Source organism: Lonchura striata, chromosome 3 (assembly GCF_050655825.1).
Source record: "Lonchura striata isolate lonStrDom1 chromosome 3, ASM5065582v1, whole genome shotgun sequence".
NCBI classification, from domain to species: domain Eukaryota; kingdom Metazoa; phylum Chordata; class Aves; order Passeriformes; family Estrildidae; genus Lonchura; species Lonchura striata.
In genome coordinates this window covers 113,613,951-113,685,818 of record NC_140705.1, presented here as the reverse complement: position 1 = coordinate 113,685,818, position 71,868 = coordinate 113,613,951, and the positions used below count along the sequence as shown (strand labels likewise).

General features: G+C 41.4%; 1 protein-coding gene across 6 annotated transcripts; it reads left to right on the top strand.

Moving 5' to 3' along the window:
• Positions 1–19,869: 19,869 nt before the first annotated feature.
• Positions 19,870–62,445, top strand: AFTPH (aftiphilin). Of its 6 annotated transcripts, XM_021555847.3 has the most exons (10): positions 19,904–20,088; positions 28,791–30,567; positions 40,182–40,333; positions 40,837–40,963; positions 41,276–41,332; positions 42,951–43,073; positions 49,872–49,932; positions 51,573–51,656; positions 55,523–55,646; positions 61,225–62,445. In XM_021555847.3, the coding sequence occupies exons 2-10, from the start codon at positions 28,801–28,803 to the stop codon at positions 61,367–61,369; spliced, it is 2,640 nt and encodes an 879-aa protein (XP_021411522.3). In that variant the 5' UTR covers positions 19,904–20,088; positions 28,791–28,800; the 3' UTR covers positions 61,370–62,445. The 6 variants fall into 6 exon arrangements, 2 of the variants coding, with proteins under 2 accessions (XP_021411524.3, XP_021411522.3); XM_021555849.3 differs by lacking the exon at positions 51,573–51,656 and having other exon boundaries at positions 19,870–20,088; XR_014954081.1 differs by lacking the exon at positions 61,225–62,445 and having other exon boundaries at positions 51,573–51,849.
• The last annotated feature ends 9,423 nt before the right edge of the window (positions 62,446–71,868 follow it).

The window sequence follows — 71,868 nt, the reverse complement described above, 5'->3', positions numbered from 1 at the left end:
CCTTACAGCTGGGCCTTATTTTGGTGGAGCTCTGAGCTTCAAGAGAAGCCACTTCATGCTGAGGGATTTACTCACAGGAATACCACCAATACAACTCTTTGCTAGCACTTGATTTTATTTTTAAATTATGACTTTCACCACTTTTCTAAGAATAGAGGCGGGCTCTGAAACATCACATCAGCTCCAGCATTCTTCAGAAGTTAAGTTAATTCTTCAACATTTCTTATCCTGTTGAAGTTTTGAGGCTTCAGCTTCCTCCCTGGTGCCTTGCTGGACCAGGGCTGTGATGCCAGGAGGGGTCATTCTGTGTAAGACCCTGAGAAGGAGATGTCTTCCCAGCAGGTAGGAGGAGATCTGCTGCTCTCTCTCAGGGTAAGAAGCAGCAGCAAACCAGAGCTATGCTGACTCCTGGTTGGCAGAGCAGGGCTGCCTTGTGGCTCTGAAAGGCAGGAACAGAAGCCTGGTTAATCAGAAAAACTCCACTGAAGCTGAACAGGAGATGTAAGCAGCAGAGAAAAGCAGGATTTCAGGACTGAGCAAGCTGATACGAACAGCAGAGCCACGGGCTGGAGCTGCTCCTATGGAGCAGAGAAGTAAAGCTCTGTTCTTGTGGAGCAGCCTCTTGCCAAGCATGGATGGAGATGCTGGAGGTTTCTGACAGTGCTCAGTGGCTCTGCCTTTGCCTGGCTCCAAAAATCCCTTTGATGGGCCAAAAGCCAGTGCTGACAGCCTTGAAAAGTATGAGCAGCTCCAGTAGCAGCTCCAGCACTGCATGCTCCAAGGGGCAGAGAGGATTCTTTCCTGGCTGCTCTCTAAGAAGTTTTCTGTTCAGTGGGAAAGATCAATGGCTGTCTAAGAGAGATCCAGACCAGAACTAAGGCCAGAATATGGCTCTAGGTAGAAAAAAACACTCTCAGGAAAGTAACAGATTCACTACAACCTCCAGGAGGAAGAAAAAGTATTTCAATTTAAAAGTAAAAAGCCTGCAGCAAGGAGAGAGGTGCTCCTTTTACACCTCATTTTTGGAAGAAAGATACAATGAGCTACAGTGGTTATTAAACAGGCTCTGAGGGGCGAAACTGGGAGCAGCTTTGGGTTATTGTGTGAGTGCAGAGCACAACTTGCACATGCATTCCCCTCTATTTCCATTGCCTTTTCTCAGGGGTGGCCAGTCCTCTCCCTGTGGGAGAACCATGGCTGAAAACCCCACTGCCAGAAGAACTCTTCTGTGGCTTCAGACCTTTATCTGTCTTCTAGCAGACACTAACCAAGGTGGATTTTATGTAGCACAGTTGTTCAGTGAGCTACACTTTATGTAGCTCACTGAACAACTTCAAAACGCTGACAAAAAACTAAAATTAACATTAATTCATGAAAGTGCCTTGCCATTTCTAACATTATTGCTCTTATTCTATGGGCAGGGAAAGGAAAGAACAGAGATGCAGCAGCCACACTCAGCAGCCTGTGCTGTAATTTGGAATACACTGATTTCCACACAATGTCTCATCCCTGTGGCTTTTGGCTACAACACTGAAGTTCAGGCTCCCAAGCTCCCTCTCTTCTGCTCACCAGGCAGACATTATTTGGGCAAAATATACAAAATATACAAATATACAATGGTAAGGTTGAATAAGGCTATACACTGAATCGCTTCTCTGGAATCAGAGGCACTATTTATAATGCAAAATCCTTCCAAAATACAGCTTTTTATAATAGTAAAATGAATGGCATTCTGTCAGTTTTTTTCACAGCCTCCACTGACTCACAGTGCTTTCAGCTGCCATTTAAATAATGCAGAAGAGGAGATAGAACAAGATCAGGAAGTTTAAATTTAAAAGACAGTGTGCACACGTGTTTCCCTAGACAAAATACAGCAATCACAACCTGAGTGATGCAAAATCTCTCAATTTTGGTGGAGGTACACTGATAGCAACAGAGTACCTGCTGGAGTAGGGGCTGGTTTAAGGTATAATAAACCTGACCACTTTGAGCTACTCCAAAGGTGCTCTCAAGCAAAAGAACAGGATTTTATCTAGCAAAGGGAAGCCCATGACTATTTTAATGCATTGTAAAGCTGAAGCTGTGATAATGCAGGCTAGAAGATGAGGTTTTTAAGTGAAAGGGAAATTAGTTGTAATTATAATTTTTGTAGCCTCTCTGTATTGATTTCTTTCTTCCTGTGTGTGACTGGCAACTGGGGAACATGATCCATTACCTCATGCTTGTGTTGGAGAGCAGCAGAGCCCGGTGTATTTTTAGAAACAAGATTCCCACAGTGTAATTGTAGCAACTGGATGATCATACACATGCATATTAAAATACCAACAGATGAATTCCTGGACAGTGCCAACAAACATTTCACTGTTTGGGGTAGGAGGAAAGGGCGAGAATGCACAGCTCAGAAACTCAACAACTGCAAGCACAGGGGTTTTACCTCTGAAAGTGTCCTCTGAGGGAAGCTGTGAAAAGGCTGAATCTTTTCCCTTTCCTTTCTAGGATGAAAATATTTGAGATCAGAGGGCCTGTATGTCTCCTGTCTTACCTGATCCCACCATACATCCTACATGAAATTATCTCTGTACCAGTTCAGAGAACTGATGGCCATCTCTAGGCACAGCCAAGCATGGTGCAGAGGTCCCTGGTTCTCCAAACCTCACCAGGACTGCAGAAGTGCAAGGCTCATTCCTGGAAAAAATAAAAAACAACTGTAGAGGTGTGGGCAGACAGCTGAGAGGGCCAAGTTGCCTGAGGAGGGCAAAGTTGGTTGAGGGGCAAGCAGGAGCTGCCTGTGCAGGGCCAAAGTGTAGCAGCATCTGTCAGCAGCTTCCAAGTCTCATAAAGCATTTCTGTGTCTCATGTCAGAGCTGTTCCAGACTCTCTGGGAATTAAACCAGCCAGGTTAACAGTCCTGCCATTGTGGCAGCACATTTACATTTACAGCACTGCCATTGTGCTGGTTTAGACAGGACTTGTACAGGACCAGGAGAGGTCTGAAACTTTCCACTAAGAGCCAACACAGGCATCTGTAAGTAGAGCAGAATATGAGTTCACTTGTGGAAGAAATCACTGAAGTACACTTAAAGCATCCAGCAGGCACTCAGGTAATGCCAGAATCCCAGCAGACTGTTATTGTGTCCAATATAAATAAACGGATGGTCACAGACCATCACAGGAGCATGGTGACTATTACACTTGATAAAACTGGCAGAGCAAATAGCTCCCAGGCTTTGGATGTGTTAACTGGAATGTGTTTTGGGGGGCAGCACAGGGAATGCTGTGACAGACAGCTACAGCATAGCTGACCTCAGAAGCCCATTCAATAATACTGAAAATTTTATTTTTATCACTGCTATTGCAATTGGTGTTGGAGGCTATTTAATGCCTGACTTTTTGCAGGATCCTGTTACGTTTATGCATGTGGATATGGTTCAGAAATGGCAACATACTACACGCAAAGAAAATCCCTGTCTGCCTTCAATGTGCCACTCTTCTGTCTCATTATATGCCTTTTCATCCTCTAATAGGTGGATGAATAAAGAGAAGACCATAACCTAACTTCTTAGCTTTCTTTACACTTTGATCATGTTTATTATCACCTTTTTAAAGGTACACAGACCTTTTCAACTTAATGACCAAGTAACAAACTGGAAACTTTTCTAAATGAAGCCTTCAATCCACACTGTAAGAATTAACAGTCACCAGAGTCAAAGTAAATTGCAGGTGGTGGTGAATTGCCTAACATCCTGATGTAAAGGTAAGATAAAGGCCAAATCTGGGGGTGTGAGCAACACGAAATCCAAATGTACAGACTTTGCATATCAAGTTTTATCTTCACGCCAGAAAAGTCTCTAATTATGCTGAAATGTGTGCTTTCAAGCTTTCCTACGCCTGGCCTTAAGAAAACTCCCTCCACCCCAAAGGGACTGCAGCCAATGACTCCTTCCATGTCTTTCTCTCCCCACAAGGGATTTTAGACAGTGAATCTGCATAGCCATGTCACCAGACCAAACAGACCTCCACCTTCTCAGCCTGTTCCTGCCTGCCTCTGGCCAGCCTCCAGATAATTTTTGTGTCTTCCTCTATGTTAAAGCCATCTTCTTCTACCTGCAGTGCTGGAAAGTGCCAGAGCTCACCCTGGGTCAGGGGTGGCTCCATGTGGTGGAAAAGTCTCTCCTCCAACCCGAGCTTCCAAAGAAAGGCTCAGCAGTCTCTGTTGTTGGGTCTCAAGGCAGTTTATTGCAAGTTATCTCAAAGATTTTCTTTTCAGGCTGCTGTGGTTTGCTCAGCAGCTCAGGCAGAGGCACACACACACCCTGACATCCTCTCTGACTCCTTCTCCTCTTCTTCTTCTTCTTCTTCTCTCCCCACCCAGGGCTGCTGCTGTCTTTTATATGATATATTACATGTTAAATGTTTATAGTTTTTCCCCAATGTCTATTACCTATATTAAATGGTGCCTTTCTACTCTAAACCAATCTGTGAGTGCCAACATCACCAAGAACATGGAGGTAAGGAAGAAGAAAGAGGGAGGACAGGACAGGCCCAAATCCCAAATCCATCTTAAAACTCCTGACCCCCATGTACAAAACCAAAACCCCATGTACAGCACTCAAAAATTCTTCCCTTTACTTTGTGGCTACTTCTACTATATATCTAAGCTTCTGTGACTTCTTGTTCTTCCTGCAAGGTTGGTAAATCATTCCATGGCTCAAACCCAAAATCACAGCTGTTTCCAGCTGCCTGCCAGGGTCTCAAATGCTTCTGACATCCAAAATTGTCTGAGGGACATTTTGAGTTCTGACAGGAAAGGAGCAGCCAGACCTGGCCTTTCAGAGCATATTGCTCCACAGAGAACACCTAGTTCTGGAGAGGGAATGGCAGGAAGAAACATCCTTCGTAACATTTGGGGTGATGTAAGCCAGGTTTCAAACAGGAGGTCACAGCTTTCACTGACAGAGACTCCCGTGGGTATCAGAGCTTCCCTCTGGCTGCCCTGGCAGGTCTGGGACCCTGGCAGGGGTCAGGAACCCCCTGGACAGAGCCCCCAGAGACACTGGCTGTGATCTCTGTCCATGGAAAAGAGTTTTCAATCTCACAGGATGAATTACCAGCTCTGAGTGCTTGATATGAGTAATAATTAAGTGTGGCACGGGTGCAAAAGTAAAATTTTAGGATTCTAGATAAGTGGTCCAACAGGATGGAGGAAATTGGGTGTGCCTTGTCCTTTTTCTCCTTCTTCATGCCCTCCATGTCTCACTGTGGTGTTGGCATTTTTCTGTTGGTTCAGGCTGGGGACACACTGTCCAACGTAGGTGACAGATATTGGCACGTTCTTGTAAATCCAGCCCAGGGAGTTTCTGGTATTTAATGTTTGTCACATCCCACTGAGGGCAGAGCCCCACACGCTGCCCTGCAGGACAGAGCTGGGCAGGGCAGCAGAACATGTGAGAGATAAACAGAATAAACAGCCTTGGAACCAGCACAGACCAATTATGGCTTCTGCTTTGGCAGTGGGGCAGAAAGACAGAGTTTCTACAATCTCAGAATCATCAATAGCACAGATTCCAACAGACTGCCACCCATCTCAGGCACGGAGCAGCTCCCTTTGCCATCTTCTAGGCTGCTTTGTTTAGACCTCTGAGGGATTCAGAGGGAGATGCTGGTTACCTTCACAAGTGAAAATGCCATGTAGGGCCATGGGGCCACAGGCTGTGCTGGTTGCCTTGCAGGTCTGGCTCAGCATGCCAACACCTCCACAGCAACGTGTAACCATAGACACAAATACAATTACAGACTCATTTCTTGGGAGAAGGTGGTGGAGTGACTCCAACGTGTGTCAACAGCTTCCTGGGGAGAGGATTTAAAAGTGCTGCTTGGTGCAATAAAGACTGGTGCTTAATACACAACTTTCTGCAAAGATGCACTTTTAAAATTTTTTTGCTTAGGTGAGCAGAGTGACTACATAATGGGAAAACTGGAAGCCTTTTATGCCTTTCAGTGGGTGAACAGTAGCTGAGACTGCAGGGGTATTTATGCCACCTTCTGCAGCATCTTATTTCAGCTGTGGTAATTCAGTCTGGTCTCTGTGGGTTCCCTATACAGGCAGTGGAAAGAGAGATGCTTCTCCAGAGGATGATTTAGCAGGGATGATTTTCATGTCCTGAATGGTTTTCCAGAGGCCTTAGCTCCAGTGATTGTAAAAGAACCTTGAAGACACTCACTTCCTACCAAACACCTAAATGTAGATGCCTGATCTCCTTTTCACACACATACACATCCTGTGTTTGAAGTTAAAAAAATAAATAAACCAGATATGAAAACAGTAGACCAGAGACAGGTGACTCCAAGTGTTTCCTTAAGTACCTGTTAGGAAAGAAACTGCAACCCTGAGAAAGCAAAAACCAGCAAAAGCTTTCAGTGCTGAAGGCAGGGGGGAGGTTATGCATAACTAACAAAATAAAGAAGAGACTTGCAATTTTGCTTCCACAGAGGTTCACCTGTCCTGCCAGGCTTGGAAAAAGATCTGAATAAAAGGTTCTTGAAGAAGCCAAGGCACTTAGGGAGTGCCTGCACAACACTCCACAGGCAGTGCAAGCACCTTCTATACACAGGAGCAAGAAAAAATATCAACTAGAAATGCTAATGATGTGGGAAGGGCTCTGTAGACATGTGACCTTTATTTACTTTTAATTTTTTTCCATATTGCTGAGAGCAGAGTTTCTTATTGGCAAGAGCCAAAGGAATTATTGGTTACAGGAACTTTAATACAGGGCCTGCATTGCCAGAAACAGGTGGCAATAGGAAAGCACTCTGTGTCTCCCCTTCCACTGAAAGTGAAGCCAGATAAAGCAGAACTGTGCTTCAAGGGAATTGATTTATCACTTTCCTTAGACTGAACAGGGTAATTCTTTTTTCACTGTTCTTTTTGAACTGTTCAGCACTGGCACATGTAGGAAGACACAGAACATTGCCTTATTGGAATTCAAAATATGCAATAGCTCTAGGCTGAGGATTTTATTTACAGACAGCACCAGAAATGACAAATGTCTCAGTATTGAGCCTTCATTCCTTGGTGGTCTCCTACACTTGAACGTAGAGGAAACAATGCTGATATTCCACAGATATTGAGGAGGTTACAGCAGCAAAAAAATCTGCTCTGAGCAGCTTTGTGTTGCCAGTTTTGTGCCTAGCTAACCATTTTTTCATAGAACCATAGGATCATAGAATGTGCTGAGTTGGAAGGGAGATGTCAGGATCATTGAGTCCAGCTCCTGGCCCTGGACAGATCACCCCAGGAGTCACATCCTGTGCTTGAGAGCATTGTACAAATACTTCCTGCACTCTGTCAGGCTTGGGGCTGGGAGCACTGCCCTGGGGAGCCTGTTCAGTGCCACTCTCTGAAAGGAGAACCCTTTCCTGATATCAACTTACACCTCTCCAAACCCAGCTTGATGGCATTTCCCCAAGTCCTGTCACCGGTCACAAGAGTGAAAAGATCAATGCTTGCCCCTCTTCTAGTCCCTGGGGGGATGTGGAAGACCCAGTGAGGTTTCCCCTCTTCTCCAGGCTGAACAGACCAAATGACCTCAGCCACCCTCTATGGCTTCCCCTCCAGGCTCTTCAGCACCCTCATAGCCCTCCTTGGGACACACTGTAACAGATTAATATCTTATTTTATATTATTTTTTAATATTTTTATTTCTATTTTTTATACTGATCCAGCCTGATAGGTGTTGCAGAGTGCTTTGCCAGAATAAATGTCAGAGGCTGAGTGAGGAGCTCTGGGGGAATGGGACAGAAAGCACTTGGTGGGCTCAGGCTCAGGACACACCAATGCTGTGTGTGGGTGTGCTCACCCCCCTGTAAGGCTGGATGGGGAATGGGCAGAGTGCCTGCAGACAGAAAGGGACAGGCTCTGCAGACACAGCACCCCTCCAGCTGTTTGTTTAGCTACAGTCAGAATGCATCCTGCTTTGTGAACCTGCCAGCACACAGAAAAAACCACGGGATTGAAACCCCTTGCTCAGCACATGCAGGACACAGCCTTTTTGCTTTCTAAAAGAGTATTATTTTTATAGGCAGTCTTAGCTAGACTCAGGAGTCCTGATGTGTTCTAAACCACTCTAAGTTCCTTGTCCACTTTGTCCACCTAAAGACTGAGCAAAGATCTGTCTTTGCTCAAAGACATTTGTTAAACCTGAAGACTTCAGATACACAGCACTTTGCATCTTCAAACATTATTTATTGCTATTCCCATTCATTTAGGTTCAGGATGGCGAGGTCTTTCCAGCATAGAGAATCAGTTTCTTGAATTTGTTTAATTTTTTTAAACATATTTTATAGTCTCCATATCAGAATTATTTGTTTTAATACTGCCTAGTGAAATGAAGAGAAAACCCTCAGACTCCTGATCAGGTTAGGGCTACACTAAACCATGGGCAAAGATCTAGGTGAGAGTGATCCCACTCTGACAGAGTGACAGCACTAAAGATGTCATTTAAAGATAATGGAAGTCAAAGGACTTGGACACCTTCTTCTCAGTTTCAATTGCAGCTGGCTGCTCTGCAGTATCCTCTGGAAGAATGTTACAGGGGAGCAGCCCAGTAGCTGTAAAAGACCATGCATCAAAGCCTCAGAAAAAACAATCTTCATGCAGACAAACAATTTTAATCATCAAAAAACAGGCGTCTCTTTTCTTTTTGTGCTTTGCAAGAAAAGTGTAAATACATACAGGCAGTCACAGAGTTACTCCTAATCTTTAAAATTATTTTAACACCAAAGAGTCCAAAGCCTATGTGTGTGTTAGGTAGAGGTTATTGCTCTCTATCAATAGAGCAACTTTCCACCTACAATCCCTTGGGAGACCCCTCTCATCTAGCAACCCATTTCTTGTTAGAAACAGTGATTCTGGTTTTTCAGAGCTCAGCAATACCACTGCAATGGGAAGCAGAAGAGCATCTTTGTGCACCAGGGAAAGCCCTGTGGTGGCCATCCTTGCTTCCTGGGAGGTGAGATGGTTGAATTCAGCATCAAGGTGTTAGATCAGCCTAAAAGAATTCACAGGAATGCAACTGGTACTCAATAATGCACAAAAATGCTGCAGGTTTCCCACACGCTATTTCCACAACTGCAAAGATTATTTCCTGTTCTTCATGAAACTCATTCATTCAATATCATAATTTTTGACTTCCAAGAGAAACTTGGAGACCCCTGCAGAGGCTCACCCAGGCCCAGCATTAGCCTGAGGTCCAATACAGCTCTGACCTACTCCTGTCTGTTCCTCTTCCCAGTTCTAGTGCAGAAAAAGAAATGGCAAGATTTACTCGGGGTGTAACAGTCCACCCCATCCCACAAGGAACCTGACACTTTTCACACATGAAGCTTTCCCAAAGGCAAAAATGAGCTTTGAAAAGCTATAGAGAAGAGTTCATAATGCAGTGATGCCTCCTTCCATACAACCAAGAGAGCAAAACACACCACAGACACTTAACTGCACCAGGCCTGGGGCATGCTTGCAGCTGTGTGATGCAACCAGAACACTTTATAAGCAGAGCAATAACAAGGTAATAATTGTGAAAGGGGAAGAAACCTATCTGTTCCACTCTAAAAATGAATTAAAGGCACCACAATAGTGTGCATCTAACAGGATCTGACTCAGAAGAAACTGGTCTGGCTCTGTAAAAGCAAACCAGCTCCAAGGCAAAGCTGAGCATGCAGTGACTCTGTCAGGTTTTATAGGGGTTATCACCCTGTTTTCTTCTACATAGCTCAGGGCTGTAGCTCTGTCTGCCTGCATCTCTGTCAGATCAAGAAAGGGGGATTCTCCAGAGAAGTGGCCTAGCTAGTGAGGGTGTATAAATTGTCAGTCAAAACCAGAGATGTGTAACTAACCCAGGCCTCTCTGAAGGCATGGCCTGTGGGATAATTCCAACATGTCTTGATAGCGTAGAACTACAGAGTGGAAAAATCTTCTGAGTGCAACCTGCTGTCAAGTTGCATCCGAAGACATTTATACAGAAAAAAGATCAAAGACTCATGGCTCAGCAGCCACAAAGTGGATACACCAATCATCCCTGACTGGCTGGCCACAAGCAAGAGAAGACTAGGTTAGTTTGTGACAGCTACCCCAGCATGTTCAGCCTACACCTTCCTCACCCCTGAAGCAACTCTGCAAAGGGCCATCTGACAGCAATTGGGTTCCATCAGCACAGCTCAGACAAAACGACCCCAGAAGGTACAAGAGGACATGTTGGGGCAGTCATGTGCTGAAACGCTGACGTTGTTTTTGAACAAAAGCTGGTTCACATCCCACCACCTGCTTGAATAAGAGGAACAAGCATTTGACTGCTGGGAGATCTCTGCAGAAACTCCTTCCTGCTCCACATGAGGATATGCACAGGAGCCTTTGCTCCTCGAAAAACCCAGGCAATTGCCTGTACCAAGATTGAATTGCTGCTCCAAGATCTGTGAGTGGTCCCATAAAGAGCAGCATTACAGACAGGCTGCCAAGGAGCCAGGGGCTGGCTCTGGGGGACAGCTGCATGCCTAGCAAGGGTCGTGAGTCTTGGCCTCTGCACAGAGGAGAACTTGTTGGAAACTCCACCCAGCATGGAACAGCGCTATATACCCAGTGAGTTACTAAGGATATCTTCTCTCCCATGGGATATCTTGCCAAAGAAGACAAGGCCATTTGCAGCAAAATATGGATAAATATGGATATAATATGGATTGTGGCCAAATTTGGAAATAATTGTGTCTCCTTTGCTCCTACAACATTCCACAACTGGGCAATTGGCCCAATGCCATTTCCATGCAAACCAATTGGAGGTTGCCATCAGTCATTCATTTGAATCCACTGAACTGCTGACCTACATCTCACCAAACAGACCGAAAAGACCCTGTGGCCTACATTATAAACAATTCCATAAATGCAGGGAAATTGAGACAAAAGATTCTCCCTCAGAACATCAGCTTGGCGATCAGCTTGCGCTGGGAATCAAGGCTCTTTGCAAGAAGCACAAAACCTATAAATTACTATGTGTATTACACTTTTTATCAGCTCAGTAGTTAAAACCTGAAGACTGTGAGGCCAATTCACTGCTGATGCACATCCACTGAGTTCAGTAGCTTTAGAGATGGGCTGACTGCAGCTCACTGCTCCCTTGAAGTGCCACAGGCTGCCTTGGATTGCATGTTTGGTGCAGAGTTGCAGAGAATGGTGAGGAGACACATCCTGGCAAGGGCTCCTGCAGACCACATCAGTGACTCCACCTAAGCGTGAAGGGATCATATTTGCTTCCCAGAACCAAGAAGCTGACTCAGAGACAGCATCCTTTTCCCACTGCTGAAACCCAGTAAGCCATGATTTAGCAAGAGGGGCCTAATGACCTTAAACAGATTGCTCAGGTACTTGGATTTACATAATCTCATCTTTCCTGGCTCATTTCATGGAAACAGAGCTGGTTCAGCTGCCCTCCAGAGATCTCTGACTGATCCTGGGTATAGAAGGGTGGAGGTTGGACTTTTCATCTCCTCATCTGCCCCACTGTCTGTGCTTGTCTTTGCCACCCTGCTCCATTCCCCACACTCCTCTCTGCCTGCTTCTTCCCTGCTCAGCCTGTTCTTGGTACAAATGTCAGGTGTTCACTCTCTCTTCATTCTTCTTGTGGGACAACAATGGGAGGACCAACAGATTCCTCCATCTGAAGGTCTCATCCTGACTGCTGGTGCAGCCAGAGCTTTTTGCATGCAGGACTCTGGCAGCTGGGGTTGACATTCTGTTAGCATTCAACCACATTTTATCCACTTGGAGCATGGTATTTCCTCTCCTGATTCTGTCTCCTTGTTTATGACAACAGCCTCATCAGGTCCAGCCAATCCCACACATTTCTCATGTAAGCTTTCAAGGAAGAAATGCTCTTTTTTTCTGAGATCTAGCCTTCTCGTGTGCCTACATCCCAGATGCTTTGCATCTCAATGAATGCAGATCAAGAAAGCAAACCTATTACAGAAAAATATGATGGAGGATAAAATTGGAATGTATGGCTCTGAAACAAGGCAACAGAGATGAGTCTGAAAGACAATGAGAAGGACTTTGACAAATACCTGTGAAAGAATGCACTTTCCTTGCATAGCAGTTGCATTTGAGACATAAGCTGTCATTAACCCAGAAAAACCTCTCCCATTTCCATTTTAAAACCTGAAACTGAATGCTACGATCACTTGTATTTAATGGACATTTTGTCATTCACTGTAGAATAGAAAGAAATTACCTTTGCAAAAAAAACCTCTCAAATTATATTTATTTATAAGAATCACTGCCAGTCACACAACATTAGTTTATTAGGAAAACTTAATCAAAACATCTGAACCTGATACCCGAATTTCAATGACCGTGTTGACAAACAGAAGTGAAATGAGCTTGTGTGATTAAAACAGGATATTGCAGGTCTTCTTAAATATATGTAAAAAAACCCCCACTGGTAGAGGCAAAACCTAAACCTCCAAAAATTCCAACCAAATGAAATATTCCCAAACTCCAAAATGCCTTAGAAATTAAAATAGATGTTAATGGAGAATACAAGAATGTGTGCTACTACCCTGCACGGGTTGGTATGCAAGAGATTGCTGTCACAGTGCTTATTACACACATATTTATTACACACATCATGTGAATCGTTTGTACCTTGGAATTTCCTATCAGCTGATCTTCAAGGGTGTTGGAGGCTCTTGACTCCTGCCTCACAGAAAGGAACTGACACACAGGGAGGAGGATGACTTTGGAAATTAGCTCACCTTTGCCCAATAAATGAATGAGACCATTAAAACAGAATAATGGTCTTAAGCACTTTTCACCTCAAATGTAAAAAGCTCACAAGCCATGCCTCTTAAAGGCAAGGGACTGTCATGAAGTGAATAGTTTTGATTTCTTTTCTTATGGGCTTTCTGCATTTAGAGCCTGCACTAAAAAAAAAAAAACAAAAAAAAAAAAAACAACAACAAAAAAAAAACCAAAACCAAAACAAACCAAAACAAACCAAAACAAAACAAAAAACAACAAGAACCAAACCAGAACAATTAGTTGCACTGGAAAGCTTTGCTGCTGTGGGCACAAGAAATCCTGCTTTCCTGCTGACAGCTGAGGTGCTCAATACCATCTTCTGTGAGAAGGAAGTATTGTCAGGTCTGGGTTTGGTTATGGACTCTGCTGACAAGCCTCATCACCATTAATATGTACATACACTAAAATACACTTTGCACACCTTGCTGATGAGTTGTGTATGCAAATATGTTGAGGCCAGGTGCACGTGTAGCATTGCCACACTGAAGTCATTAACTTGTGCCACTTGGAGGTTGTGGTCTGGGCCACAGCAGGAACAATGGGGCTCCTCAGACATTCATCATCTGGTTAAATCCACTGGGTAAGCCCTTACATGGCAAGAATGTGAGTCTTCATCTTCATTAGATGCTCCAGATCAGCTGCAAATGTGGCCAAGACTCAGAAAGAACCTCTTTAAAAGAAACATATGACCAAACCAAACCAAACCAAACCAATGAGCTAATCCAAAACAAAACACACACACACACACACACACACACACACACACACACACACACACACACAAAAAGTGCCAGCCCACAAACCGCCCCCCAAAAACCCCAGCCCTTCCCACAAACACTGTTGAGTGTCAACAACCATATTATTGCCCAAATAAGCCTGAGTCAAACCCCAAAGAACCTACATTCAGATGTAGGAAACCTCTAAAATAACTGTTATTTCTGTTCTCTGTAGCTACACTGGGTTCTTTGTAGTTAAGACATTCAGGCTGGTTTAAGGGCAATTCTGAAATTTTTAATGGCTTGGTAATCACAAGAGAATGAGCTGCTGACATAGCAATGACTTCTCATTTTTGTACTGGGACTCCAGCAAAGATATCCAGAGAGACTTGTGAAAAGTTACAACAAACCTGCACTCCACCAAACAGAACACTTATGTGCTGCACCTGAAACATATGTTACTGTGTTTTATATTTCATGCCAATGCAACTAGAACAGAATGGAGAAGGACCCTTGCTTGGGGAGCTGGGAAAAGCTAAATCACCTTTGCTGGATCCCCAAAACCAGATAAACCAGTGCCTGGTCATTCTGCATGTCCAGAGGGCAGTGCTAAAGGGAGTAGCAGTGAAGCAGAAGATGTGGGGAAGTTTGCAGACCTGGTTCCTCACAAGGGGTCTCTGATGTGCCCTGGGGCCAAGAGTGGCACTCTTGCCTTCTTCAACTCTAACAGAGCTGAGAACCCAGCACTGCCCTGGGGAGGAGCCAAGCAGTGTGCACTGATTCGGGGTGGAGCTCAAGGCACCAACCACTCCCCAAATAAACCAGCATCCGCTGCTCTTTGATCTGTTTTACCACCTTTCCATGCCAAAGGACAGTGGGGTTCAGCAACAGGCTGCTTTAGCAACAGTTCATTCTCTGCTCAGCTGCAGCTTTAACTCAGCTAGCAGTGACTGCAGAATTTTTATTTTATTGACTGATGCCCATTTAGAAGCCAGCAGAAAGTACATATTATTCATTCAACTAGCTTTCATAATGCTCACCTCATGAAACCACAGCCACAAAAAACTTTAATATAAAGCTTTTGAGGCTGATTGGTGAATTCAGTCAGAAAAGCCCTTTCTGCTTGATAATGCAGTTGTAGGGGTTATTTCTGCTATAAGGGTCTAAGATAAATGCAGTTTTACTGAATTTAAAACATTTCAGAGAAATGTGCCAATTCAGTTTCATGTCAGAAAGAGAAAAAGTCAAAACACTCTGTAAAGATGAATTGCAATGATTTCCCTGAATATTAGAAACATAAAATATGCTGAGTTGGAAGGGACACATCAGGACCATTGAGTTCCAGCTCCTGGAACATGACATCCCAACAATCACACCAAGTGCCTGAGAGTGTTGGTCAAGTCTTTCTTGAACTCTGCCAGGCTTTGTGCTGTGACCACTGCCCTGGGGATCTGTTCCAGTGCCCAACCACCCTCTGGGTGAAAAACCTGTTCCTGATATCCAACCTAAACCTCCTCCAATTGAGCTTCAAGCTGTTTCCTCAACTCCTGTCTGATTTGATTGTGAATTTTAAAAATAAATAAATAAAAAGGAAAAACAAGGATTATAATTTCTCAGGACACTGACTATCTAGTTTCTGATCAGCAGCATTGCCAGACACAACAGAGAGGGATGCACACTGCCTGAATTTTGGAGACTTATCCAGCCTTTGATTATAACAAATTTCTTCCTCACTCCGTGGAGAAGCCTAAAAAGCTTGCACTGGCAGGAGCCATGTTGCACTGTATGTATTTCTGAAATTAAAAAGAAGAAAAGAACTGCACTATCCACTACCAGCAGTACAACATCTTTCAGAAGATTTTCTGCATCACACTACACAATATATGGTACAGCTTACATAAAACTAAAATTTACATTCAGGAGCCATGCTGTAGCCTTCAAAATGAGAAATAAAACCTAAATTTCTTCTCTATAAATACTACATACTCCATTTTTTTTTTTTTTGACAGTTATGAGTGACTAATTTTATGAAGGACATGGATGTAGAACATAGCAGGTTCTTCCCGCCGTCCTCAATTCCCAAGCCAGGAGGGGAGTCTGAGCCTCCAGACCACGCAGGGTTTTGGGAGAGCCTTTCAGAATCACCCTGACACACCAGAGTACCTTTTTCCATCTGAGACTTCTGGCAAGGCTGCGCCCTCTCCTGACAGTTCAGGACTGAGAAAACCACTTTGCTGCAGTCAACAAACCAAGCTCAGCCTCAAACCTACCAAGACCAGCTCGACTTAACACCTCTATTGCACGGTGCAGAAGGGCTTCATTATTATTTATAATATCAAAATTATATAATTTTTTTGCCATGCTTTAAGAAAACAAACGTCTTGAAAGTATATGCTTTAAAAACACCTCATCATTTATTTGAAAATGGATGGAACACTGTGCTAGAATCATCTCCAAGTAAGATACAGTGTTTACAATCCATGCAATTCTGTAAAGGAAACTTTCATATGTTAAAAATATAACCTTGAATTACTGTTGTAACCCATGAATTCCATTTCACAGAGCTAATACATGATATGGCTAATGCTATTATAAAGAGTCAGTCTGCCTGCACAAGCAAATGTAATCTCCCTCAACAGCAAAGCTTATGCAGGAACAACTTGAAGAAATCCCACACATCTTGTCAATCATTCACACTATGCCTAAGTGAATATTATCTTCATTTTTTTGTGTGACATGCTTACCTTTCATCTGATCTTGCATTCAAGTTAAGTGAATTTTATGGACTCATAACTGCATACCGATTAATGCTTCAGGTCCTGGAAACTTCTGGATGCCACCAAGAAAGAGAAGGAAATTTTCACCACATCAGACTGGTAGGGACTATTTGTAGGAATGTTTTGCCTTTCTTTATAGCTTAAGATATGAGTCACTTCTTCAAAGCATCTGAAATTTTACTTAACAAATTCCCTTCTAATCTAGAACCTGATTACTGACACCATTTATCTTCCTGAGTTTTCTTCTGAGATACATGATTGTTCTGCAGCTGTGGGCTTTTGCACAAGAAGGGCTTTGCTATTTTGTTTTTCTTTAGGGTGCCAGTGTTGCAAAATGTGAAACATGTAAAATTTTCTTAAAAAAGGTTGTTCTTTAATGTTTGGTCTTTATATACTTTCAAGCCAAATCAACAAGAAGGGAGATTGAAACAGAGCATCTAACAAGCTCTAAGTGATATACAGGTGTTAGAAAAACAAATTACTTGTGGGTAGAATTGCCTTCTTAAGGTTTAGGGCTGGACTTACTTCAATGATCTCAGACCCAGGGGGAGGTTAACCAGGCTAGGGGAGAAGAATGTTCCACTGAGAGTGGACACAAAGAATGCAGAATTTATGGGCCCCAAGGACATTTAGCAGAGCTCCCAAGACAAGGAAGAGACCAATAAAGACAGCTCAGCGACTGTGCTGAATCAGCTGTGCCTGGGTAAAAGGTAATTCCAGCAGGGACAGATCACAAGCAGCAGCAGAGAGCCCACCTCAGAGCAAGGGAAAGCCTGAGCATGAAGACTAATCAGCATGAGAAGAGACAGAGTAATTAAACAATAGAGGAGAGAATACCAATTAGTAAGAGAACTGTGTGACTTGTAGCCAATGAACGTTAATTCTTTTGTTTGCTAAAATGTATAAGTAGTAAAAAGTTTTTATAATTGGTGTGCTTGATCTGTGGAATACCACAGAGGACCCAGGCTTGTGCAACTCTCAGATAAATAACCAATGTCTCTGTGGAGTGTGTAATTATTGGCTTGTTGCACTGGCTAAAAAGTATGAATTTTTTTTGGACAACACTGGGGCATATGTTGCTGTCTGGAGAATTTACAGGCAGCATGTTTACTCAATGTATCATTCAAATGATTGGTAAGGCAGATGTATAAGAGAAGGCAATTATTACTTTACCTTGTCTATTTGTATTATTTACAACAGGACGTTTTACAGCCATAGCCAATGACCACCACTTAAACACAGCTGGAATGGAAAATGATTCTCCACGAAGCAGCAGCAGCAGTAAGGGATACCTCGGGCCCCTGGAAGTTAATGGCTACTGCCAGATATGGAGGAGTGGGGGGAAGATCTTGTAAATCACATTGCTGCACCTGCACACAGGTCAAAGAGCACTGAGTGCTAAGTTATCCTATTTCCTGTTCCCTCTGGCTTCTCCTTCTGCCCTGCCGGGTCAGCACAAGCCTCGCTCTGCACTTCTGACACTAAGCTGAAAAAAGAGAACAGCCACCAGGAGGCGAACAGAGCCTCATTAATAGTCACACAGACTCATTAATAGTCACCCACGATTATCTTCAGCTATTGTAACAGCATTCAGAACGTCAGAGAAACCTTGCATTAACAATATAATCCCCCCCTGCTTCACAAAAGCCTTGTATCGCTGATTAAATTAGCAGATTCATTATAATTACCCTTAAATGCATTTGAGGTATTTTTATTCCATGAAACTATCTGAAACATTCTCTGTTTTAAGCCTTTCTCGGCGTGTTTAAACATGGTGTGTGTGTGTATCTAGAGCCTCTGGAGGAACACAGGCTCTGGGGCGACCTTATGGCTCCTAGACAAGGCTGTAGCCAGGCCACCAGCAACAGGACAAGAGGCCACAGTCCTAAGCAAGAGAAGGCTTAGGTTGGACATTGGGAGGAATTTCTTCACAGAAAAGGTGATAAAGGCTCGGGATGGGCAGCCCGGGGAGGTGCTGGAGTCACCATCCCTGGAGGTGTTCCAGGCAAGGATGGAGGTGGCACTTGGTGCCACGGCCTGGCTGACACCTCTGGGCTGTCCCGGTGACTGTGATAGCAAAAGGGTTTTAAAATCATGGGGATTTAGGGTTAGAAGGAAAATTAAACTTAGTAGGCCCTGGGAAAAATACCCTGGGAAAGTATAGGCCTTGTACTTGCTAGAACTGCACCTGTGTAGCTAGTACATGATAAATGATATAATTGTTAGATGTGATGATTGTTTAGTAATTAAATAAAATAACCGTTTAATCGTAAGAATAATCATGAGAAACTGTGGTCAGGGGCTTGAGAAAGATCACGAGAAATTAATGCTTGAATAAAGTCAATGTATACAATAGAACAATATAAGTTTAATAATAAATATGTAAGTTATATAACGATAGAATATAAAATACATTCGGCTCAAAAGCCATGTCAGAGTCAGATTTGGGTCTGTACCCCTGATTCCCAGAGCTCTTCAATAAAAGCACCTGCATATAATCATATCCTGTGATTATGTGTGTTCCTGAATACTAACAACCTCAGAGGCCTTTCCCAACCACATTAATTCCCAGATTCTGTAACAAAGCCCTGGTGTTTTATTAACGCAATCCTTCACTGTGTTGTGACCACTGCACAGAGCTCAGTTTAGCACAGCCCCAGGATGAATGGCAGGCTTTGCACGCAACTTAAATACTACTCTTTCAAACGTTATTTGTTATGTGTAGTAGCTATAATTCGCGCCATTTCTAGTATGATATACGTGATATTGAATATTTGTTGGAGTATACACGTTTGTGTTAGGAGTCCCCACACCCTTTCAGGCGAAACCTGGTGTATGTTGAAACCCAATTTACAAGTAAGGATGTGGCTCTCTGGAGATGGCCATGAGCTGCTCCTGTGGGTCCTGCTGTGCCAATGGGATACGGAATCCTAGAGTGGCTTGGGGTTGGAAGGGGCGCTAAGCGCCAGCTAGTTCCAAACCCAAGGGATTGTGTGTTAAAACTGTAAAGAATAATGTTGTAAGTGAAAATTTGTCCAGCTAAATTAAAATGAACGACCCGAGATGGATATCATGGAAATCCTCTGGACAGATACATGTGAATGCAGGGGTCCCCGTAAATATCATCAAGGGATTCAAGAACTCCGGACATCAGATTGTGTCGCCAAGAAAAGTAATCTAATCAAACTATGGGACTCTGAATAGAAGAAGGAACCGATTGCCGAAATCCTGGCCTCAGGCGGAATTTTCCCTATAAAACCCACATGTGCCAGGCTGGAGGTGTGTGGGCACAGAGGAAAACCTCTGCTGAGGCCGGCTCCTTGCTGCCGACCCCAGGCTCGGCTCTGTCCTTTCCTTGTGGCTGGCTAGACAGAACTCGCCCGCAAAACAAACACCTTATTTCTCCACTTCGGCTGGACAAATTCCCACCAACAAGGTTACTCCTCCCATTTTGAACACACCCCCCCGGGCTCGCAGGCAGCCGGCGCAGCGAGCGCCCTCAGCCCGCCGCGGCGGGCCGGGCCGGACGTGACGCGCCGGCAGCGCGGTGGGCGGCGGCGGCCGGAGGGGGCCGGGCCGCAGCGACGCGGTTCCTGTCGCCCGCAGGGGCTCCCCTCCATGGCGCTTGCCGCGGGAGGCCGCAGATAACCGGCCGCGGCCCCTCTCCCCCCGTCCTTCCTCCCTCCTTCCCTCTCCCCCTCCCCGCCCGCCGCCATGCCCGCCCGGGCCCCGCCGCCCCGCGCGCAGCCCGCAGGTAAGAGACGGCGGCGGCCGGGCCTGCCCGCGGGACCCCTCAGCGCTGCCCCCGGCGAGCGGCGGCGGCCGGGCCCGTCGGGGCAGCTTCCCCCGAAGCCCGCGGCTCCCCGCGCTCGTCCCGCCGCGGCCGGAGCGGCCGCTCGGCTTTGTCCGCCTTTCCCCCGGGGCTCCGCCGCGCCGCGCTGCCGGAGCGACCGGGGAGGTGGTGCGAGAAGTTAAGCTCTCCCGCGCGGCTTTTCCCGACGAGCCGGCTCTTGCGAGGGGTGTGAAGCGTGTCGCTTGGTTGCTGAATGCACCTGGACGTGACAGGCTGAACAGAGTTGCGATAATCTAAATGTGGTGTTTACCTCGTCATTCTGAAACGGGGCCGATTTGCTCAAATGCTATTAGGTCCTGACACTTCGGTTTGCTATGAAAAGTGTCCCCTTGATGAACCAAAATATTATTTTTTCTGTAGTTCCTTAAAAAACAACGATAAAACCTTGGGATTCCTTAAAAGTGTCAGTAAATTGGCTTCTTAATGGTGACAGCCCCTTCCTTCCATCCTCAGCACAGAAAGGGGAACCGTCGACAGCTTAATGCTCCTTAAGCAAACATCTGTTCACAAATGACTGGAGTGACAGAGGGAAACGCTGCTGACAGGAGCTGCGCTGGGTTGGTTTTACAAGTTTTGTTTCCATGCATGGTTTAGAGCCCAACATGCTTCATTAGAACTCATTTTTCAGCTGTTGAGCCCGTGGTAAAGTGAGCTTGATGGATGCTGCTTTTTAGCTGGATTGGTCCTTGGAGATTGAACAAAATTAAAAGTATTTCCTCCTTGTTTTATTCTCTGGACGTATGAACTAGACTTGGAAAGGCAATTAGCCTACTTTAAAAATAAAAATGGTCTGTTGTATTGTCAGCACAGGCAGAGGTTTGCTCATGCAAGGCACAGGTAGCAGTTTCTCCTCCTGAAGTTGGAGCTATACCTGAAGGAATGTAACATTAATTGTGAGAGCCCGGGGAAGAGTTGGAGTACCTATGACTACTGAGGGCTCATTTTGTTTATTTTAAACAGTCATGTCAGTGAGAATAAATAGTGTGAATGTGAGAATGAGACTTAAAAACATGTAGAAAAGCTAATGGAGCTCTGGTGTTTTCATTCTGCATTGATGGTTGCATAAAGTACACATTGTATGACCTTTTGAGGTCATGTGAAAGTATGACCTCTTGTTTTTATTTCCTTAATTTGTTTATAAGTAAGCGGTTGAAGGATCTCAGCCTCAATTGTTTTGGTTTTTTTAAAGTGTACTTTGTTTTTGCTCAGATCATGGTAAAGGATTTAAAAGGCTATAAAATCTGGAGTTCACACAGTGAATCATATTTGTGTTACATATTGCTGGTGATGAGGGCTCTATGTGATCTCTACATTTCTACTTAAAAACTCCAGTAGCTTACTAAGCTAACATGAGCCTCTTAACACCTTAATTACCTAAAGTAATAGTCTGAAACTTTCAGTGCTTTGAAAAGACTTCTCTTTCACAGTGGAAATAATAGAGCAGATTAGATGGACCTCAGTCAACTCTGCCTTTTCCTCTTGAAATATTCATCGAGCTGTCCTTGCAGATCTGTGGTGGTATCAGTTGGAAACCCAGCGGTGAAGAAACTGATGCTCGATCGAGTTGTTTTCACTACACTCAGCAGCATAATTTTCTTGCAGATACCATTATCTACCTCGACAGAACGTTCATTCCTCTCTGTGCTATTGTGCTGTTTGACAACTTAAACTGTTTCTTTGTGAACATTTCAGCGCAATGACATGCTAACCCTTTCACGGGGATTCAAAATACTCATAATTTTTCTGGATAGTCAGAGAAGTGCCTTAGATCCTACTCGTTCCTAGGTGTTAGAAATTTTGTCTGTTAGATTTTCTCCTTTGTGCAAAAAAACCACACTGAGTAAGCTGCTGCTATTGCACACACACAGAGGGAAAAAAAAGCCTTGAAGTATGCTTTGTTTGAAAACTGACAGTCTCATTTTCAGTAGACTTTCTTTCATGCTAATGTCTTTGGCAATTAAAGTTTTCAATTGCAAAGAATATTTCTGTATTGGTGCCACTTGCAAGGCGATCTAAGAAATCTGCTGTAAAGCAAATCATTTGGGTTTTTCAAATCAAAGGATCCCGTGCTGGGAGAACCACAGGGAAGGGGCAAATACTCTCTTCACTTTAGTATGTTTGGAAGTAGGGTGAAGGAAACGTGAAACCTCAAGTTCATATGTCTATTGATAAGTGATGGAAAATAGATTTTATTCTTTAGAGTATTAGGTGTCCCTCCTGTATTGTGTTTTCAATATGAGGTAATGTCTGTAGGTGGGATAAATGGTGAATAAGTAAGCCTGCTCACTGAAAAACAGGCAGTAAGTACATTTGCAGTAACGGGAAGAAGACCCATGGTTGTTTTCCTTGTATTTCCTCTGCCAGGCTGTGAGAGAAGTGTCACAGCAGAGAGCAGTTCTGATCTGCTCTGTGCTGCAGCCTGGGTGAAGTTTGAAGGGTTTATATGTGTTGGAGATCATACTGCTCTGTGAGGAAGTCTCTGAGAACACTTGACTCTAGGTAATCTTGTTCTAATACTTTCTAATCTAGCATCTTTTTATCCTAATTTAGAACACATTCCCAGCTAGTATGCTTGAGGATAACATCCAGAAATAGATTTCTTGCTGAGTTGAGCACTGTTTTAAAAGGAATTTAAGAAATCATAAGAATGAAAACATCTGAGTTATGTGTTACTTATGACATCTGTCTTTACACATTGTGTGGCTGTGTGCTGTATGTTGGACACAAATACTGCATTCCACAGAGCCAGACTGTAACCTGATTGACTGTCCCAGCCAGTTGTGTTTGCCCATATGAATTTAAGATGTGCTTGTTCTTAAAACATTTTCCCCACTTTCTGTTTACAGATTTATGTACAGGCAGCATCTTCATCTGCAGCTGTTAAAGCACATCAGTAGACTTTGAGTTGAAACTTTTTTTTTTTTTTGCTTATAGTAACTTTGAGGATAACCTGGGCTTTTAGGTTTGGAGAGTAATGCTATTCTTGGTTTAAAAAAGGAGTTTAGTGAACCAGCAGAACATTTAGATTCATATTTTCCAACAGTTCCTCTGATTCCATAGCTAAGCCAAAATGAAACAGGGAGAAGTGAAGCAGCACAAATACTGAAAATACATATTTGCTTCTTTATATAGTTTAACAATATTTAAAATGAAAATGCTTGTACCCAAGATGTGTTTAAGTTTCAGATTTGTGCCACCTAACTTGGTCTTCCTGCATTGTCAGTGATGAGAGGAAGAGCACCACGGTCAAAGAGGTTTGAATATTGAATAGGCTGGATTGTCTAGGGGTGCCTGCTGTTTAATGCCAGACTGAGGAGCACAGGAGAACAGGAAAAATGAGCTGCCTGAGATTAGTGCCAGATTCTTGATGAAGCTGTCCTGAGTTCTGTTACTTTAATGTTCATTATACATACAACACTTTGTAATAGAAAGTGTCCAGCAAATTCAGTGTTTGAAACCACAGTAATGTACGGTGGAATTGATTAATTCCAAATGTTTGGTAGTGAGAAATAAGGCTTAGATGTGTTTGCTTTACTGGAACTGGAGAACATTGTTTTCCTCCACTCAAACAAGTCCAAGGAAAGGTGCTCTGAATTGTCTGCTTTGGGTAATGGACCTCCTGGCTGTAACAGCATTAAGTTCAAAATCGAAAACATTGATTTCTTGGAGGCCTTATGAAGTAAACATTTTCTTGCTGTATTTTGGTTGCTGGTAACTATTTCCAAAAATAAAAGTAAGCTTATTAAACCAATTTAAGAACATATTGACTTCAGCCTGGTCAGATCTTACACTCTCTCTAGAGTGAATTTGGGATACAGAAATGCTGTTCTAACAGGCTCTCCTCATTTTTCAGCTGCCATTCTCTAGAAAGAGGTTCTCAGGTGAAGAAAGAATGGGAATCTGGTTTCCATTGTTCATAAGCCAAAGAAAAGGCAAAGAAATAATGGAAGAGCTTTTCCTACTGGAAGCCAACACTGTGCTGTAATAAGAAGTCTAAATCTGGTCCTTACTGTGGTATTTTTGGCATTTGTTAGAGGAATTCCCTTGCAGTAAGAGTTAAATGTTCTTGGAAAGATCAGATGCTAGCAGCTAATGACTTGAATCCATCTCCTTGCCATTGCAAGGCTTTTACTGTAGAGTATTTCAGTAATGTTGTAATTTCTGTCGTAGAGATCTTGATTGTGCCATTTCTGATTATTGTGTTTCCTGTATGCTTTAAGGAGGTGCTTTGCTTAACTCAGCTTTTCTTGAGAATAACCCACAGCTGAGAGGTTATTCATTGCTTTGCTTCCTCTCAAGTTAAAGGAACATTCTGCTCTGCAAGGGGTTTCTTTTGAATTTACATGCCTCAGGTATTTCTTTAGAGAAACTCTTTGTGACCTCCTGATTTTTGAGGTCTTCTGTGAGAGCCAAACATGCTGTTTCAGGTTTTGACTTAAAAGATACACAGAGAAGGAATTATTTATACCTGCTTTTGTGTAGTGTAATTGTATAACTCTCTATGCTGCCTAGTCTTTATTAGACTGTTGCTATTACTTTGCAAAAAGGTAGTGAGCAAGGATGTGATCGTGTGTGAAGAAAGCACATATTGTTCTCTATTTACTGCAAACCAATAATGAGATAGCCTGGTTTTGTTGTAAATGTTTTGAAAACCTAGTTAGTGATCAGAAAAGAAGAATATGCATTTTCTCTTTCCAGTTCCTCGCCTATCAAAATTTTTCTAGCATTACTGATTTCTGTTTTCTCACTTCTTTTAATGTTTCAAATTAACTTGAATTGCATTTTTGAAATGCATGTGACTTGAGAAAAAAAATGTTTGAACCTTGAATCTTAATTAATCAGCATTTTTCTTCTTTAGAGTGCAATGTCAGTATGTACTTTTGAGTGTATTGGTGCATTGCATTTATAGTATGATTTCACAGTGGTCTCCTATTTGTGGTACTGAAACTTCTTGAGAAATTCCTTGATAGTGAACGTTAGAATGTGAATATAAAGAAACACATGGAATTAAGAACTAGCATTTCCAAGCAAACATGTAAAAGAAAGAAATACAGAAAATTATATCCGAGAGAGAATACAACTCTTTTTTTTTTCCTAGAAAATGTTGGTACAACTGCATGCCATGAGCTATTGATAGAAATCCATCTTCAGTCTAATCTTGAACTGTTGAGATCTGCAGAAGTTACTGGCATTTGTCAGCATAAATCTGTGTTTGTGACTAAAGCAATCCACTAAACAGGAGCACTTTAACTGTGTCAGATTCCTCACCTCGAGGTGTAAGGTCTGATGCCAGAAACCTGGGTTGTTGCTTATTACAAAGCACAGAAGTTAGGCAAATAGTGCTCTGTTACACAAGTAAAGACTGTTACAATTTCCTTCAACTCACAGTCCTTATTATTTAGTGTACTGAAAAATTGGTGGCTTCTTTTAAGAAATACATGTTTAAAGAACCTATAAGTGAACAGAGCATGGTAGCTTTATACTTGACTTATAAACTTGGTCACCAATTGGCTCAAAAATAAGATGATAAATAATCCATATTATTATTGGTCATAGAGCTTGTACAAATTCTACTTCAGGTTAAATCACATTGTAAACATCACTTGAAATCTCATTATTTACAAAATAATGTATCAGAATGTCTTGATGAAGGCTACGTCTGAGTTGAGTAAAAGGACTACAAAAGATGAAACCACAGTTCCAGCTGTATTTGAAATGCCAGACAAAACAGGGATTGACTAAATGAAATAAGGAACAACATAGTTGTTCTGTCAGACTTGTGGGCTTTCACCACAGGTTTCAATGGACAATAACTCATTTGGTTTCTAGCTGGCAGATAAAACACTTTCAAAGTCATGAAAGAGGACCATGTTGAAATTATTTCTGAAGAAAACTACATTAAGACTACAAATACCTAGGCTGCTTTATATTGTGAGGAAAATTGAAATTATGTCCAGTTTAAAAATGCATCACTGATTAGTCAAGAGGAGTGGGAATACTATTATGACTTTTTTTTCTTTTCTTACTGTTTGAGATCTGTCAATACCATTAAATTGTGTCAGTTGTAACCTTACACTCATTTATAATGCAGATTCATACATTTTGGAGCTCTCAGTGTTTGGCTTTTAAAATGCAGCAGTAGCATAACTGGAAATACCTGACATTTAAAAAATAATTATACAGAAGTCCATACAGTTGGTTATGCAGTGGGTTCTTGTGGGTTAAACAGATTAAGCACATAGTAGACTATCAAACCTGTGATCAAATTTTTAAATGTACAGTTAGTGTTCCTTGCAGATCCTGTTTTGGCAACAGTTACTGAAGTGTAGCTGGAGCATTGTGCTGCTGGACTGCTGCTTTGTAAATGATCCCTGTGATGTTTTAAAAGTGCTTTGAAATAAAAAATTGAAGGAAGTTTCTTCTGCTCTATGTAAGAAGTTGCAGGAGAGAAATTTTTTAAATGGCCAGGCATCTTCCTACATGTCCAGTTGGGTTTTGGCTGTTTGTTTCAGCTCTCATGCTGAAACATCATCTTTGTCCTGTGCTTATCCTTGTTATTCTTGTTCCTTGTCTCCCCTTTTTTATGTTAACTGAAAAGAAAAGGAGTCTTGTGGGTAAACTCCCTGTGATTGTGATATTTGCTCCTCTCACATTATTCAGTTTGTTCTGTGAAACTGCATATTTGGATTATTTTAGATCATCCTTGCCTCCAAGGTTGTTCTCAAATCTATTGTGATTTATTTTTGGCCGCAGTTAAAATAGTCATACAGTAAATGGTCAACCAAAAAATGGGTAGAGTTGTTATGATGGATAGTATATTAATTTTTCTTGGCATGTCTTGCCAAAATGAGATCCACTAATGTAAGGTGCTGTAGTTACTAGTACAGACCTGAATGTGATATTTCAAATGACTGAGGTGAAAACCAACCTATACAAGCATATAAATCTGAAAAGACTTAAAACACATGGTTTTTGATGAGCAATACAGATAAATTTTTCTTTTAATGGGAAAGTTCAGAAGTTTAGAGCAAGTGAAGCTCTTCTCTCAAATACCTTGTTTAGCAGCTGGTGCTGAGTAAGCCTATGTGGGAGCTTGTTGACAACTTAGGCTTTATTCTAAACAAAATTCCTTTGCAGTTCCCTTCAGTTAGCATATTATGTTACAAATTACTTCATGGTCTCATCTGATAGGCATGATGTACTTTTGTAACTACAAACTACCCTTTCAAAAAGAAATTTTAATTATGTTAGTCATCTCAAGGTTGCCAGTTTCCTGACAAATATCAAGTGCTTGAGAAGAACAGCAGAGCTTCATTTGTTGCTCTTTTACCCTTTGTGTGCTGCTCTTAAGGTGCTTTTACAAAGTGGTTTACTAAAGGCACTGGGATAGAAGGATCACATTTTATCTGTGTTGCCTAACTAGTGTTGTAAAGTCTGCACTTATTCTGGTGGTTAGAAGTTCAAATATTTGCCAATATGTATAGGTTGTTTCCACTCTTTTTCTGTAGGTGAGGCTTAGTGTTACTACAGTTCATTCATGTGAAGTGTTGCTTGAAATGGAGAGAGCTAGGTGTGAGATCTTCTTTGAAGGGTTTTAAGGTATGAACTAGTTCAGTGATGTGTACAACTGTGAGTTTATACATGCTAGTAGTAGCTGTTTTATTAATTGCACACAGCATTGAAAAAGTCAAGATCATTCTTTAGGTAAGAAAATTTTCCATCCACACCTGGCTTGTTTCTTTAATGGTTTACAATGTTAAAACAGAGAAAGTCCTTAATCTGTTTCTACCAAGGCCATGGGAATGCTTTCTTCTTTTTTCTTTTCCACCTGTGGTTTAGTGATTTATGGTTAAATATTTTATGAATAATTGTGCTCAGCTCTCTTTTTGAGAATAAGTTTCGATGAAGTGTGTTTGGCTCTAGGGTTCACATCTGGATGGCATTTCTCAGCTGGTTCCTGAGACAGAAGCAGGCTGGTGGCAGCAGTGTTGACTTGTGGCTAGGAAATCTAGAGAACAGGGCAACCAAACTGAAACCCGTGGACTGGCAGCAAGAGACTTAAACACTAGGGCAGTAGGTCATAGCTCATGGTTCTAAGAGCAGTTCCTTCCTCCAGTCCTTCACAGTTCCAGACCTTATGGAAACACTTTTCAGAGTCTTTGACAGTGATGAAGGTCCCTTATGTGTATGGCACTCCGTGTGGCATAGCCCGTGGAGTGCTTAACTCCTGTCACACACCTGAGCACACAAAGGAGTGTGGCAAAACATGGACCAGGTCACTGGCACTTTAGTGAACTGTTGGTGATGGGAGGTAGAGAGCTGATGAGTTAAAACTGAATTTTGTTGTGCCAGCGTGTTGCACAACAGCTCAAGATGATGACAATTTGATCATGTAGCTGTTTAGCAGAGACTTGAACTTTCCCAGTAGATTCTTTGTGACTTGTAAAACACATGGGTTTGGGGAATGTTTCTTTCTGATATCTAATACAGATATTGACCTATATACAGACTTAAAAAATGAGGCATGAAACTGTAAAAAGGAAATATGTAAGAACACGAAAGCTAGCCAAGTTCTGACACAGCTCTGTTTTTCCCTCATGCAGAAATACATTAATGTTGAAGCAGAACCAAACAATGGAACCAGACATTATTCGAATGTACTCCTCATCCCCTCCACCACTTGACAATGGAGCTGATGATGATGATGAAGATGAGTTTGGAGGATTTTCTGGTGTGAGCACTGCTGGCGTAGCTTTTGCTGATTTTGATACAGCGGACTACAGTCATCCAAAGGAAGAGTTTATACCCACAAATCATTTCATCCCACTCCGTGATTATTCTGACAACGTAGCTAGCATTGCAACTTTCACATCTGTTAAAAATGGTAAAGACTGCATTGCAGAGCTTCCTACTCATACTAAGGAGCTTTCTGATATGTCAGCTACTAGTACTATCAAAGAAAAATCTAAGTTTAGAACTTCAGGTACTGCTTTAGAAGATGTAAACAGAAGGGGGGAACAAAGAGACAACACTGGAAAATCAGAGGGTTTTTCTTCTCGTGTGGTTAGAACTGGTGTAACAGTTGAGAGGCAGGATGAGCAGATAGATGCTTGTAATGGTGAGAAACTTCCATGTCTAGAGATTCTAACAAACGGATTTGCAGTATCAGATCCTGTAAATCCTCAGGGAACAGAAGATCTAGACAGTACTGGTGACTCAAAGGGACTGAAAACTGTTAGCACCCATAGTACTGAGCAAAATTTGAACTCGATGCCTAGCTCAGGTGGAGATGTTGCAGATTTTGCTACCTTCTCAAACAAAACCCCAATCCATTTAGAGGGAACAGGGCCTACAATATGCAGTGTTCTTAATGAAAAAGACTCGGTGAGCATTCAGGAGAACAACAGAATAAACAGAGTAACTCATAGTGAAGGAGAGGTTTGCATTTCAGAAATTAGTTCTGAACAGGGTCCCTCAGCACTGGAATTTGCAATTTCTAGTACGTCTCAAGCAACTGGAAGTTCAATATGCACTACAGAGAATGGAGAGCACAGTGGGAGGAGAAGACAGCATCACGTAGAGAATGGCAAAGATTTTAATAGGCCTGAGGATGCTTCAAAAGCAGCAGATATCAAGGCTGATAAGATCCAAAGCCCAAGCTGTGATCCTGCAGGAGACAAACTGGGTGGTGATGAAGATCTCAAGAATGGAGGAAGTAGCACTGAAGTTTTAACTTGCAGTGACAAGCATGAGGATGTGTTTGGTGACTTTGGTTCAGTCAGCAGTGCATCTCCCACCTTCAGGAATGCTCAAGACTCAATAAAAGCTTTTGATTCAGAAAGAACTTCTGAACAGCCCGCACATACTAGCGAACCTCACGAGGAATTTGGTGAATTCAGGGACACGAGTACTGTTTGTCAGCAGCCAGCAAGTTTGGACCAAGCTGAACTAAATCAGGCTGCTGACACTTTAGAATGTGATACTACCAGTAAAACTTCTGGGGTAGACTTCCAGCATACTACTGAGGTAGAAAATGGTGATGATACTGAATTTGGAGACTTTGATTCAGTGCCAAAGCCTCGAGATGAGAGCGTTGCTTTCCAGGACTCGGATGACTTTGCGGACTTCAGTTCAGCAGGTTGTGACCAGGCTACAGACTGGAATGCTTTTGAAGATGAACAAAAAGACAGCTGTTCTTGGGCTGCCTTTGGAGATGAGCAGGCTGGTGAATCTCATCACAGAAAAGAGACGTGGCAGTCACATAGGACAGATGCGGCTGCCAGGAGTGATGGCCCAGTGTTGCACAAGACTGACAGTGCTGCTTTAGCATCTTTCCAAGGGACTATCAAGCAATCCCAAGAGCTATCACCTTCAGTTCAGGTAAGGGTTTGCTTTTTTTCCTCAGTCTTGCTCTGCTCTTATGCATACAGCTCTTCCTGGTTCCTGCTTCTGCGTACAAGAAATATTTGAATAGTCCTTGTTTGCCTTTTAGGAGAGATTTAATGTGCTCTGTGAGACAGGCTGATAAGAAACATTATGCTGTGTTTGGATCTTGCAGATCTTTGCAGCACTGTTACTTCCCACAGACAAATGAGCAGGGTGTGCTGGAACTTTTAGGAATGTGTTTTGATGATTACATGTGATCCTTGACATAAATTGATCAAAGGAATAAGCCAACATGAACATTTCAGAGCCTGTGATAGTTTTTCCTTTTGCTTCATTGTTTACTGCCTTTTGGGGAGGCACTCTGTTGCCTTTTTGTAAAATAGTGGTGTGGCTGGAAGCTGGGATTACTGGTTCCCAAAATTTTCCATCACCATTCTCTCAATGTTTTCAAAACCTGATTAAAAATGATGATTTGATTTGTGAATAGCTGCACTAATTCACTTAGAGCAGACAGCATGATAAAACACAAGCTGTGGAATTCTATCTCGGGTGTTCAAACTTCTGGGAAGTTAACTCTTTAAAAGTTCTTTAAAAATAAGTCTCTGTTAGGTATTAATTGCAGGAAGCTGCACGTGATAGCAGCATCACAAACAGAGGACTGGTGATTTGTTAAAGCTGCTGCTATTTCTAATTAGAAGTTTCCAGGAGGAGGAAGTAAATAGGTTTATTTCTTACCACCTCTCCCATGTTTTATGCTTTTTTTGCTAAGTATTCATTAATTACTTATTTGTTACTTCCTAAGCCTTTTTAACAGTCATTTTGAGATCCCTGGCTATTCATACAAAGACTCTTTTTTTGTTAAGCATTTAATAATATTTTTACTAAATTCAGAACAACAATTTCAGTTTAGAATTTTCTTCAAAGTTTCTTTTTTATTCACATCATTCCATGTGAGTAGTTTAGAATATGCCCTGTATTTTTGAAGTGTGCAGCAGCACCAGCAGTAAAGGATGTTAGTGGAATATGTGTCTGAAAGGTTTGGATTTTCTCTGGCAATAAGAGGAAATGAGGTAAGTCCTTTCTTTCAGGACCTTGCTCGGTGACAGCCCTGCCTCTTCCCATTCCCTACCAGTGGCAGGTGAAATGGCTTTTCAGAAGGTTGTGCCAGCTGGAGCTCTGCCAGCATCAGCAAATGGAATGGAGCTTTTGGGACTTAGCACTGATTTCTTGTCACGTTAAAAGCTGTGAGCCTCAGGTCCTTACTCTTCCTGCTTGCTGTTCCGTGCAGTGACTAACACCCCCAACCTCAAAGATTTCACAAGCCAAAAAAAAGGCTCCTGAGTAAACCTGCAGGCTAATTTTGTGTCTGTGCAAGACCCTGCTTATCACCTGAAGGTGTTGGTCCATTTCCTAAATTGAAAGCACAAATCTATTGTTACCTATTCACCCATAAAATTGCAGAGTATTAAGATTATTGCAAATAATCTCAATTGTTTCTCTTGCCACTTGAAAGACTGTCCAGTGTCTGAGAAAGAAATGGGGTGGGGAGATGATTCTAGTAAATCATCCCTTTTTTCTAGTAATTAATTAATATTAAGGGGTAGCCTGAAGGTTTAAAATATTTATTTTCACCTAAAGTTTTCTGTAATTTTATGATAGGTTGTTTAAACAGATTAACAGTTTAAGAATAAAAACAGAACCCTTGGAGGCTCTGTAATTAAGTTTTCTCTCCCCAAGCCTGTCTTAACAAAAGATAAAAATCAAGTTAAATTTGAAGTTCCTTACTTAAAGTCTGTCATAAAGTTATATGTTAGTTTGATTAGATTGTAAAGCAAAATTTAAGACTTCAAGTTTTTTCATTCCTTCTCTTTATGCCACAGTCACTTGTGACTGTTTGGATCTAAAGTGATGTTCTCCCTCCTCTGCCAGGGAGGAAGTACAACTGAGAGAATGTTTTACACAAATAAACTGGAAAGGAAGTTGAGCTGGACATGTTTTCTGTTGCAATAGTTTCCTTAGCCTTGCAATGTAAATTGCTACATTTTTTTTCCAGTTAACTCTTAAAAGCAGTAGTTACTTTGTAAGTTTTGGAAGGATCTATTAAAACTTGCTTATATTAAAAAATACTTGTTTTAAGATTAAATAGTAATTCTGTTTATAATCCATTGAGCCACAGTTTGCTAAATTGCAGTTAAAAACAAAGATTAATGAGTCAGCATGAGCCAGAAGACAGTCCTGATGCTGAGTGCAAAATCTTAGTAAAATTAATCTCAGATTTTGATCAGCTTCCTTGCTGTCATTTAAGAGGTTGTCACTGAGGTCAAAACACAAAATATGGCATTTTAAAGTAGTTGCCAATCTTCTGTTTGCCATGTATTAAACTTAGTTCTGCAGCTGTTCGGTGCAAAAGCAGAAATACTGGCAGGCAAGGTAAATCTGGTGAGAGGGAAGAGAACAAAGTTTTTTGTTACCCAGCCTAAAGAAGGGTAGGGAGGAGGGGATCACTTGCATCAATGTATTGCTGGCAGATGTAAAAAGCACTTGCTGTAGCAAGCCAAAGGGAGCAGGCTGTGTACAAACACTGCATGTGTTAGACACTTGAGAGAGATGGGAAAATTGAGATCTCAGCTTACGCTAAAGGTGAGCTGGGATCGTTTACAAGATACTGAATACACTTGCTCAGTGATGGTGAGGCTGGAGAGTCACTGCAATGTGGTAATGAAAGAATCCTGAATGGTTTAGAAACAGAATGATCCTAATGGAATTCTTTGCAAAAGCAGAAAATTGAGAAGGATACTTAGCCAGCAGCACTGCTGTTTAAATGTGGAAATAATGTATACAGCAATTTTTATCCTTCAGAATGCAGCATGAAAGCAAAGTTATTTATCAGTAGCTCAAGTTTCCATTGAAAAGGTCTCTGTGTATTTTCCTTTGTTTCTTAGTTTGTAGATTCTGAATGTGGAGATGGCAGTAAAATATTGTGCTTTCTGAATGCAGTCTTGATTGCATGATGTATATGCAATGGGCAAACTGTTTAAAGACTGTGGATTTGGTATAATCTTTAATTTAAAATAGGCTTTGCTTCAATTCAACTATTTAATTCAGTTTTTATTAGAAAATATACAATATAAAGGATGAAACTAAGAGGAGGGACGTTCACAAAAATACCTTATATGGTGACATGTAGTGACAAAAAGATCACTGTCTTTTCTTCCTTGCCTTTGGTCTCGGGCTCTCTGAATCCTGCACACAATTTGCAGTGCAGGATTTGTAACATGCTGACCATTTCTGTTCAGTAGTTCTGTGTAGAGGGGAGAGGAGGAAGGGCATGGTGTGCACACGGGCTACCATCTGAACCCATATTAATGCTGCATATACCTTAATCCATTTAGTTTGTCTGCAGCTGAAAAGACCTAATGCTTGCTTTCAGTGTGGCTGCTCTTTGCATTAGAGATGTGCCTTTGTGTTCATTAACAGATTTAGGATATAGTTGTGGGTGAGCTGGCTGATCCAACAAGTCTTGAGCAAACCTGTACCTGCATTAGCCCCTTCTGTGAAATCTCACTGCACACTACCAAGTTATGTTTATGATGAATATAAGGTTTGTAGTGCAGCTTTTTCCATGAGATAATGCTGAACATTAGTCAGCTGAGGCGGTTACTCTGCTGCATTAAGAATATATATATATATATATATATATGAATATATATATATAGGATTCAGCAGTGAGGCACAAGAGCAGTAATAATCCATGGTAATGGTGTGGGTGGGGAATATGGCTGTGCCTGCCTGTGTGCAAGGAGCATGAGCATCTCCAGGGCAGTAGGAGCTAAAGAAGGGCTTGGTTGGAAGGCCAAATCTTCCCTGATTTACCTGAGAGTTAGCAAATCCTGGAAAGGGCTGAAGGAAAAGGTGAACAGCCCTCCAAGTGGGTTTTAAGGTTCTCCACTTATTAGAGAGCCTGTGTTCACAGGCTCTGCCTCTTCAGATTAATCAGTGTGGGCGAGGCACAGTTACTGAGCCATGAATAGGCACCAAGACAAAGAAAACCCTGGATCACTGTCATTTGGAGTGTACACTTGTCTTGGGCAGTGAGCATCCTTTTGGAAAAAAGTAATTGTGGCCATAAAGATTTCAGGCCCTCCGTTCAGTAAGGTAAATTAAAATAGTGTTGGCTACTGATGTAAATGCACCTTTCTGGAAAGGTTTGGGAGTTTAAGTCCGTAGCACAGTTCTGAAGTATTTGCAGCTGAATAACAGTAAAAGTCAAGACTATTAAAAGTAGCCAATAATTGCTGTTCTTCAGAACAGACTGGCTGAGGGGAATCTAACAAAAAAAAAAATAGTTTGAGAGGGGGTTGTTTAAGCATTACTATTTATGGGCAAAATTATTTTCCATTTTGTACACGTAAGTGTCATCTGCTGTACTTCCTCTCAGAGTCTGACTGAAAAGTTAGTACAACACCAGTAGGTAATAACAGTGTGACAAACTGACATGGTCAGTGAGTTCTATGTAGTCACAATAAATAACTGTTAAACTGTACTTTGCCTGGAAGATGCAAGATTTGATGCATTCATTCTTCAGCTGAGGGAGAATAATTAGTGAAGCTTCCAGCAGGAAGGAGAGAGAAAGCTTCACATTTCTAGCCTGAACTTCCCTGCAGTTTCTAACTCTCTCAGATCAAGCAGTAAAAAGAGCAGAGAAGTTGTAACCTTTTTTTTTTTTTTTCCCTTAAGCCATTACATTTTCAGATTTGCTTTGCAGCTGAGCTCAAAACTTATATAGTTACTCTTTAAAAATGGGCTTCGGATATTTAGGACTAACATTGCCTTCTTTAATTCTTTAAATTATCGTAAAAAAAATCTGATTCCTCATTTTATGTTGATGAAGGGGGTTTTTAGCTCTTGTGGCATCCTCTTCCTGGCTTGCAGAGCTCAGTTTAGGATAAGCGTTTTCATTATAAATTTCCCTTGTAAATAAAAACACATATCTCAATTCAGTTTTTTACATCTAAGAAATAGATGGCACTACCTTATATTAACCTGCTTTCAAAGTGGGGATGGAGACAAGCCCTCACATTTGGAACATGAGAAGTTAAACTAGTGTCCTTTGTAAACTTTGCTTGTCTTCTTTACTCAGGAGTTTTTCTGCCTGCAGCTGTTCTCTCCTTGCTTCTGAGGAGGTGTTACCTGTGCTTCAGACAAAAACACAAATTGTTGCTGTGTGAAAAGGAAATGGATTCATAGTTTAAACAGCCCATAAGCTGTTTCAAAGAAAAAGCTGTCCCCGTTTAATTGAGAACTTAAGGATATGTTTGCTTGTGTGGTTTTATGTAACCATTTAGCTTTGTTCAATGCTTGAGTCCAGAAAATTTTGAGGAAGTTGATTGGTGTGCTCCCCATGAATTGCATCCATTGAAATTGGTTCTTCAGCTCCCTTGTGTTAGCTATATGGTCATGAAGTTTAGCTCTTAAAAAATCCCCAAAGCCCCTAACCCAAAAATACTCCAAGAACATCAGTAAAACCAACCCCAAATACACCCATCCCATGCACACACATGGTGAAGGTAGAAGAGTAAATGGTGACATAGCTCTTCACAGGCAAATGTGTTGCTGGAAAATGTAGTTTGGTTGTTAAAAAAAACAGCAAAGGGAATTTCTAATTTAACTTCTACTTTATTTTATTCAAGTAGTCATAAAAAGTTATGCTAGGCACTCTGCAGAACACTGAGTTCATAATTTATGTTAAATAAAATCTCAGTGGTTAATAATTTTCTTTACTTGGCCCCTGAGCTTTGTTCTGTCATTTTTTGAGAGCTTTCATTCAGCTTCTGAGTTCCAGCTAGAAGCCAGTCATGTCCATATGGACTTTATTCCTTTCCTACTTTATATGTTTAGCATCTTGGATCTTTCATAGGCTCATTTCCGTCTCCTTTAATGTTTTTTCTTTTATTACTTCTCACATAAGCTTCAATATCTAAGCGTGCTCAACAATTGAACTGTTACACTGGTTTTATTTATTCTTGGATCTTCCAATTTTGTGTTTGGTAGATGCAAACAGCCCAGAGTTTGTGTTTCTTCCTCCATGGCCTCTTTTCTTGGCAGCAGGATGAGGAGGGCTGAAGGCATGCTCTGGTTTTGACTCTCCCCTTCTTAGAGCACCTCTGGAGGCTGCCAGAGCAGAGATGCTGTGGGATGGAAGAGATTTCCTAAGGGAAAATAAGGGGTTGTGTTAAAAACATGGGGCTGTGCCCTCCAGTGAAAGGGGAATGGGTGGAAGGACAGTGTCACTCCACTCTTTGAGAGGGTGTTCACCTGGATGAGTTCTTGTGTCTGCTCCACTGCTTATATGTGATCAGAGGTGTGGAGAGAAGCAAGACTTTTTTTTTTTTCCACTCTTGCACACAGAGTTCCCCAGAACTTCACCTACAGCAGTTACATGGTGAAAACATTTGTGTCACTCTTTCTGTAGTGGGGCTCAAGTGTGTTGTTTTTATGGCAGATTTTATTCTCTCCTCTTTTCATAGCTCTGTGGAAAGGCAGTGAGCTGGCACTGTTGGGTTCATGTGGGGGCAGCTGGGGAGGACTTGGTGTGCTGGGTGGTCAGTGAAGAATTGCTGTGTTGAAGGAGATCATGGATTCTATGACCTTGTGGAGAAGAAGAAGAAACAAATTGTGTAAACCAAGTACTTTGGGCTTTCAGCTCTGAGGGATGGATCTTGCCTCCTTTTTAATTGCCACTGAGATAAATTCTAGTCCTGTGGTTATGCTTATTTCAAAAAAGTATCTCTGATACTTTGTTTGGTTCTGGTGGTGATTACCACATATCTTAAGTGTCTACCAAAATCTTCTATTCATTTACAGAAACTGTGGGGCTTTAAATTTATCAACAATTTTATTTATTTATTTATTTATTTATTTATGAACTGTTTGGAGAATCATGGCTAATGTTTAATGGCAGCTGCAGCCTTTTCACATCTTCTCTAAGTGCCTTCAAGAATTATTCTTTTCAAATGGCTGTGGAGAGCGATCGTGTATCAAATATTTCTAGTGACGTGAAAAGTGGATAAAAATTCTTCTTTTCCGTTTTTTTTTTTTTTTTCCCAGAAAGACAGACATGGTCATATACAGTATTTTCTTTCAGTCTGATTTATGCAACAATAGACTGAAGTTTGTAGGAGGTGGACATTTACACCAGCTTTAAAATCTTGGTGACGCTCTTAATACCTGGAAGCTGTGACCCCAGGATTTCATCACCAGTTAGAAAAACAAGTCCAGCTGCTTCCATTGCCACTGTATGGAGATGTGTGTTTGTGCACTCATCCCTTTGTCCATTTGCACATACAGAATTAATTATTCTGGTTTGCTATGGAAACCATTCTTTGTCATATAGAAATAAGGGCTAAGCATCACTGGGAATTGAAAAAAGATGACAGGCAGTGTAAAGAATGCTATAGTTAAATTGTTCCTGAAATTTTGGCACAATTCTTAAACTCAGATTTGAAATGTGACACTGACTGAGATTCTGCTTGGTTCTTAGAGATGTTGTGTTAATTCTTTCATTACCTAAGCAAGCATATTTTTAGTCACTAGCATGTTCTCGAATGCTGATCCTTTTCAAGAAATGTGATGCCTTGCTGTTTCCATGATCCAGTGCCATTCATCTGCCTCTTGCTTTTCCCTGGGGATTTGTGCTCTTGCTGTGTTACAGAAATGAAGTAAGCATCACCTGTTAATGTCAGATAAGGGGAAGTGATACATTGTAGGCAAAGTTAAGGTTTAAAATTGAAGCAGAGTATGCTGTAGTGTGTTGAAACATTAGGTTTAGGAATCTGGAATACTGTTTAGTTTTACTTCCTAAAATGTAAAATAGTGTCTCAGTTCTGGTCAGCAAACAGGAAACAGCCTACAAGTATTGCAACTTAGTGTATGGCCAGAATGACTGAGCACTGAGAGATTATTAAAAGGAAAATTATTTATTGTAGAACATGGCTCATTATGGTCAGAATTTACCAGAGAGGTAATGAAGAAGAAAAGTAAGAAAAATAAAGGAGAGTCAGGTGTGCTCTGAATTCAGATCTTTGCACATTTTTATTTACAAGTGACTGTACCTGCTGGCTATCCCTCTCAGGCATATCCTCCACAGGTAGTAAAACTGAAGAGCTGATGCTCTAAGCCAATTCATTTTCCTGTTTTTTGCAGTTAGTGGCTGCACAGAAAGAATAGTCTGGACAGACTCAATCCCAGTTCCTGACTCATCATCCCAACTCCAATACAGAATCCAGATATTCTGGTCACATGTTTACCTCTGTTATGTTTGCTGATGTACATGGTCAACTAGGTGCTTAGCTGGAATGAGATACAAGGCAAATTTGCAGCTAAAAGTTCAAATAAGAAGTGTTGCAGATAATTCTTGGAATTGTGAAGCAGATATTTTGCTGCATGAAGGTTTGTCCCAGTTGTATCGATTGGCCTAACTAAAATAGGTAACTTCCTCCTACAGCCTTGCTTTTCTGAACTTTAAATCATCTCAGTTGTAACAAAAAAACCTCCGTTTGGAGGCTTATGTGTGTAAATTCAACACAAATTGTTGCTGGAATATGCTGCATCTCCACAGGAGGGCTCTGCTGGCACAGCTAAAGCAGCACACGCTGTGGGATGCTCCTGGGATTTCTGCCTACTCTGTTTCTTTTCCATTTTTCCAGTAGGAAAGCAGGTGCTGGAGCTGCTGGATGCTGCCCTGTGTGTGTTGCAGCAGAGCACTGGGAAAATGATTGTTGAGGAACAGTAAACTAGAAAGATGGAATTGTTCCACTGAAAGCCAGGCTTGTGCCTCCTTTCCATAGCAAGAAAATAGATTTTAGGTGTTTCTGGCAAAAATTAGTATATTAAAAAAAGGGTTTAATTTAATTTTTACAAGCATGCCTTGCAAAAAATACCATTGAAATTGGTATTTTAATAAATAATAAAAGCTTGATGCTTAACTGTTTTTAATAGGTTGAAAAAAATTCCGTATCATTAATACATCTGATGTTCAAGACCAGTTAACAGAGGTACAAGAAGTTGAAATCCTGTCTATATGGAAATACAAAAGAGAAACATAAGGGAAGAACTTGAAAAGAAGAAAGCATACTATCCTTGGCAGAAAAAATGGGGGGATTTTTTTTTTCCTTTTTGTGAGGGCAGGAGGCTGTTTGACTTTTTTGTTTTGTTTTTTGTTTTAGTTCCATCTGCCAAGGCCCAGTGCATGCTTTGGAATTAAAATGCCTGGAAACCATTAGTTCCAATGTATGCTGCTTATATTGCTGAGACATTATCCTTATATAGCATAAATCTTGTTGCATACATTTTCTGCTAATTTCTAACAGAGTGACTTTGGACACTTCTGTAAGAACTCCCTTTGCAGAGGGCAAGGTGCTTACTGTTTCTTAATAGCTTAGTAGCCTGTATTTGGTGTTTAAAAGAATCTTGTGGTCCTCTGACAGTTAATATTTTGTGGTAAGTGAAATCTTGTGTTAGTTATAAGTTGTTTTCCATCTTGCTGTAAGATTGGACTTATCTTTATGGCAGTTACCAAACTTGACATAAATATTTTCTCTTTGGTATAGGCAACATTGCTAAGTCGTCTGGAACGAATATTTGAAGTCTGTTTCCCTTCCATTCCTGTTGCTGAAATTGAAGAAGAAATAAGTTCCTTGAATCATTTGCTGGAAGCAGGTGAAAAGCAGATAACAACTGAGGAGACCTTAGGAAGTACTGGGTAAGAAACCACCATGCAACAAATATCAAAAGAACTTGAACCACATATGGCAGTAAATTAAAATGAGGTGTTTGCTTCAAGTATTTTGAGAAGCCATCAAGTGAAAATCGCCTATCTATCAGAATGTTTGTTTTCAGTGACTGCATACACCAGGAGTACTTCACTTAGCAACTCAGCAGCCTATCATCTTCTTTTCAATTATGTTTCTGAATTAACCAAATATGTCTTATTACTTACACTTGCTTTAAATTACTGTATTTATTCATGTGATTATGAAGTCTAAGAAGGCTTCATCCTGTCTGCTGTGGACATCATTTTCCAGTAAGAAGTCTGAACTATAATTGTTCTGAGAGCACTGTGCAGTTTTAGTTCCCCTGGGTGTTGTGCTTGGGCATAATTTTAATTGGAATGTATAATAAGTCACTTGCATTAAAAAACAGAATAAATATTGGAGGCTGAGCTGTTTTCCTGAATGATAACTTGATTTATGATGGGCTGTGCAGGGAGCTGATGGACGTGTGGACAGAGCTGCAGGACATCCACGATGCATACGGACTGAGATACCAGTGGGGTGGCTCCCACAGCAACAAAAAGCTTTTGTGCTCCCTGGGAATTGACACAAGAAATATTGTGAGTCTGCCAGTAAAAGTGCCTTTCTAAATAAGGAAGCTGCTTTATATGTAGAATCAGGTGGAAGTGTTTTGTGTGAGTGCCTTCTCCTAATTGCATAGTTGCACAGGACATGGTTGTTCATGACAGACCACCTGGCAACCTTTTACAAGCCCTATTCATATAAAAAGTTGCATTAGTTTTTAACCATTGTGTTATAATTAACATAGTATTTATTCAGTGATACTAACCTTACTCAAGTTATGTAGCATTGAAAAACATTTCCATCACTGACATTGAAACTCTTCAGTAAACTCTTTGTTGTTTTATCAGCTCTTTACAGGCAACAAGAAGCAACCTGTTATAGTACCCATGTATGCAGCAGGACTGGTAAGCTTTTATTAGTAATATCTTTGTTATAGTTCCAACAACATCATATAATGAAATATATTAAATGACATTAAACACCAAGTGTGCTGAAAGATATTTTTGTGAGTACAGTTATGGCTTAGGTGTCAGTAGAAATGCTAGAGAAGAATTACCAAATAAATGATTTTCACTGTATGTGCAAGCAGATACTTGATCTTAAGTGACAGAAGTATTCAGTAAAAACAGGGAGAAGATAAGGTTTGTGATTTTTGCTGGTCTGAGCAGAATACATGTTCTTTTTTTCTCAAAAAACAGTGCACGTATATGTATGCACACAGACAACCACACCTATGTTTTCATATGATCATCCACAAGTGGAATAGCAAAAAAATAGTTTTCTTTGGTTTATAGTAAGCTGATTTAACTATTTAGGCTGATCATCCACAAATTAAATAGTAAAAAATCAGTTTTCTTTGGTTTATATTAGGCTGATTTCTACAGTTTTCTGATGCATCAAGGTCAGCTTATGTATGTCTTAGGATGTTAACATGGTATTCTGATACAGATAATTAAAACAACTCTGAGATATTGCTGTTTCCTTCTTATTTGTGGGCAGGACTATGTTTGCAACACATGCAATTATTTTTTGCAACTGATTGTTGCTGATTTATTGTCTCCTAAATTTTTATATACTTTTGCACACAATAAGCTGGATAGCAGCAATAGTAGGAGTAAAGTGACTCGGTACTGTCTGTTGCCATATTGCTTTCTGTGTTTCTCTGCTGTCCAAAAGAAATTATTTAACTGGTGGGTAAATTCAAAGCTCCCCTAATATGATGTAGAAACATTTGTGGGGCAGCTGATCTTGGCAGGTGACTTCCTGAGAATGGTTTAAAATGCTGTGGTTGCAAATCCCCTGCTTTTATTTGGGGGTTTCTCATTGTTCTCAGGTGGTTGGCATGTCTCAGTGCAAACTTTGGGCTTTTTGTACATCTTCTCAGCCTCATTTTTTTTCAAGATCAGATTTCAGACCTTTTTCATAATACTATCTATATTTGAAATGTTTGCTTAAAATTGAAAATGTGAGTTTATTTTCTTAATGCTTCTTAATGCATTTATTTCCATCTCAGTAATTACCGTTCTTGGTATCATTCTGCAAACTGATTAATTTGGTTTGTTCCTTTTGGATTGCTTACCTGTTGAAATGGAATGAATGCAGTTGTACTTTTGTGATGGGTCATTTGATATTTCTGGAAGTCTACACAGAGTTGGGAGGAGAAGACATCACCTTATCAAGTAACTGTTTTCTCCAGCTTAAATTACATTACTGAAAGTTGAAAGCAAGCTCCAGCTCAACACTTGGGTTTTTGTTACTAGCTCTAAAATGTTTCTTAGGCCTAAGGACCCAGGATGATTTTCCCCTGCTCCATCTACTCCTGCCCCTCTCAATACAGTGAAAGTGTCCCAGAGATACTTGGTTACCCCCAAGCCCTTAGCTGAGGGTAGTACTGCCTAGTAGTGTGTTCTAGTTTTTGGCATCTACAGTTCTTAAAATGTCTGTAAATGTGTCTGTGTGTGCAAGTAATTTTTTAAAAATAGATTATTTATTTATTTACTTTTTTGCTGTTTGTTTATTCAGGGTATGTTAGAACCTACCAAGGAACCTTTGAAACCAATATCTGCAGCAGAAAAAATAGCTTCAATAGGACAGACACCTCCTGTATCACCAGAGATGAACACATGTGCATCTGATCAGTTCCAGGTAAAAAACAGGGAGAGAAGGGTGAGGAGAAGCAAAGAAAGAATGAGGGAAATAATGGGATGCCTTGTCTCTTTATTTATGTTTAAAATATGTGGATGGTGCATTCAAAGACACCTGTATGTAAAAGGCAGGTGTTGGTTGTGTCAAATTGAAGTCCTGCTCTTGGATCTGTTTTTCATGTGTGACTGGGAGTCCCTGTGATGAGGCTGTAGCAGCTGGTGGCCACCATTTCAGAGTCCTGATGATCCTTACTGCTACACAGCAGTTTGCTCTCAAAGGCAGTGGGCAGGTAGACAGATTTTATATGTAATGTTAGGCTCATCTGACCTCTGGCTAAGGTTCTTCATCTTTGCTTATTCTGCTTATTGCTGGGGGTTGTTCCACATGTTGGTTAGGACTTAATTTTCTGAATTATCCTATTTACATTTAGACTGTTCATGTTCATTGCCTTTTGTCCTTTCTTACTTCGTCAGAGTGTCATGAAAAGCAGCCCAGCTGTCTGAAGAGAGGTTTAGGGTGTAGTCACTACAAGCATACATCTGACTTTTTGATTGTATAAATGCTCTTGGCCCTTTGTGCCAGATTTTATTGAATTATCTGTTACACACAGTTGCTTTGCTGGCTTCCCTGTCTTTAAAGTCTGATACAAAATTAATTTAGAGGAGTTTAGGAGGGAGCTTTTGAATTTCACGAGTTCTTTGTTGCTGTTGTTTTGATGTTAAGGATGGTAGAAGAGCACTTGAATGCCATGCGTGTTGCAATGTGTGTGGTTGTCAACAAGCTAATGGGATATGCAGAGGTATTTCATTTTCAGTGTCATTACAGTGATGCTCAGCACATATTCAGAGACTCAGCTGTGTCCCTCCTTAGTGCAGGTCTTGTTTAATCCACCCAGCATCTTCAGTTACCTGCTATGCTCGTGACTTCTGATTGAAGGCATTCCAGAAAGAATTATTCTTGGGCTACACCTAACCTGAACAGTAGGTACTTGTGACTATAGTGATGTTCCTGCAGTCCTTGCTCTGCCACACTGCAGAGCTTTAAGTGTGACATCTATGTAGCAGAGGATAATTCTTTTTCATAAATTATGCCATACACTAAACAGTATAGAGAATTGTGAGAGCCTGAAGTAGCATCTCTGACAAGTGCCATTTTCTCAGTTGCTTGACAGTCATAGTAAAAAGAAGAACCTCTACTTACCAAAGTCTCTGTTTTTCTGTAATTACAAATTCCTGCTACAGAATTTCCCATTACTTGTCACAGTGTGATCATCTTGACCTATAGCTTGTTCTGACAAGGTCATCTCTGTTCCATAGTTGTGGTCCATGAACACATCTGAGATGCTTCTGTGCTGTCTGTCTGCACTGTTGGCATTAGGCTAGCTTTTCCAAAAAGACAAACATTAAAATAAGCTTTAGGGGAAGAGGTGGGTTAGAGATTGTAGCCATTTAGAACTCTAGGAGGCTACAGTTTGATGACATCCTGATAGTTTCAGGGCGTGAACAATCAATTCTCCACCTCAAAGACCTCCTTTGTTTCTTGGTCTCATCTTCTGTCCATGATTGGTGGCTTCTGTTTGCTTTGGGAAAATCCAGTTTCATGTCACATTGTGCAAATGTCTCTTTCAGAATATTCCAGATTGGGCACATCATCTTATTACCACAACAAACATTTTGTTAGGAACTATGCTACAAACATTGTTAAAATATTCAGTAGAAATACAGGCAGTTTTAGTGGACTCCTAAACTTCTTACTCTAAAATTATTCTTATTCTGAAACTTCTTATTCTAAGTGCAAGTTATTTAGGTGCAGCTATTCCAGTATCTCTTTAGTGCACCTGGTTAATGTGTAATTATTTAGTTAAACTTCTAAATTCCTCCATTTTCAGAATGAAGATTTTTCAATATTTTCAGAAAATTCAGAATATTTACATTCTCTTTGGAAGGAGAGGCTCTGGTTGAGAGATTCGTGTTCTTTGCTCAGGGAAAAGTTCTCTCTCCTCTGAGGGCTGGCATTTATGGCACATGTATACAGATCAGTGTCTGTATGGGTATGACTTCCTGCTAAGGGAGTAAGACTTTGGAAGACTGATCAGGTGCAAGTAATAGTGGAAAGAACATTTGTAGAAACACAGGAATACCTCCTAAATCTTTTTGTTGGATGTGGGAATCAGAGCTTCCCTCTGGCTGCCCTGGAAGGCCTGGGGCCCTGGCAGGGGTCAGGAACCCCCCTGGACAGAGCCCCAGAGACACTGGCTGTGATCTCTGTCCATGGAAAAGAGTTTTCAATCTTACAGCATGAATTACCAGCTCTGAGTGTTTGATATAAGTAATAATTAAGTGTGGCACGGGTGCAAAAGTAAAATTTTAGGATTCTAGATAAGGGGTCCAAAAGGGACAAGATGGAGGAAATTGGGTGTGTCTTGTCCTTTTTCTCCTTCTTCATGCCCCCCATGTTTCACTGTGGTGTTGGCATTTTTCTGTTGGTTCAGGCTGGGGACACACTGTCCAACGTAGGTGACAGATATTGGCACGTTCTTGTAAATGCAGCCCAGGGAGTTTCTGGTATTTAATGTTTGTAACATCCCACTGAGGGCAGAGCCCCACACGCTGCCCTGCAGGACAGAGCTGGGCAGGGCAGCAGAACATGTGAGAGATAAACAGAATAAACAACCTGGAAACCAGCACAGACCAATTATGGCTTCTGCTTTGGCAGCAGGGCTGACAGACAGAGACTTTCTACAATTTTGGGATCATCAATACCACAGATTCCGACAGTTGTAGGCAAACAGGCAAAAGCATATAGAGATTTAAAATTGAGAACTTTAGAACTAATAGAATGAGGTAAAAAGTAGCAAATGAGCTGCAGTGTTTCTTCCTAGTTATGATACAAACTCTGAATGTTTTGCCTTCATTCCCTCCAGTGGGTCTCACTGAGTTAGGCGGTGGAAATAGAGTGGACGAGTTTCCATTTGAGCCATTTAAGCTATAATTTAAAGGGTTTTGAAATTGAGTTCTCTAGCAAGTCACTGACTGGATTGTCACATTAGTTTATTGTATAACGATGAGTTTTGTAGAGTCATTCTCTTTTATATTTGAAGGTAGAATCTAAATTCTCCTTTGATCTGTTGTTTATCTTGACAATTGAGGGGTTTATTTCTCTGTTCCTCTATGCTCATAGCTGTAAGGCAGTAAACAGAATATTAAATAATCCCCTGATTACTGTTGCCTTGATCTAAGTGTGGTTTCTGAAAGACTTCACAGGGCTGAAGTAAAAGGCTTTGTCAAGGCACATCAGGTGTAAGGACTAGCTGGTGAGACAGGCACCCTTTGATTGTGAGACCCAAGACAGGTGCCATTCTCTTCTGTTTTGTACTGCTCTAGTGGGCTTCTAAATCACAGACAAGTCTTCAGGCAGTGCATGCAAAATATATTCCACAGTTTGTCTAAAGGGTTGCTGTCTGGACTTAATGATGACTACTTTCTCTTGGTCTGATACTGTTTTCTGGTTAATGTTGTTTTAAGGTTTATTTATCTGATTCTCTTTGGATTTTTTGAAGAAAGTTGTCCAGATATTTCTGCTCTTCTGCTATTGCTTCAAAGCATTCTCTTCTCTCCGTTTGGGACTGTTTATTTTGTAGAGTTACCTGCCAAGGTTTACTTAGTAAGTTTTATATTGGAATAAAAACCTGTAGTGACCCAGACCTTTCTAGAAGAAAATTACTAATGCTCCTTTTCTGCAGGTGCCCATTACAGCACATCTGCTTGCATGTAAGCCACTGAATTAGGGATCAGATTATAATAGAAATATACATCTTACACTTGCTGGCTATTAGGGACTGAACCTTAATTAAACCCTGTGGGGTGACAGTCTCTAAAAACACTTTTAATTACATAAGAGACCATCAGGACTTCTAACAATGACAGATGCAAACTGCCATATTATTGGCCACCAGCCAAAGGCTCCATCAGGCACTGCTCTCCAGTTATATGTGTGAGAAAGATCCAAGAGTGTGAGAGTGAGTGTAGCTTTGTTGTCAGAGTAAGAAAGATAGATTTGCAGGTAAGAGATGCTACAGAATTTGCTGTTCTCTCAGATGTGACAGCTGTGTAAAGGGGTGTCTGAAAAGAGCAGTTTTCAGAACTGATATAATTTTGCCAATGAATATGCACAATGAAATGTATTAATTACTTGCATGTAAAGCTTTTTCTGGAATGCATATGATGCTCATTTTTGGGATCCATCTGAATATTTGTATTACAAGTCCTTTTATTCTTTTTGCCCAGCTTTAAGACAGCAAAATGCTTCCCTTTTTTTTAAAAATTTTTGTTTAATTTTCCTTGGGTAATTATTGGCACAGATACAAACATTTACATTTTACTCTTTTGGATTATGAGAGCTCTTACATAATACATTCTAAAATTACTGTGTGAAAACATCTCTCACTTGTATCAAAGTGAAATATGATGCAGTAAAACAGGCAGGCATTTTAATTTCCTCTTTCTTACTTCCTTAACATTCAGAGTAGTATTCTGACAGTATACTTTTTCATTTCTGTACTGTGTCCTGTAATCTAAGATGGAGGCCTGGAGGAGTGAAAGCAGTGTGCTCCATTTCTCAGTATTCTCCTGGACTGGGCACTTTTCCTTAGAGCATGTTCTAAATATGATACTTGTAGTAACCTAACAACCTCACAGCTTCAGAAAGGCTGAACATTCCCATTTGCTGGCTATGTTCCCACTGGCTGAGCTTTCAGTACTTGTGTTCAGGTGTCCCAATGTAGTTTTCTTAGGGCTGAGGTAACAAGAAACAGAAAACTTGCTGTTTAATTTTGCTTTTTCCTCTGCCTTCTCCTTTCACTTGGTTTCCTACTGTATAGACTGGGACTTGCCAGCATCCTGTATAGGGGGCTGCTTTACTTACCCTCTCTTTTGCAAAGTAGCTGAAGTCAGCAGAGTGGCCTCATTCCACAGAGCAGACTAATATACTTGGTATATTCTTACTGATTTGGAGTCAGACTAGTTTTTTCCCATTTTAGGAAGAATTCATCACATCTTTTGTCCTTTCTTTGTCAAATCTGAGAGTCAGGCCATCATTAAAAGCAAACACTTAGCAAGCCATTGCTGCAACTTTTTCCATGCAGCTCTGTCAGTCATCAGTCCTGACTCAGGACTCCGACACAAAATCTGGGTGTTTTCCTCAGTAAAAGTTGGTAGGAAGCCACTTTATTTCAATTTGAGTTCATTTTGCTCAGGGCAGAAAGCTACTAAATTGTCATACTCACTACCCTTTTCTTTCCCTGCAAACTTCTTTTAATGTTAATATATTTCACATGTGACAAAGTTTAAACAAGCTACTGATGATAGGGATCATTACTTCATCAGGTGGAGCTAACACACTGCTGACATTATATCTACATGCAAATCATTTCAATGCTAGTAATATCATTCCCAAAGCAAAGTAAAAAGTGAAGAATCAGTTTATTAACCTCCACGGAGAGAATACTGTTCAAGCTGTTTAAGACATTAGATAGTAAATGCCTTGCTTAGAAATATCTTTCCTATAAGTAAATACAGAATTCTCCAGCTCCCTTTGTTTTGCTTCCTGCAAAGATCTAGCACTGAGGAAATGCCTTTTACAGTGAGCTTAATTGTGCTACAAAGCTACCTCAGGTTGCTACAGTCTCAATTAGTGAATCTGCATTTTTCTTCAATGTCAGATGGTTAGAAGTTTTAAAATTAAAAAATTAAGGCTGATTTTCTACAAAAGCAAGGAGAAGGTGTGGCTCAGCCACTGAATCTTAACAAGTACTGATGCATTTAAAAAAACATTGCTGAGAGCATCCATTGCTTTTCTTCCATACTGTGTTTCTTTAGAAGTTGAGGGTACATCCTTTCCCAGTGCCTCACAAGAATTGACTTCACTGGGCAGAGAGCAGAGTGTAATGCACAGAAGTAGAAAGGTTCAGCTTCTTTCAGACATTTCTGCTACTGTCCCATCAGTTTGTGTCCCGAGAGTACAGGAAGACAGTGCTTGCAAGTCACACTGCACCTGAACACACCTTCCCTGTAGAGCATGGTCCCTGCTGCTTGCTTGTGTCCAAAAAGCTTAACAAGAGGAACTCAAAAGGCAAGGATGGGCTCCCAGAAGGAGTCAGTGTTTCCATACTCCTCTTGTTCAAGCATTGCTGCCAGTGGTTTGTATCTAGATCAGGATGAGTTAATTGTGAAAAGATAATATATCACAGGACTTTTATTTTTAAAGGGGTGGCGTGGAGAGGGTGTTGATAGTTTGTCCCTCATGTGTGGGGAATTGTGTTTCTTAAGAGCAAAACAAATCAAAAGAATGATTGGTCGTTTAATGATAAGTAAAATATATGATCAAGACAAAGAATGTATGCACAGACAGCTTTCACTGTTCTGAATTTGCCCTGTAATTGTGTATACATAACTTTTTATGCTAAAGTGCCTCATCTTCCTTGAAAGTAATAGTTTAATTTTCAATGATGCCTTAAGGTTTGTTATTCGATTCATGTTCTAGTTAATTTGCAAATCCTGTTTGAGTTAGAAGTTACCTAATCTGTGCTGATCAGAATTTAATAGACTTCCTATGGTAGAACAAATCTACTTTGAATCTCTAGTGCATATTATGAAAAGACACACCTCCCCAAAGTTGGGGCTCGATCATTTACTTGTCTTTTTTAGTGTTTAGACGCTAAAGAATCTGTTGTTTGAACTGCTTTGCATTGTTGTAACCTGAACTGACTATGAAATCTGATTTCTGACTTTTCAACTCTAGGAATCTCTACCACCTGTCCAGTTTGACTGGAGTAGCAGTGGCCTTACTAACCCTTTAGATGGTACGTCTCTCCGTAGAGCCTCTAGCACCAGAGCTAGAGATAAGAAAGCTACAAAGTTCAGACAAACATCTATCTGCTGATTATTTTTTTAAAATATATACACACACACACATATCTATATAAATATATATAATACTTATTTCTTACTCCTAACTTTGGAAATTCAGGCTTTCTTTCTGATTAACAATTCCCCTATGACAAGTATTACATAGTTTGAAAAATACGAAGTTAAGTGTTATTTTAGATTCTTGCCATATGCTAGTGACAATATTAACACTTCATTATGTATAACTGCAGACTATAATGAAACTCTTAACAAATGAGCATTTTAGGTTGATGAGTTTTACTTCCTAAAAGTATTTTTCACCAGTCAGCTATCTCTTTGGACATCCTCTGAATGACAAACTTCTGTAAAGTGGCTACTTCAAAGCACAATATTTTAACCACAAATTGTTTGCAAAATATACACTTCCTGAGCTGAAAGTTTTCAGATTTAAAGATAATTTTGTATTTCAAATATGTGACTTCATTCATTATCACTTTTGCTTACACTAAAGAGCTAATTATAGCTAATATATTAAAGAGGTAGCTACGAACTTCTTTGTATCTGTAAATGTATATAGTTATCACCTAAAAGACCCTTCACCTATATCTATTTTCATAGCAAAGTGAGTTGTGCCGCTGCCTCCAGTGTCAGAAATATAAGTGCATGCGAAGGAAATAAAACAAGTTCTGGAAACTTGTTTGATTGACAGACTAGAAACCTATCAAGAAACTCCTTTACGAGGAGCCTGCTGACAGCAACTGACTGATGACACACAAGTTCAGAGGCAGGCTCAGATAAAGTGCATCTCTTACTGCACTGGTGTTGCCACACTGTGTTGTTGCAGAACGTGTGGGGTGTAAGAGTTTGGATAGCAATATCATGGTGCTGAAGGAAAGCCTGGATGGACCCTTTTGCTGTTGTCTGGTGTCTTTACTACTTCAGTCAATCATCATGCTTTCTTTTAACAAACTACTTTAAAATGTATCTTGGTTTGATTTCTGTTTTAGTACTAAAGGGGAACAGTATAATTTGCCAGTGAGGAACTGGACATAAGAGTGTAATTTGTTACCCAGTGGTCACACTGCTTTAAGATAACGATAATTAATAGCTTAAAGCTGCTAAATAAAATTTTGGATTTTTTTTCTTTTTGTTCTTTGCTATTTGAGGATCTGCTAAGTTTTCCTGATGAAAGAATGGCTTTCAATTTCAGTGAGGGGAGAAAAAGCCCATTATATTTTAACTATCAATTGACCTATATATTGTTTCCCTTTAACTGGTCACATCTCTCTCTCTGGGTCGTGCTGGTTCTCTTTAATTTTAGATTGAAATAAATATTTCTATTTTAAAATTACTAGTGTTGATTTCCTTGCTGCATTGTACATGAGGAAATGTGCACTGAATTAAGTTGTTAACATTTTAGAAGGTACAAACTAATACTGTAAGCATTGTTTTCATGTCGATTTTTTAATTGCGTACTGAGTACTAATTATAACTTGCATGTTCAAGTGTGTGTCTTACCCCTTTTTACACATAAACCCCTCCCTTGGCTTACCTTCTATATGGCTGCCTACCAACACGGTCACTGAATTTCAAGCTAGTGGAGGTTCCACTCTTCTGAACCTTGATTTCTTTGGGCCCGTGGATGACAGTAGCTCTAGCAGCACCACCACAATCCCAGGTCAGCAGAGTGTTCAAACCACAACTGTAAGAATATAACGACTTACTAAAAGCATGAGCACATCACTTGACTTTCCTACAAACAAGGAGAAGTTTTACATTGCCTTTCTCTAAAATGTCTCTCTACTGCCGTTTTTCCTTTAATCTGTGTTCTGTTTTCTGATGTTTTGTATCGAGTACGAAGTATTTAAAAGGTACTGTCAGCTCTGTATTTGTCACCTGCTGAAGGAATGAATGGCTTCTATGCTCTTGCAAATAAGATGTTAAAACACTTGTTTCAAATGAGACATTCCAGAAGTTAACTCTTCTAAGCACTTTAAAAAATTTGAAAAATGGTGTAGATGTGGCCTAAAAGATGTGGCTTGCTGTCTTCTGAGTGCCTCCAAATTACAGGACTGTGATGATGTTTGGAAGCCATGTTTGAATATAAATTTATCAACCTGGATACATGACAGCCCAGGACGTCATGGACTACCACTAATGATACAGTGAAAAAGGTGTTTTAACAGCCTTTATAATAGAAAAGAAGGATAGTTGCATGTTTGTGGGATATTAGAAGCTCATGAATGTTAATTTTGAAACCAGAGCACTTTATCTGCAACTTACTTCCTTAAAAAGGAGATGAAAACCCCACTTTCTCGTTGAATAATGTGTGAAAGAAATTGAATTCATTTTTCATGTGGTTTTTACATGCTCTGAGTATTTTGCACAAGCTTGTGAAAACCTACACTTTGAATAAATTCCTGCAGGAATTTCAGGGAACACTTTGGGGATTTGTTCCAGTGCATAGGTTAAATTGATAATTCAAGTACTCCTTCAATACAATGCCTGAAGCCATGATAATTAATTTCTTCACGGAAAGATATTGTTCCTCTTAGTGATTTTAATTTTTAAAACCCATTCATCAGATGTTTGGGGTCCTCCCACATTTCAAATAAATGATTATAATTATTATGGTATTCTTTGTTTTGAGAAACATGCTTTTTTAATTTTAAAATGTAATCACTGAAAGCAATTTTGTGGCATGGCAATCTGAATGATTTTTTTATTCCACCCTTGAGAAATACCATTATCAGATGAAAGAGGGCAGATTTGTCATGGAAGTGGCAGCTAACAAAGTCAAGGTGCTTGAGTCCTACAGATTCTTTAGGAAGTGTGTGCTAAGTCCACTGACACAAGTCATCAGTGCCCAGCACATGTATTATTGTTTGTGTAGTTGGGTATGTGCATTATTGCTTGTGCAGAAGGTGTGCACACTGAAAGGGATTACTGGAGGAATATTCTGTTAGTCTTTTATTGCATTTTATTTTTTATGTTATTGTTTCATCAAGTTACAGGTATCACCTTCTATGGTATGCCCTATAGTGCTTTTTATTCTTTTTTTATTATTATTATTTCTTTTGGTTTGGCTTTGGTTTTTTTTCCTTACTGACTTGTTTCTGGGAAAGTCATTTGTTTCATGGCTTGCAGCTCGTGTGTTTGTGTGTGTGTTTAGGAGCTTTGTGTGGGGTTTGGTTGGCTAACTTTCCTTCAATATCTCATTAAGGTTTTGCAGTTTCCTTAAATACTCTCTCATCATCTGAATAAAATGGAGAATATGCAACTCTTAAAAAATACATAAAGTAATTGAAAGACAAATTGCTAGATTTTTTTGCTTTTGCTACTTTTATCAATAGAAGTTTATTCTTTCTTTGGAAACTTAGTTTTACTTGCTATAGATTGACACTGAATTCTTCTCAGTCTGATTTCATCAGTACTCAAAATAACTTACTAATAAAAATTTTCATTCCACATTATGAATAGGGAGTTACTAATTTCTAGTGTTTTCCCACAGATATAGTATACTGTTTTATTTTTCATGTTAATAGTTTAATATAAATGCAGCTGAATAAGAGGTGCCTAAAGAACAGTAAATTGAGCAGTGACATCCCAAGACAGGACTGTAAATGGGAATATCTAAATGATGTAACTTACAAGGTTGCATTTAATGTTTGTTGCAGAGTTGCATGTCAGAGGGCTCCTTCCTTCAATTAGCTTTCCAATTTGTACCTTAATGGGATTTCGCAGGCTTCTGCAAGTCAAAGTGTATCTCTTCAAGGCTTCCTCTCCCTGATTGAAAGTGGATATTTTATGGAATATTTGGGCTTTTTCCTTTTTCTAAGTTCTGTAAACATCTGACATTTGTAGAAGTCTTGGTATACTGGTCTCAGGACAGAACATATTTTGGTATTTTGCATGGAACTGGATCAAATCAACCAGGAAAATCCAGACATAAAAAAAAAATATATGTTAAAAGGACAGCTGATTAATTTCTACTCAACTTATATTATGTGGAACAAATCTTCCACCTCCTGCAACTCAACCAGATGATTTTCTTTATTTTACATTTTGGTCAGCTTAGTTTCCCTCACAATAAAAGAATTAACTTGTCCCAAAAGGATGAATGGTCAAGACACTGCTTGTGGAGAGCTCATGCAAAGCAAGTTTGAGGATGATTAACATCATCTGTTAGCACACACAGTGCTGCAGTTACTGGTGGCAAAAGCAGGACAGTAGGCACTGGCCTTTTTTTTTTAATCTCTTGGTGTTACAGGAATACTTCTAAAGCATCTTGATCTTGGGAAGTAAGCTGGATACAATCATCAGCAAACATTAATAAATGCTGGTTTTGTATCAGGGAGCTGTACAGGACCACCAGGTCCCAGTATTTGCAGCGTTTGTTCTGCAGTAGGATGAAATGCTTTTGTGTTGTCCAAACCAAAAGGCACAAGTGTGACACCTGTTTAGCACAGAGGTAAGCACAGTGCTTTATGAACAAAAATTCTGTGCTGTTATTGAAAATCACCTTGTGAATGGCACATTCCATGCCTCATGAGACCTGTGAAGCATAAAATATCTGAAACTGTTACTAGGGATGTATCAGCGATTTCAAATGCAACAAAACTTGTTACAGTCTTTCCTCTTGATTTATTTTGGTAATTCTAATTCCTAGAAAATGTTTTTAAGAAACAGTATGTAATAGTTAAAAATCCTGGAGCTACTTCCTACTGAGATGTGATGCTTGATACTAAACAGGTAGAATTTTAAGTCATATAATTTTTGCATACAGGTTTCCATTGTTTGCAGTGTTTTCAGAATGACCTCTGCTGCCAAAACTTGAAATCCATTTGCAACAAAAGTGATGTCAAAATTCAACATCTGACCTCAGATACCTGAAGCTAGGAATTTAAGGCTGAAACATTCAGATTCTTAATGCATTAGAAATACTTGAAAGCTGAAAAAGGAGCACAGACTAAGAGTTTTGGTGGTCCTGTGCATATTAGTATGTAACTTTTTTTAATGCTATTCCACTTCAATGTTTCATAAAAGCTGCTTTTCCTCACTTATAATTTCAACACAGACCCTAGTGAAAAGCCAGATACTAAATGCACTCTATTGCATGCCAGTGTTGTTTGTAATCTCTAGGTGAAGAGTTGGTCCCTGTTAATATGCAGTGTTCTTTTAATACAGGCAGTTGAGTTGAAGTAATTGAAACAATCCATTTTGACACAGCTGACATTTTTATAGAAGTTTCACTCTGAAAAGTCAATCAGACTGGTTTTGTTTACTCACAGACTGAGACCTTGTATGCCAGACTTGATCCAAGGCATGTGTTTTGTACTACAGCTAAAAAAGCTGCTGAAAAAGGGTGGAGAGAGAAGATGATGCTTCAGAAACGCAAACATGTTCTGTCATGTTCTTTTCATGTATCTTGAAATTATAAATGATTCAGATGTTTACAGAAAACAGTCTCTAGCAAGTTGTTCTGTGACTAATTATGACTCTGCTTGCCTCCAACCATCACTGATTATTATTTTATACTATAAGGTGTGGATCCTGAGTTGTATGAATTGACAACCTCAAAACTGGAAACTTGCAACGCAAGCAGCAGAGTGACTGATGCTTTTGCAAGGCTCATGTCCACAGTGGAGAAGGCAAGCACGTCCACAAGGTAAATGCTCTTCATTGCACATGATTCTTCTGTTTCTAAGGGTGGTGTGAATGTGTGTGCAGTTCAAGGGTGGAAGTTCCTGAATGATCACAAGGCTCTGAATTTTAAATCTGAAGTTCATTGTACTGTAGTTCTTATTTCAGATTATCTCAGAAGTCTAACATGAGCTAGGTGAGAGTTTGTGATAGAAAAAGATCACCAGGACTTAGGTTGAAAAGGTGGAGCCAAAGGCTGAACTGGAAGAAGCAGCTCTGTGAACACCAGAGCTGATTCCTGAGAGTGGCAGGGTAAACTGAATCAGCTCAGTGACCTAGGGCTGAGAGAGAAGACTCTCCTTGGACTCTGTGTAATTTATAAATACAGAATGTTCCACAAGTAAAATGATAACAGACTAACAATTATGACTATATTTGTCCCTTCAAAAATATTTCTAACACCTGTCAAAACTTCAGTGAGCAAAAAGCAGCTTAATTTTGCTGTTACAGGTTAAGGATTGAGTGTGTGGTTGGTTAAGGATGTCATTTCTGCCTCAGTGGAGCACACATGAAATAGTTTTGTGCTTTTTTTATAGGTAGTATCTATAGAAAGGCTTTAGACATCAAATGGCTTTCTTAAAATCTGGGCTTTGATTGGGTCCAGAATCATCTTTCCATTTATAAGCTTGTGTTCTTTGGGTTTATTTTTTTAATGTGTATCTTAACTAGTGGGATCCTAGATTGTCTTAACATAGAATTAATGTCTGTGCCCTTTAAAAGAAATGCTGAGGAATCTTTACCAAGTAAAACATTGGTTTTTTGGAAGTGTGTGCCTCAACGTGCAACAAGTAGGTGATAACATATCTTCACTCACAAGTGAGCTTTAGGGTTTATTCAGCACTCTTAAACTAGATGTGTTTTCATGCAACAGCCCTTGGGAGGAGGCACAGTAATGCTGGGATGGAGCTGGCTTGCTTAAAATGACTCATTTCTAATTTTCAAGAGTTCTTTTCAAACATGCTCTTTTACTGACAAAACTATCTTCCCAGTTTTCCTGCAGTGATAATTTTCAAAGTGAATGTGAAACCAACAAGCCGTGAAATTTCGAGGGAGAACCAGTAGAGGGAACTCCCCACTTCAATGCTGATTTTTTGGTCTTTTGGATTGCCTCTTTTTCTATCCATGGAGTGCACATACTCTCCCTGGAGATACTGTAGTGGAAGTTTGGCTTTCAGGAATTAGAAAACATAGTTGCAGTTGAAATACTTTTGTATTATATTCTAATAGTAACCACAGCAGGATATGGAAACTCTAAATGTATCTTTGTTGTATCTGCACTCTTAGATTTGTACCTTGCTTTAAGATGTCTTAGCTTTTTGTTTACAAAGAAACTTGCTTAAATGAGTGTTGACCCTCATTTTTCTGCACTGTTTTTTTGATATGAGGGGTTTGGTTTTTTTCCCAGTGCTTCCACAATGCACTTGAAAGCTCTTACTTGTGCTCTTAAAGCTCTTTATCCAGATGTCAGAGCTCTTCTCCTGTTCTGGAGAGCATTGCTTGCCAACAGGAATTGGTTCTAGATCTGTGATGTAGCAATAGATCAGGCTGGGATCTCAGACTTGGAGACTAAGTTCAGACATAGACAAGGATTAGCTGTTTCCACGGTTTAATACATTTTGTATGTCCTTATCCACTCTGAATTAAAAAAAATAATCAAGTGCTTTTTCTTCTTGATGTCATGCTCCCCAGAAGAAAAACAGTTTGTTTTTTCAGGCTAGAAGCCTTCTGAGAAATAAGAAGGTGTAGCCTCAGCAGTATGCCAACTAGTGTGGCACAATGTTAGCTTTTTATAATCAATTCTTTCGTGATGAACTGGAGACTTTAAAATAGGAGTGGCTGGGTACAGCCAGGTCAATGAGAATGAGGTTCATGCACCAGCCTGGAAATGTTAACTATCCATAATAACTGACTGAACCAGTGGATTAGGATCACTTTCATGGCAGCTTCAGTTGTGCTGAGGCTATCCCATGTCTGTAACTTGGCTGAATTCAGGATCTTTAGGGTAAAGTTTAGAGTGACAATACCACTGTTCAGCTGTGGGGTGCCATGTGAAGAGTTGTCTTTGTCTAAAGTAGCCCTGTCTTTACTTGCAAAGCCATCTCAGCAGGAAAGCAGGAAAGTATTGGGAGAGGAGGGAAACTTCCCCCCCAGCTTGAGCCTAAAACCTTGACAGCAGTAGTAAGTGTTGAAGGTCAGGGATCCAGTGCAGCATTCCACAGAGTCTCCAGCCTTGCCTAGTTCCATAGAATTGGCAGAGATCAAAAGTTTATCTGCTGTCTTTTTGAAGGAAAGCAGAGCACTGATACCTTTCCAAGAAATGGCCAAAACCCTAATTTAAACTGGAAATACTCCTTGGGGATGCTGTTGGATGGAGCGGGCTAACTTTTAATTACAGAGTGTTTTTAAAGTGCATTTCTCTAATCAGCTCATTGTTGCTGATAAAACCTAGCCTTGCTGGTGCTATCCTAAAAACCCTTTGCAAACATGAGAGGTGACTGAAGCCCTGAGAGACTTGAATGCTGCAGGAAGGGGTTGGAATGCAAAACAGAACAGTGACATGCCAAGTGATGGACAAAGCATTCCCTCTTTCTTGCCAGATTTTCTTCCAACAGCTTTCCTGCCTCTAAGTCTGGTTCATTTCTTGTGGCTTAGTGTTAACATGCCTTTGAAAAGGAAATTTAGTGCCTACAGATAGAGGAGCTGGTACAAATGCTTGGTTAGGGGTAGCCCTCCTGTCCTTCTTGGGAGGGAATGTAACCTGGTGTAAGAGAAGAGATGGATGGGGACAAAGTGTGCTGTAGAGGATTGAATGAGGCAGAGACCTTGATTTGATCCAGGGATGGGTCCTTTCATGGTTTTGTAATCAAAAGTTCTGATTCCAAAGCAGGCAGAAATAGGACAGCTGCCACTGACAGTCCACTCACTCTGGTGTCTGTTCTTTAAGCCATGGCACCTAGAAATGAGGAGTGCATGAGCAGGAGAAGCTCTGCAAGACTTCTCTGCTCTGATCAGGGCTCGGCAAAAGAAGCTCTTGGCAACAGGAACTTCAGCAGAAGTGGTGCCTAAAGTTAATGCACAGTTACTTCTCTTGCCCCTGTTAAAGGACATCACAGTTAGTAGCAGTTTGCTAAGTTTTAAAGGTAAAACCTGTCTGCTGTAATGATGCTACTTTGTCTTTTAAAATCAGAGGGTTAATGAGTAACTCTTAAGGGTTGTCCTGGTGATATTTGCTACCACAAGTGTTGATTGTTACACAGAAAGGGTACTTGCAGTGTCCAGTTTTATTGTATTGCAGAGGAGCTTGCCTCTCTCCATTGAAGAATGGAGAATTTTGGCCACCCTGCCCCTTTCTGCACTGAGATGATTTCAAAAAAGGGTTTCAGTCTCATTACCAAGTGATTCTGTTTATAGCTCTGTCTTGGTCACATTTAGCAGTGGTTGCTGTATTAGTGTGTTAGCTTCTCCTGCTTTAGAGATACTTTGTACATTACACTGGAGTAGATAAATTATTGCAAAGGGGAATTTTCCAGCCAGAAGGGGAGCAGTTGGTAACTGGGTGAGGTTGGCACCTCACTGGTGTGCCTGTTCTGCAGAGAGAGCAGCTGGCACAGCAGGAGTGATGGCACTGTCCTGTGACAAAGGTGCTGCATGTGACACAGTGAAAGGCAGCACTGCCTCTGGGACCCAGCAGTGCCATTTCTTAGCATGCTGTAGTTGAGCAGAGGAGGAAGAGGAATATAAATAGCAAGGAGTGTGTGAGCTCCATCTAGCCTGATGAACAATTACAGGAACATCTCCAAGGCAGCCCTCTTCCCTTGGCTTCCTCTGCCAAACACTCCTTTGTTAGCTCTAAGTCCTTGATCATCAGGAGTTGGTACCTTTAAGAGGCTTGTGGTAAATTATTATTAATAGTGGCACCAGATACTGATAGCACAGTGGTGTTTGAGAACCACATTTCAACAGCTCAGAGATAGACCCTTGAGTGCAAACAGAGCTGGCTGTGAAGTTGTTAGAGGAGGCACATATTGGCTCTCTGCTTCTTCCTTCAGTAAAACCAGCACACAGCTTTGTTTATCCTCCAGAATTTGGTAATCTGCCTAGTCAGTAGCTCGTGAAATTCCACTGCAGCAGAGAAAAAAAATACTGCTGTTCTGTGAAGGTAAGTCAGATTTAGTATTTAGGCTGCCTCATGTAGAGAACTTTCACTGAGTGGGGATTTCAAGTAGCAAACAAAAGTGATAGTTTAGTGTCACCACAATCATCAGATGTCAAGGATGCATTTGAGTCCAGCTCTTTTTTTCTTCTAGCTAAGGAATTCTGAGGTTTCTGTGGAAGCAGACATGTAGCCCCTTGCTTTCCTCTAGTCTCTGCTCAGCTGAGAGAACAATCCTCATGGAAGCTAACAAAAAGTACCTGCTGCTTCATGATTGAGTGGACATCATCCTCTCATGGGCTTGGTTTAAAGTTTATCAATAATACCAGATACAGAAAGGAGATTTCTGAAGTGTTCTAGAGAAAGCAGTTTCTTTGGTTCAAGCATTTTGTCTCAACCTTCCCCCCCTCCCCTACAATGGTTGCAATTTCTTACATCATTAAGGGGGCTTATTCAGTTACAATTTCTTACATCATTACAGGTACCTTTTAGAAACTGGAATAATGTTTGATGGAAAACTGAGTATTTCTAGTAGTAGGCAGTGTTCTTCAAAGATAAGCCAGATATGTGTAAAGTATGGATGTTTGGGCAAAGGAGAGAGGGGGGTCTGTAGCAGTCTGAGCCAGGCTTCATTTTTCTTGGGAAGTGTGAATTTTTTGCATAATAGTGAGAACCAAGTGACATGGGATTCAGACTTCTTTATTCATTTGTGCTCAGTAATTCTTGTGAATAATGCAAAAGGCAAAGTAAACCCTAGTGATTCCCAAACTGCTATGTGCATCATGGCTACTCATACTCCTGCACTTCAAAGCAAGCAGATGCACTTATTTGTGAGGCACCTTCTGCTGCTGTTGAATCTTGAGGGGAAAAAAGGTTTTGGGATCACAATGTAGAGTGGCATGATGGGCAGTCTAAGAACAGTCATGTTGCAAAGGATAAGTGCCTTTTTATTTTAAAATTATTAAAGTCCTTTTAAGATCTTTTCCATTTTATTTTTGAAGAATTGTACCAGATTTAGGTAGTTTAGAACTAATGCTCCAACTGTTTTATCTCTAAAATATGGGCATGGTTGTCTCTTCAAGTGAGTCTCTTGACTCTTGAAGCTGCTAAAAAAAAGGAAAGAAAAAAAATCTGTAAAATTATCATTTGAATAGGACTTTTCCCCCTTATTGCAACAATATACACAGGAACATTTTGCTGACACTCTCTGTTAACACAGTATTGGTAGGCAGGTAGGTATTATAACATTAGGCTACCTTCAAGTAGCTTACAGAAGTGCCTGTCAGTGGGAGACAAGCTGACAGAACATTGCTTCAATCAGTGATTGTTTCAGTGATCCCAGGGCTATCAGGTACTGGATTAATGCACTTTGTTCTTTTCTTCCCAACAGGAAGCCTAAAAAGGAAGAACATCTTAGTGAAGAGGCTGCCAAGGTGATTTCTAGCCTTCCTGACTTAACTTTCATGCATGCCAAGGTGTTGATGTTCCCAGCCACATTAACACCTTCAACAAGCTGCCAAGAAAAGGTAGACTAAAGTGATGTGAATTGGACGTTTTCTATTGATTTTTTTTTTCTTCCCTCTGCGGGTCGTAAAAAGCAATCTTGCTTTAATTAAAAAAATATCAAGTTCAGATGATTTGTTGGTAAGCAGCACTAGAAAGGTATACATAGTAATGTATATTTATTTACATACTGGAGTCCTAAATTTATATTAGAGAAAAATGTAAATAATTGGGGGTAAATCTTTTTGAAGATCTATTCTTTTTGTTGTGCTGGGCTGTATACATTTATGTCTTTGTGAAATACACTGGTGGTGTCCTTCTTAAAAAACTTTTAAAAGTTAAAAAAAAATCCTATAAACACCTAATGAAAACTTCAATCTTCACAATCTGTGAAGTTCCCCCTTAAGACTTTCAGATTGCATTGAGCAACTTTTTCTTTCCTGCATATACTAAAATACTTTTTGCTGGAAAAAAAAATCAAAAGGTAATATTGTCCCTTTTGTGGGTTTTTCAGTTATTGTTTCTTTAAAACCCAGTAATTTCTTTTGTGTTTTAACAAGCTTAAGATGTGTTTTTCCTTTTATTTTCCCCCATCCCCTCCCCCTGTTTGATTGGTTGGCTGATCAGTTTTTATGTTCTTGAATTTCAATAGTATGGCTCTGTCACTGTATAGCCTTTTGAAAGGTATGCTGTCAGTAATTTCTTGTTCCAGTTATGGTTTACTGTCTAAACACTTGATTTTTTTTTTTTTTTTGGGTCATTAGAAGGTTGTCTGCTCTTAATCAGTTTGATTTGGAAAAGAAGGACCAAAACAATATGAATGTCTTACAATGAAATTTACCTGTTAAAAATTTTTATGTTCTGTTGTACCACTATTCCTGTTTGATTTTGCACAGTGTAAAATGACATAATCATAGATTGCTATGGTTTTAGGCTGTATATACAGTAAAAAACTATGGGTTGTAAATGTCTGGGGAAATTCCTATGGAAAAAAGAGAGCTATGTCAAAGAACCTCTAAAAAGGTCAATATGCATGCCCAAGGTCTTTTGAGATTTAAGTGTGTAAATTTCCTTTTAGCTTACACAAAATAAAATAATTTAAAAGATACATATGTATACAGGCTGTTATCTTTTCTTAAAGAATGTGTGCATTACTCACTTCTCTGTTAGTGGTAAAGTAGATGTGCTTAGGACCTTCTGATTTGTGTTGCTCAGTCCCACAAACCACACCTGGAAGGATCCTGTGGATTTTCCTTCAATTCTTCTGTCTCTTTATCTGTCAGGAGTCAGTCTTTTACTTCTGTTTGCAATTTCCCTTCTGGCTTGTAGGGCAGCGTGGCTCATAATATTTAGGCTTAGAGGCTTCTTCAAAGCAATTGGCAATATTCAGCTGTGAGAAGCATCAGCTATGGTGAGGCAAGAAGGGACAGCTGGGTTTGCTGATTTCTTAGCTGCAGAAAACCAGAAACACGGCAGGCACTGAATTCTCCTCTCATGGTAGCTTGCACTGCAGCTCTGTGAGCTCATCAGAGGGTCTCTGGACTGGCTGCAGGTAAGGCATGTTCTGGGTGCTGCTGTTTCTCCATGGTGCATGGACATAGACTCTTCCATGTCTTTATTATGTGCACAGCTCTTTAAGTGCTCTGTAGTCACCACCAGTTCATCACCTAACATCTTGTTCTGAAAAATCTGTAGTGTGTTTTTTTTTCTGCTGTTTGAATTCTTTATTGTCTGACAGCACTTGGGTCAGAAAAGCCCGAGTTTTGATGTAATCAGCTGGGTAAGCTGAAAGGTTGTCCTTCCAAAAGGAAGCTTTTTACTCTCCTTGAGGGACCAATGCCGGGGTTCCATCTTTGTGAGTGCAGGAGTTTCAGTGAGTGGTGGCTGCTCAGAATTGAGAGAGCAGCTCCTATGGCTATGGTAAAGTTAATTTGTAAAGGTTGAATTGCCTCCTTTGCCCTCTAATTAGTACTGCAGTGTACAATGATGTGGTATCAAACTGCACCCTATTGTAGCAGAGAAGGTTTAAGCAAAAGCCATCTGCTTTACCATGCAGCCCAAACCCACTGCTGTTTGCTGTTTCTGCAGATTTTCCTTACAGCACTGACTGCATGCCCATTACATGTTGAAATTAGCTTTGCTAATCTCCCAGGTTTAGCAGAGTATTCTTGAGTGCAGGCTTATTGTACCCTTCAGTTCTGGTGCTGGCTGCTGTAGGTTAAAATTGGTGCCTTTGTTCCCGTGCCTGTGGCTGTCCCTTGGAGCTGGAGCAGTGGGATAGCTGCAGCACAGAGCTATAGCTATTGTTTCAAGGAGAATATGTTTAGGAGCTGACTCATGATCCTTGTCTGGCAGCGAGTGGACTGAAGTATTAAGGAGAGGTGGGGGTGGAAGTGCCAGCTGCAAGTTGATCTTTAGTCTCCTCACAATTGCCTCCAGAGGCAGCTGCCCATTTGTCTTCCAGTCTCTGAGTGCAGTTCTGGTGGCCTGCCGTGGATGGGGGAGGGGAAAAAGGAGATTTCTATTGTGACTGATGTACCAATCTGAAACTTTGTGAAACCTGGTACTATCCAGAATTGGTTCATGGGTTTTTATGTTCTTGCTGCATCCCACAGACCTGCATACTGCTGAAAGATGTAAAGCTTATATCCAAATTCAGCCTTTTGGGGTAGATGCTGCCTGCCTTAAAATGTAGAACTGCTTTTTTTCTCCTAGCTTAAGCCTCCTTTTTTGTTGTTGATGGTAGGATGGACAGACAGGATCCTCTTGCCTCTCTCCTGTTTCTTGTACAGGCAGCTCTGTTCGTAGGCAGGAAGTTTTGGCTAAGAGATTCATGTTCATAGGCAGGAAGTTTTGGCTAAGGGACTCAGCTGCAGCGGGGTTGTCCTTCCATGCTGTTCCCATTGACACAACATGCAGTGTCTGGTTTTATCTTGCCAGTGGCCTCCTGTCATGGGCAGGATGGCACTTGATGCTTTGTGCACGCTTGTGTTGCTGTGCATTGTCACCAGACGTGTCAGGGTGCACCACTTTCACCCCAGCACTGGCGTCACTGAGGAGAGAGTGCCTCTGTGCCTGTCCAGCCCAAGCAGCAGAGGACACCTGGCTCAGATGCAGTTCCCTGAGTTGGCACATGGCCATGAAGCAAAGTCCAAAGATCCCACTGTGAAGTGAGCTGCAGGCTCCTGAGTGACTGCTGGGCAGGGCTGGGCTCTGCTTGTGTTATCTGAAAGGCTGTGCTGTGAGACTTGGGGGTTCAGCTCTGCCTTACCAGAGCACCATCACCTGCTGCAGGTGCTGGCAGTGCTGGACTGCCCACAGCACCTGCAGCCTTGACACCTTCTCAGAATATCATTAGCTCAGCAAATTCATCTTGAGATGCCAGAAGTAAAGCTTGCAGATGTGTGTACATATCCTCAAATGCAGTGAGTGTGTACTGAAGTTAACTCTTCATCACATTGAGTTGTTGTACAGAATTTTGCCTGGTAATTGAAATCATCCTGTGGAAAGTTTGGTTGTTGGACTCCTGCACTTGAGCTGAATATCTGGTGGGCTTTTAGGATGTGAGAGAGATGTAGCTCAGTGCACGTAAGATGAATCACCCTTGGTCCAACCATTTACATTTTGTGCCAGTTCTGCAACTCTGCTATTTATGTTCTAAATTTCAAAGCATTTTGAAAATACAGGATAGCTGCAAAATACACTTGAATATAATCTATAAAAGCATAGGTCATCTAATAATTGCACATACTACCTGCTAGGAGTGCCTGCTACAAAATCAAGGAAGTTTTTTGTCTTCTGGCCTCTGCCACTAAAGGCAGCAAGCAACCTGGTCTGCTCCCTCCAGAGAGCCTGGACTGTGAAAGGAGGTGGGAAGAAACACATTTAAGTTCAGAGGGCTAAAAGCAATTGGAGGAGGAGCTGGAAGAAAACACAAAGCAAGAGCTCAGCAGAAGCTCTGAGTGGGGGGAATAGAAGGTGAAGCAGTACTCAGTATAGGCAGCTGGGATAGCTGTAGGAAGAGCAGATGGTGGAGAAAGTAGGATACAAGCATGAGGAGCAGGAGCATTTGGAGAGAAGGGAAAGCCTGGGCTGGATTACAGGTGCACACACTGTGCCCACTGGCTGCTTTCCTCCAAAATCTGGAACTGAGCCTTGGAGCTGCAAGGGTCTGAGTTCCTGTTCTGCAGAGGAAATGTGTCACAGCCATGGGGTGCGTGGGAGCTGCATCACCACAGCCCCTCTATTGCTGTCAGTCACTGCTGCTAGAGAGCTGGACTGCAGACTGAGGGTAAGCTGAGGGATAAACTGAGGTTTAAATGCAGCTGCTGGTGCCTGTCCTAGCACTGATACAAGTCCAGATGTTAGAAGACCTTTTTCAAAAATTATTTTTAGATAAGGAGGTACATTATGGTTCCTCACTGTAGGTATGAAATCAAATCCTCCAAAGCAAAGCTCTGCCATGGGTTTGGAACTGCAGCTTCAGTCCTGTCATGTGTCTGCAATGTGACAGTTGTTGCTTATACATCCTCCTGTCTTCACCTGATTCTTGCCTCGTGCCCTGTGCAGATTTATTCTCTGAATCAGTGCAGTGCAGTGAAACTCTTCTCTGAAGGGCCCCTGCTTCCTGTGGCTGAAGGGGAGGGCTGGCCCTGTGTGGAAATGGCAGAGAAGGCACAGTGCAGTGTGATGCTCTCCTGGCTGGAAGCAGCTGGCCATGCCAGCTTTTTTTTGCAGGAGGTCACTTGTGCACTTCTGTCATTCAGTATCCAGCATGAGTTGCCTGATTGGGAGGCAGAAATGCTCATTTCTCTGGGATGTAGCTTAAGCAGTTAGGAGCTTTGCTTGTTTGATACTCAGTCGTGGCTCTGTGGCACTGGGGGTCAGGTGCACGTGTGATGCATCCAAAACTGGTGGAGCTCTTGTTTTCACCATGTGACCTGTACTTAAAAATGTAATATGTGTTGTTAACCCTGTGTTATAGACAGGTTGGGAAGATGAGCTCTTTGTCTGCAATATCTGAGAAGACTCAGCTGGCACAGGTCTCACACACATCTCAAAGACAGAGGAGCATTCTGACTGTCTCATGTCTGGATTCAGTATAGGCTCACCAAAGAAAAGAGTTTTTCCTAGTTTAGAGTGTCTGAGTCTTCCTCTGCAGGTCCACTGAATCTATCAGGACCCTGCTGACCTGGCACATACCTGCAGAGGTTCCTAGTGCTGTACACCATGCAGTGACTGGATTGTGTGCCTCAAGTAAGGCTTGGGACTACTTCTAGAATATGAAGGGGCAAAAAAATATTTCTCCTTGAACTAAAAGACACTGGAGTCCCGTGGAAAGCAAAATAATTCAAAGGAGGATCAAATACAAAGGTATTGTACGTATTTTTAATGTTTGCCTAAACATCCTTAATGATTCTTCTGGCATGGTTTTCCATATGCTTAATGATCCTTTTGGCATGGTTTTGTATGTCTAGAACATGTACCCATTGTGTGCAAAATACTGATCTGAGGCATCAGATTGGGCTGTGTTCCCTAGGGGATTCTGCTGGGCTGTCACCTGCCCAGGTGGTATTTGCTACACCTACTGTCAGTGGAGCTGTTGTGAGTGATGCTTGCTCATCAGGGTTTGTTAGTGCTGGTGCATGGGCAGCTCCTGGTGTTTACATGGTCCAGCAAGCAAACCTCCAAAATCCCAGTAGGTTTCCTGCTGGGATTGCTGCCACGGTGTGAGCCTCACCTTCCATGTTTAAAGCAGTGAAGTTACGTGGAGAGGGAGGGGAAGCCAAGGGGGAGGTTCAGCTCAGCAGCCATGTGTGTGCTTTTGGCTTTGCTTTTCCAATGAAATGTGTCTCAGTTGTTTTTAGACTCTTGAGGTGCAGTGGGACATGCAGAAGACACGTGTGTGTTTGTGACAGAGCTGTCTCTGTCTAATGTCTATGTTCTAGTGTCCTCTTGGGCTGTCACTCAGGTCTGCAGAGCTCTGATACTGTCTGAGTTGTAATTTTTGCTGTGGTTGGAGCTGGTTTTTCAGGTCTTCTTCAGCTGGGGGAAAGAAGTGTGTGAGGAGGCTGCCTGGAAAGAACAAGTGAACGTGTGCAGACACTCCATAAGTAGCTGGACCACTGGTTTGGGGTTTTTTTAACTCCTTTATGCTCACTAGTCCAAGGAGTTTATAGAAGACAAGGCAATAAGATTTGCTGAGTCTCTTCCTAAAGCACTTCAGTTGCTCACAGCAGTCTTGGAGAAGGATGTGGGAGCACCTTCCACAGGAATTCCAAGCAGAAAGTACCTAACAGGCACTTTCAAAAATGCAAAGGCTGGCTCAGGACCCATAAGCCACTTTTGGATCACATTTTGGCTTTTAAACTACAGGGAGCATTAGGACAAATAGAAAACATGGATATTTTGGAAACAAATCAAAAGCAGTCATGAAGTGTCCCCCTAACACCTTCAAATCCTCCCTTTCCTCTCTGTCTCCAGCCCCAAATATCATCAAACATTTTGTCTCAATCTCAGCAACTTGGACCTGAAACCTGTTTGCATGTGAATTTTACTACCAAAAAGGGCTTTTTTTTCAAAGCTGTGTTACTTGACTGGTGCAGGGACTGTGTTTTCATTAGGAGCACTAAAGCCTTTCTTCACTGAGTTGATGGTGAGGCGAGTTAAGAATCCAGGTGCAGCTGGTGGGGTGTTCTGCAGCTGTTCAGACTCCTGCAGGTTACTCCACTCTCCCTTGCACTGAGCTGCCTCCCTCTGACAATGGCAAAAGGGAAAGTTGTGTGGCTGCTTCGTGCTCCTACGGGAACATTTTCTCCCCTTTTGCATTTTGAAGGGGTGTCCTATCCCTTTCTCTCTATCCTTGGCCACCTAGATGAAGTCTCTTCTGGCAACTTTCCCCCTCCTTTGGCTGGGGAGGAGGAAGCAGGGTGGAAAGGGAGGAACAAACAGCTGTCCTTTAGGTTTCCAATCAATGCATCTCCTTAGCAAGCTGGCAGTGTGAACTCAGTCCTTTGGAAAGCTGTTCTTTCACTCAAGAGGCAGCCTCAGCCAATTCTCCTCAGTCCAGGGCTGAAGAGGTAGGGAGTTTGGTCCTTTCCAGCTTGCAGGACCATTGCAGCTGGCACAGGCTCCTGTTTATTCCCTGTGCTTGGTTTGTGCAGTGCACTGGAGGGCCGTGCTGGCACTGTGGGGGTGAAGCTGTCTCAGGACACTGCTGAAATGTTGCAGTGTGTGCGTTTCAATTTTCATCTCTCCCTGAAAGCCACTTTCCCCTGAGACTGGGAGTGGGTGTAGGGAGATACCTGGTGAGGTGCAGCACTGCCCAGGCCAGCCTGGCACCACAGCATGAGGGGAGAGACTCCAGGGCTTGCTGGAAACAAATTCCTGAGAGTTTGTTTTGAGTGGGGAGGATCGCAGCTGAGATCTTGTTAGCAAATAAAAGGCCTGGTGTGCAGAAATGTGTCCCGATGACATCTTGGTCTTATTCTGCCACTTCTGGTCAGCAAGGTTGAAAATTCACCCTCGTGTTTGCAGGTGTGAACACAGTGTGGCTGCCCTGGTTTGCAGGTGGTGGTGAGAAGAGCCGTGGTGTGCAGTGGCAAGGGGGATTTTAGTGTGCTTGCAGGAGGAATTTTACAGTTGTGCTGCTGTTGCTAGAGAAATTCTCTTTTTGATGGATACAGAGAATGCTGTCTGCAACTGGGTATCCAAGGATAGATGTGCCTGTAGTAAGGCATCAGGCCTCATTTAGCTGCAGAAAGGCTGATCAGTGAAAAAAGTACTTTTCTCTGGTGCTCTCTGGTTTTGCCCATAAATTTGGGTATCTGAATACCATCTGTCACCTGCCACACTGCTGAGTGGTCCCTAAATCAGAAATGGTCTTCAAATCTGAGATCTTGTAGGGGCAGAACATCGCCACTGGCAGCAGATAAAAAAATGAAAAAATGAGGTAATGCAATGGTGTGCTATACTGCCCCAAATTAAATGTTTCCACTTTCAAAAACAGAGCCCTATTCTCCAAATTTTAAAGAAACCTTGCAAAGTGCAGCTGAGCTGCAGGCAGGGACAGGTTTGCAGGAAGGGAAGCTGCATTGCTTCAACTTAGATGCAAGCATGGGATTTTGTGGCCTTCCAGGCCTCCTGCTCCTCTACCCTTGCTAAAGGTCTCCAACTCTCCACAGATTTTTGAAAAAGAAAAAAAAAGGAGAAAAGAAAGAGGTGGGTGGGGGAAGCCTGGTTGTTTTTCCCCCTATAAAGGCTGAGTTGGTTCTGCAGTGATGACTGTGACAGGCAGAATCCAGCAAAGGTGCACTAAGCTGCCCTGCAGAAAGTGGAGCAGGGTGTAGTCAATCCTTGGTCTGCCTTGTTTTCCTATTTTCTGTCTGCATTGCTTATTTTTGCCTCCCTGGGTGCTTCCCCCAAGACTTCTCAGCTCGTTCAGGTTTAATCTCCGTGATTTGTCCACAGCTCTGATCTCTGCAGGCACCGTGCAGGGCAGTTGGGTTCTCTCTGGCTCTTTGCTGCCATCAGCACATCTGATCCTGGCCGAATTTACATCAGAGGAGGGCCTGACAATGGGCTCTGCTTTCTCCTCAGCGACCCAAACAGGAGGAGGCAGCCGAGGGATCCTGCTCCACTTCCAACAGGGCTTGCTTGTCCCTCCTGCCTGCCTGGGCACTGCAGCCCCACTGCTGCTCTAAGCACCCCACAAACACAGCTGGCCCTGCAAAAGAGGAAAGTGAGACAGAGGTAGGCCTTTCTCTTCTCCTGCAAAGCAAACTCACATGTGGGAAACTAAATGACTCACAAAAGTTAATTTTAAGGCTTTTCTGCTGTTGCTGTTGCAGCTGCAGAAGTGCAACCCCAGAGTTAAGAGGTGTCTTTTCCCTGCAGAGGGAGATGCTAGGGTCAGGAAAGATGCTGCAGTCTCAGTGTGGTGTTTGCTGCCTGCTTGGAGCTGGTCACAGAAGGGGCTGATGACCTCAAGGCTGCACTCTCTAGCCAAACACTTCAACTCAAGTGTCAAATAATAGGGATTTACTTTTGCTTTTTTGTGTAATTTTGGATATTATCATACACAGTTATATATGATTATATACACACATGACTGATACAGGGAGACCTTTCCTGCAGCTGGAATTATCCTGGGATGCACTGGATGCTGTCTGGGCTGATGCAGCTGTGTCTCATGAGCACAGTGCACATGGGAGCTGCTCATCTTCAGTGCTGCAGCAGTGATCAGGGTGCTTACAGAGCCCCAGCTCCTTGTTCTCTGCTGGAAGTGGCAGCACATCCCATCTCCTGTGGGTTTCACCTGGTGAAATTGGGTCCCTGGTCCTCTGAGGGCCTGCAGTTTTCCAAGGAATGAGTGAGTCCCTGGGCTCTGCTCTGGCCTGGCAGGCTGCGTGTGCTCACCTTGGGCTGGAGACCTCTGACAAGGGAAAACTCTGCTCCCAAAAGGCTGTGAGGGGAGATTGGGAGCAAATCTGGTTCATCCCTCTGTTCAACTGGCACACCACAGGAGGTGTGAAACCAGGAGCAAGGGCAAGGGACAGGAATGTGTGCCAGGAGCTCCCTGCAGCTTGTCTCTTCCAGGACTGCCGAGGTCCTGGATGCAGGAGCTCCAGCTCTCCATGCTCTTCTGCACAGAACCAACCTTGCTTATTCTTTAAGTCAGGCTGTGCAAAGCCTGCGTGTTTTGTGGGGTGCTGCAACCTGGAGGGGGAAGGGATGAGAAGCTGCTGTCCTTGGCTGAAGGACAGAAGTGATGATGGAGCTGTGCAGTCACTGCTGGAGCTGCCTGGGCTCCCACTCCCAGTGTGCAGGGCTAAAAGCCACATCCACCTAGGAGGGTTTTCAGCTCCTTTTTGCTCTGAGCAAGGTTGGAGATGTTCCTCTCTGTTTCCTGGGAGAGCTGAGGCTGGAAAAGCAGGGCAGCCCTTCCCACCTCACCTGCTGGAAGCCCCGAGGCCTGAGGGAGCAGAGGTGCTGTGCTGCCCAGCTGCTCACCCCTAGCCCTGCTGATAGCCAGCTGTTTGGGGATTAAAGGAGCTCTTTAAATAAAACAATAATAATAGCACTGCAGGCAGGTTTGATTTATTATGTAGGGACTCTGGTATTCAAATGAGCTCATGATAAATGGAAGTATTGGCTCATTAAATATTGCTTTGGAGTTTGTCCTCAGGAAGGCTGTGGTTTCATAGTGTAGCAGTGATTTGAGATGGTCCAAATTCTTCTTTGGATGGGTTTTTTTTACCTTCCAAGGATTTCTGTGGGTTTAAAGCCACTTTCAGATGTGATCTGTTAAAACAATTTCCAGCAAACTGTCACTGCCTGTCTTTGTCTCTTTATGACATATGAAAACTGGTGGTTTTTTTTTTCCCTACTGTTTAAAACCCAGGTTTGGGTGAGGCATTTGGAATATCTGCTCTTTGCTTTCTCTCCACTGAGGAGTGTGGTGGGATGTCTGGAAGCTGTGAATTACGAAGGAGACCTGTGCTATAGCCTGGCTTAATTTAAAAGTACAGCA

Coding starts and splice junctions, on each gene's coding strand:
- AFTPH (XM_021555847.3), top strand. CDS start 28,801: ATGTTGAAGCAGAACCAAACAATGGAACCAGACATTATTCGAATGTAC. Junction 40,334..40,836: donor GAGACCTTAGGAAGTACTGG/GTAAGAAACCAC, acceptor TGGGCTGTGCAG/GGAGCTGATGGACGTGTGGA. Junction 41,333..42,950: donor CCATGTATGCAGCAGGACTG/GTAAGCTTTTAT, acceptor TTGTTTATTCAG/GGTATGTTAGAACCTACCAA.